At 36.4% G+C, this 72089-nt stretch overlaps 4 protein-coding genes and 1 long non-coding RNA gene across 8 annotated transcripts; 2 read left to right on the top strand and 3 right to left on the bottom strand.

The window, feature by feature from the left end:
• Positions 1 to 8318: 8318 nt before the first annotated feature.
• On the bottom strand, positions 8319 to 10511 carry LOC110804155 (uncharacterized). The gene has a single exon (XM_022009722.2). It carries the CDS (start codon positions 10509 to 10511, stop codon positions 8319 to 8321), a length of 2193 nt encoding a protein of 730 aa, XP_021865414.2.
• Positions 10512 to 11885: 1374 nt separating this feature from the next.
• On the bottom strand, positions 11886 to 14468 carry LOC110804156 (uncharacterized). Of its 2 annotated transcripts, XR_008930296.1 has the most exons (4): positions 14130 to 14468; positions 13112 to 13314; positions 12369 to 13030; positions 11888 to 12257 (listed from the first exon to the last, which is right to left on the bottom strand). XR_008930296.1 is itself a non-coding variant. In XM_022009723.2 (3 exons), the coding sequence occupies exons 1-3, from the start codon at positions 14461 to 14463 to the stop codon at positions 12470 to 12472; spliced, it is 1098 nt and encodes a 365-aa protein (XP_021865415.1). In that variant the 5' UTR covers positions 14464 to 14468; the 3' UTR covers positions 11886 to 12469. The 2 variants fall into 2 exon arrangements, 1 of the variants encoding a protein (XP_021865415.1); XM_022009723.2 differs by having other exon boundaries at positions 11886 to 13030.
• A 270-nt stretch (positions 14469 to 14738) lies between these two features.
• LOC110804157 (uncharacterized) lies at positions 14739 to 18458 on the top strand. Its single transcript, XM_022009725.2, has 4 exons — positions 14739 to 14946; positions 15665 to 16599; positions 16702 to 17511; positions 17614 to 18458. Exons 2-4 carry the CDS (start codon positions 15666 to 15668, stop codon positions 18234 to 18236), a joined length of 2367 nt encoding a protein of 788 aa, XP_021865417.2. The 5' UTR covers positions 14739 to 14946; position 15665; the 3' UTR covers positions 18237 to 18458.
• A 10737-nt stretch (positions 18459 to 29195) lies between these two features.
• LOC130470284 (uncharacterized) lies at positions 29196 to 31959 on the bottom strand. The gene is made up of 2 exons (XR_008930297.1): positions 31832 to 31959; positions 29196 to 29760 (listed from the first exon to the last, which is right to left on the bottom strand). It is a non-coding gene; the product is annotated as an uncharacterized lncRNA (long non-coding RNA).
• A 356-nt stretch (positions 31960 to 32315) lies between these two features.
• On the top strand, positions 32316 to 36135 carry LOC110781477 (protein FAR1-RELATED SEQUENCE 5-like). 3 transcript variants are annotated; one of them, XM_056840096.1, is made up of 4 exons: positions 32316 to 32454; positions 32670 to 32705; positions 33034 to 35336; positions 35412 to 36135. In XM_056840096.1, exon 3 carries the CDS (start codon positions 33744 to 33746, stop codon positions 34836 to 34838), a length of 1095 nt encoding a protein of 364 aa, XP_056696074.1. In that variant the 5' UTR covers positions 32316 to 32454; positions 32670 to 32705; positions 33034 to 33743; the 3' UTR covers positions 34839 to 35336; positions 35412 to 36135. The 3 variants fall into 3 exon arrangements, with proteins under 3 accessions (XP_056696074.1, XP_056696075.1, XP_056696076.1); XM_056840098.1 differs by having other exon boundaries at positions 32322 to 32454; XM_056840097.1 differs by lacking the exon at positions 32670 to 32705.
• The last annotated feature ends 35954 nt before the right edge of the window (positions 36136 to 72089 follow it).

Genomic DNA, 72089 nt, shown 5'->3' on the forward strand with positions numbered 1-72089 from the left:
TACATATTTGATTCTCAACAGAAGAAGAGAAATTTGATGATTAAGGAGCCACTAAACAAGTAAGTAAAGTATGCATATGAAAATGCCATTTTTGCCAAAATTTTTGCCTTAGGTTCTTTAGTTCAAAGTTGGGTTCGAAAACATCATTTTTGCCTAAAAATGACCTAGGACGACCCAATTAGCCTTAAATGTGAAATAATAGATTGTAAAGGGACTTAGAAAGTTATAACTATGCATATGAGACGTGTAATAAGTTTGAAAACATTCCTTAGGTTCTTTGGTTCAAAGTTGGGTTCGAAAACATCATTTTTGCCTAAAAATGACCTAGGACGACCCAAATAGCCTTAAATGTGAAATAATAGATTGTAAAGGGCCTTAGAAAGTTATAACTATGCATATGAGACGTGTAATAAGTTTGAAAACATTCCTTAGGTTCTTTGGTTCAAAGTTGGGTTCGAAAACATCATTTTTGCCTAAAAATGACCTAGGACGACCCAAATAGCCTTAAATGTGAAATAATAGATTGTAAAGGGCCTTACAAAGTTATAACTATTCATATGAGACGTGTAATAAGTTTGAAAACATTCCTTAGGTTCTTTGGTTCAAAGTTGGGTTCGAAAACATCATTTTTGCCTAAAAATGACCTAGGACGACCCAAATAGCCATAAATGTGAAATAATAGATTGTAAAGGGCCTTAGAAAGTTATAACTATGCATATGAGACGTGTAATAAGTTTGAAAACATTCCTTAGGTTCTTTGGTTCAAAGTTGGGTTCGTAAACATCATTTTTGCCTAAAAATGACCTAGGACGACCCAAATAGCCTTAAATGTGAAATAATAGATTGTAAAGGGCCTTAGAAAGTTATAACTATGCATATGAGACGTGTAATAAGTTTGAAAACATTCCTTAGGTTCTTTGGTTCAAAGTTGGGTTCGAAAACATCATTTTTGCCTAAAAATGACCTAGGACGACCCAAATAGCCTTAAATGTGAAATAATAGATTGTAAAGGGACTTAGGAAGTTATAACTATGCATATGAGACGTGTAATAAGTTTGAAAATATTCCTTAGGTTCTTTGGTTCAAAGTTGGGTTCGAAAACATCATTTTTGCCTAAAAATGACCTAGGACGACCCAATTAGCCTTAAATGTGAAATAATAGATTGTAAAGGGACTTAGGAAGTTATAACTATGCATATGAGACGTGTAATAAGTTTGAAAACATTCCTTAGGTTCTTTGGTTCAAAGTTAGGTTCGAAAACATCATTTTTGCCTAAAAATGACCTAGAACGTACGACCCAATTAGCCTTAAATGTGACTACTACGTATATAATTGCATTTACATGTGTAAACAAAGTATATAATTGCACTTACATGTAAAATATTCTTTGCATTTACATGTGTAAACAAAGTATATATAATTGCATATTTTATCGAATGTGTAGTGCTTTTCGGAGTTACAAGAGACTAGGTGGACAATCTAAGGGAACTAAATTAACATGGATTCCAGCACAGGTATATATATATATAATTAGTTTATTATTTACCTAAGAAATAAGTTTTTCAAAATTATAACATACAATGTGATAGAAATTTTACTTGTGTTATTTATTTTAATGCATTTAGTGTGCTCAACAACCGGGATCACTAGATTGTGGCTACTACGTCATGCGTTTTATGTACGACATAATAATGAATCATGGTAATAGTCAAGATCTTACTAAGGTATGTTCTCATAAACTACGTACTTTATATAATAAATTGAAGTACACAAAACTATTATATTGATCAATCGTTGATAAATTGAATTATTTACACTTTTTTAGGATTTTTCAAGAACATTGCCTTATTCAGCAGAGGAGATTAATGAGGTGAAAGATTTTTGGGCAGATTACTTCATGAACAATGTCGAATTTTTAGGTTAATTTGTAATATGAACTTGATCTCTAGCTAGCTACGTACCTTTGTTGTAATAATTTTATGTTTGTTGTAACATGTTGGTTGATCGATCTATGACGAATTTAATTGCCTTTTATTGGGAACGTTAATTACGTTGTAAACTTTTGTGACAGGTATTAATTATAAATGTATTCCCGGTATTGGGAATGAACCGTCTAATTTCAAAGACGATCATGTCGGAATTTCCAACTAAAATATTAAAAAACGAATATTTTTTTTAAAAAAAATAAGTCATTTGCAACGCACGTTAGCTCAATGTGCGAGGCAAATGACTTAATTTTTTGGCGCTAAAATTGTCATTTGCGTCGCACATTAAGCTATTGTGCGTGGCAAATGACTTTTTTTTTTGCGCCTAAAAGTCATTTGCGTCGCACATTTATCTAATGTGCGTTGCAAATAACTTTTCAACATGGTGCCTGAAAAGTCATTTGCAACGCACATTAGCTAAATGTGCGACGCAAATGAACCTTATTTGCGTCGCACATTTAGCTAATGTGCGTTGCAAATGACTTTTCAGGCATCATGTTGAAAAGTTATTTGCGTCGCACGTTTGCTAATTGTGCGACGCAAATAAGGTTATTTGCGTCGCACAAATGTGCGACGCAAATGACTTTTAGTCATTTGCGTCGAGAGCTTTTGCCACGCACGATGTGCGACGCAAATATGCTTAAAAGTGCGATGCAAATGACCCTTTTTCCACTAGTGATTTTCTTTTGGTAAGAGAGTTTTGAATTTTAGTATAGAGTCATCGATAATTCGGTTGTTTGATTAATTAGAGTAATTGTGTGAATTAACAAAACATAGTAATGTGTAGGTTAGCAGTAAATGAAATGTTGATAAGTTCATAATCAATTAGATGAACGATAAGCGAGGCAGGCAGGTCCAATCTAGAGCTGATCGTTTGCGGGTTTGGACGGGTAATGGACGGGCAACCTTCCAAAAATCTGTCCAACAGGCTTAAAAATGCAGCCCTTACCCGTCCGCTAAATAATATATTTATTTCTCTCACCCGCCTTGTACATAAAATGCGGGCTGCCAACGGGCTAATGGGCTTACGCGTAATATAATTTTTTCAAGGAAAAGTTGTCATAGAATAAAACATAAATTAATCCTGTTGTACCTACTGGTAAGTTACTTCGTAGATGGAGAAGGAATGGAGAAGAATGAAGATGTAGTGAAGAACGTAAGAGAGTAGGAGACTAAGGGTGGGTGGCGACTCTTTTGTGAAATGGAAGTGTTAGGTTGGCTCTAGGGTTTCCTACTTTCTTTTAGGCAATAGATAATTATTAATTAATTAATTAGATACATACTCTAGAAGACCAAAATGTTCTAAAATCAGATTATCAGAATTACAAGAAGTAAGTTTATTTAAATTTAGCCGGCTGGGCGGGCCTGCCTGTTAATAAATTTTGTGTGCCGTAACCCGTCCATTTTTATTAACGGGCCGGACCTGGCCCTCCCAACTTTCGATTTTTTTTAAAAAAACATTGTCCAAGCCCGCTACTTTAACGGGCCGAGCGGGTCGGGTCTAGCGGGTATTCCCGCCCATGATCAACTCTAGTCCAATCTAAAATTCATCTTCAATTCGGTCCGTCACCCGTGACGAATACGTTTTGTAACCCTATCACCCACCAAATTTTCCTCCATCCCCGCCCACTTCAAGCGGATGAGCGGGGTTTCTCCCAAAAATCCAGCCCCACCGACAATCTATATTCGGTAAATAATTTTGCCTTTCAGTTAACTTTTGAATATTTTAGACAATCATTGTCATATGGTTGTGAATATTTTTATATTGAAGTAGACTCTCAATCATTTAAAAGATTAAGAAACTATTAATGAAACGATAAGGAGAAAATTATAAATGTGAGAGAGAAAAGATGCTAAGTAATTAAACAATTTCTTTTAAATAATCATGTTTTAGACAAACTTGTTAAAGACTACTTTGTTTATTGAAGCAAAAGGTAAACATTCATTATACATATCCTCAATGACACAAATTCTAAATAAAAACTAATAGTACATACAGTTAGTCATTAGTAAAAAAAAAAGGTAAATTATTTTAATACATGCTAAAAGATGTTTACGAACTTTTATTAATATGTTGGACAAATCATTGTCGTATGGTTGTGAATATTGTACGTGATATTGAGTCGAATTTAGTAAAGACCTATTATAGTAATATTAATATCATATATCAGTTGTACATAAACAATAATGACAAAACTGGTGCATAATAATTTGACCAAATTGTCTTAAATAAAAGGATTATTTACTTTAAATAATCCAACCTTTGAGCCATTTTCCAAAATTAATCCAACTTTTTGATTATTATCTATTAATCTAACCTTTATACCCTTTGTTCCTGTAGTGCTCCCAAAAACGGGGAACCGGCTGACCAAGTCAAGAAACAGTGTTTGTTGGTTGACCTTTGATTTTTCTCTATTTTCCATCCAAAACCCAAAAACAGTAATGTCTTTCCAACCACCTTCTTCAAACTTCTGCTTCTTCACTACTCTCATTCTCTCTCAAAATCTACAACCTAAATCTGTACTTAGGAGAAAATTTTGGGATTTCATCCATATTTTTTTGAACAAAACTCAACCAAAAAAGAAGAAATGGAAGCATTTTGGAGAAAAGGAAATTGATTTTGCCATGTCCAAACTTAGCAAAAGCTTCCAGAAAAGGAGAGAGAGGGAGAAAGTAGCTTAGCCGACAAAACACACGAACGAGGAGAGAAAGTGTTGTTGCAGCACTACTACTCGTACTCACAAAAGTATTTTGCAGTGTTGTGTTAATCGTCTTCTTCGTTGGTTTGAGGAGAGAGAAAATTCTAGGCAGCCATTAATGCAGTTATTAGAGAGAAAGTGGAGAGTGTGAGGGAGAGGGAGTGGGAGTGACACGCGCACATCTTACAAAATCAAATGATGATGATGATGAAGAGGAAATGGAATGTTATTATGTTTTCATTTATTATTAAAATTGATTGATTAACTAATTAAGGGGAGCAAAATTATTCATTCTATTTTTGTTACGAAGTATTATGTTTTCATTGTGAATTTTAAGAAGCTCCATATCCAGTAGAACTTTGCCCATTATGAGATTTCATTAACGTTTGATTAAAATTATTAAAAAAAAAAGAAAAAAAAGAAGCTTAAGCTACCTTCAATGGTGATGCGTTGGGGAAGAAGAAGAAGAGGGGGCATGAAGTTTTTAACAGAAAATGGTGAAGTATGGCTGGAAATAAGGGGCCTACTTGTTTTTATAACGGCTCTATGCCACGTCAGCAAAGTGACCGGCTAATTTTGCTTCGTAACAGGTAGGGAGCACTACAAGAACAAGAGATATAAAGGTTAGATTAATAGATAATAATCGAAAGGTGGGATTAATTTTGGAAAATGGCTCAAAGGTTGGATTATTTAAAGTAAATAATCCTAAATAAAATAAATATTCCATACCATGCAATAGAGAGATAAAAAAATAACGACATAAATTAGGTGCATAATAATTTTTACATATTGACTCAAACAAAATAAATACTCCGTATCGAGATTTTATTTGTAAAATTAAAAGTGTATTCTACATTTTTATAAGACGTCCACATTGTATATTTATTTGTTATACATCTTATACTTATTTGTTTTACAACCTTCATATAATAAGTTACTTACCCATATATCAAATAGATTCTTTCATGTTTTATATCTATAATGTATAAACGATCTTAAACTCCATATACTTATCTTAACTTTAGTATAGTATAATAGTTCTTTACTAACATAATAGTTCAAGTATATAGCTCTTGAGTCTGGATCCTCTAGAGTTTGAATAAAACTCTACGATGTAAAGTTGTATATAAACAATATATTTTAAAATCAATGGCTCATATTGATGAGAAAAAATAGGGGGAATTTTGGAAAGATAATATATGAAACATTGATTTTTTATTCAGTGGTAGATATGCTCAAACTCTACCTCGTAGAGTTATTTTAAAACTATAGAGGATCCAAAACCATAGTTCTTATATTAGGATAAGAAATATAAATAATCGTTGAACTTAACATAATTATATCATTTTGTTTTTGGATAAGTTATATACTACGTATCTTGTAAGAGTATTATTATAGCATATAGATTCATGAGATCACATTGATTTGATTAACTAATGTGTAAATAGAAAGAATAATTATTTAATGTAAACAAATAATTTATAAGGATTAATAATTGATTTGCTAGAATATTTACATATATTCTCTATATTTACATATATTCTATTAATTGATTATTTATATTATATATTTAATTATTTATTATATTAAAAGAGAGGCGAATCAATGAGTGACATTTGTCATCACCACATTGATTTCCTCTCTTTTAGTATAATATATAGAAGATGTTTATGAATCCCAACCATATAGAGCGGTCAATTTTCAACCTGAACTGTTGAACCCGCTGAGTTAATTCGATTGTTAAGAAATCGAACCGTTAATAAATCCTAAGATGGAACGCGATACCCGACCCGAACCCGAACCGTCTTGAAAATATTAACCCGATTAAAGATCCGATACCCGTTAACAAACAGTCATGCGGCAATCCGAACCGTTTCTACCCGAACCGAATGGACCCGAAAACCGTTAATGACCCGATTTATTTAAATCCGAACCGTTTCAACCCGGAAAAAACATGTCTACCACCCGAACTGTTTCAATCCGGACCGTTTACAACCCCAACTGTTTCAACCGGACCGTTTATTACCCAAATTGTTTCAACCCGAACCGTTTATAACCTGTAACTCGTTTATAACCCGTTTAATTCAAACCGTTTATCACCCGTCTCCCCCGAACTACATGATAACCGTAACACGTTTTATTTGATCCAAATTAAAAGTTGTACTATGGACTAGAACGTATTATTTTATTAGTCTTGTACTATTTTATTGACTCATATTCAACGGAGTAATCGATTACTAAACTAAATTGATCTAATTCAATACGTTATAATTTTATTATAAGTTAGAACCAAAGAACTAATCGAAAAACTATGCTGTTTTAACAGAATCGACTTGATTCATTAACAATTGAACTTGTTTGTCTCATTTCGTTATTGAACATGTTAGTGTCATTGTTGTTTAAACCAATATGAATATATGATAAACCTGTATGATATTTCAGTAGGAACACTGCAGGGGGGGGGGGGTGAATTGTTTGTAGGAACTTGGGGTGTTCCTTGCGAAATTAAAACGTTAAAGGAACAGTGATAAAATAAATACCAAGAATATGAAAACCGAGGAAACTTCTTGACACTAATTAAGAAGGAAAATCTCAAACTCTTTTATATTATTGTAATCCCTCGAATACATTACACTCAATAACCCGAGTTCCTCACAGCAATCCCCGTTGATTATTGTGCTGCTCTTTTCACACTCTCTCACTGACTTAACTCTAAGTCACTTTAAGGATCACTCAACCCTTACACTCAAAACTCAAGGATCACTCAATCCTTGTACCTCACAACTCAAGGATCACTCGATTCTTAACCCCACAATTACAACTCAAATTATGAAAATTGTAGTAATTAAAAAAGCTTATGTATAATAAAGGAACTTGAGGAACACGCTCTTTTATAAATTGACTTTTATGAAAACTCTTAAGTTTTGTAGAAATATTGTACGTTGTGAGTTGTGATTTGAGAAAAGAAAACACTTCTCCTTTTATAGAGGAGCTTCCCTAGGTTAGTTTTCCATGTTCCCCTCAATTGCCACTAACAGTCACTGGTAGCAGTGACGTGCACGTAACTTGAGAGAAACAAGGAGACTTCATCAAATCACTTTTAAAACGTTTAATTTAGAGAAAATAGTGAAAGCAGATTTAGGAAAAAGTAAAACATTTTTCTTGGAAAGCAAAGGAATTCTGAAACAGAATTCAACATTGATTTTATTAAAATCGTTTTACCAAACGGGCCGTAAAGGCTTGAACAATTCCCTAATGATGAACATACGTCACATACCGACCCTGATCTCGATGTTCGGGCTAATGTAAGTTGACAGAGGAACCAAAGCAAACAAGTAATTTCAGAAAAATACTCCATTAGATTACTGGACATTGCAATATACTCTAGTAAAGCTTTAGATTTATACACAAAGAAGTTGAGCACTTGAGCCAAGCCCGAATACAGTGAATACTTGGTCATAAATGGAGAAGATATCAGCCACAAATGTGAATAAAAGAATGACATAAGTTAAATAAAACTTAACAAGAAGTTTGATTCAACAATTCGGCTTTAAGAGGCTTGTTAATGTTATACGGAGTAGTACGTACTAGTTAGTTTAGCTAAGTAACGCGTCTACACGAATGATAGTATTGTTATATGCCCTTTGTCTTGGAGGCTTGGACCCGTAACTTAGCAGCTTGTATCCTAGAAACAAGTCTCTCAAGTTTACTAATCCTAGCTTCAACTTCAGAATCATCATTGTTGTCATGATCGATAATCACAGGATCATCAATTGAACCGCTCACTAACTTGACATTTACACACTTATTGCCATGTTCATCGTCCGTTAGAGTTTTCAGTGAGCTAGCAGCAGCTTCATTATCAAGTTCAACCCTCTGTGTAATATGAGTTGGAATTGCTTCATCAATAATATAAAGGCTATCTCTAGGACTGGTTGTGCCTTTGCTGTAAGATGGGGTGGTTCCAGTCTGCATCATAGCGGCACCATTGACACTTTTGTTAACACAATTCTCCCTGCATTTTCCCACTTGTTCCATTACAGTATCCATTCCCCTAACACCCTTCTCAATATCAATCTCAAAACCTGGATCATGATTGTCAACATGGCTTTTGTTGAGACTAATCTTCTTATCATTGCAAGATGCACTAGTTCCAGTAATCGCCTCAGCAACACTATGCAAGTTACTCGAATCAAAATTCTTGGACTCCGCTTCCTTTAGACAATGAGATGCCAATATACACTCAGAAGAAGCTAAACAACTAGGAGCCTCCATGCTAATAACATGATTCGCTTTCGCCTCAACACAAAGAGCAGAACAAGGAGTCACAGGGACATTGCTTGCAGGAGATGAACAAACCACATTTAATTTCGTGGACATTTTGCCTCTTGCTTCCCCTGCACAACTTGTCAGAATCCTCTGTCGTTTGTAGGTCGAAACAATATTGTAACCTGGACATGATGCTGTCATAAACCAATCAAAATATTGAACAGTGACATCCCCCTTGAACAATCTGGGAGACAGATATAACTCCACACCATTAAGAGGTACATCATAGCTACTCCAAGCAAGCTCTTCACTGTCATTTGATCTAGGAATAAAACTCGGAATATCTTGATCGAATCCAAATTGCATCCCTATTCTTTGTGGGAGGTACTGCTCTGTACAATCAAAACCAACCAACTCACATGCTCTCAAGCATTTTGCAAATGACAACAACTCCTCCCCTACCCCGGAATCTATTAAGACTGACATCTCTTCATCACAATAGAACTCCGGGAACTTCCAATTTTCCACAGATAAAGCATAGGGTCTCCACAAAAAGCTCACACCAAGAGACTCAAAATCAACCCAGGCTAACTTATTTTTTAACTTGGATAAGTTTTGCCAACGAGCTAACCTTGGCTCACCATGAAAGAGAGCAATAGGCTTCGGACCCAATGTAGGGAACCTCTCCCAAGCCCAAACCTGAACTAATTGGAAAAGTGCCCAAAGAACAAGTTTGCTTTTATCATTTTGCACAAACCCTAAAGTTTTTTCTTTTAACAAACTCAAATCTCTATAAATTGAAGCTAAAACAGCAGGAGCAAGTGCAATTCTAGTACCTCTAGCAAGAGCAATAGCAATAGGGAAAACATAGGGCGAAATTTGACAGAAATACTTTGTCGAAAACACGTACCTTGACAACCATAATACAAGGAATGCAATATGCTCCAATTCACCCCCAAAATCCATGAAATAATCCATCCACTCGTTCTGCTTGATTTGGTACCAACTACTCTTTCTATCTCGAGGGAAAACACTAACCAATGTATTCTCAATTTCCTCAATCTCTCTGCTTTGAAATGGGGTTTTAACACACTCACCCAAAACAGAAAACCCACCTAAAATCATAACATCTTCCAAAGTAATACTACATTCACCCCAAGAAAATACAAAAGTGTTAGTTTTAGGACACCAATTACGAGCTAATCCAAAGATAAGCTCATTATCTCTCATTAAATTGTAAGTAGAAGCCCTGATTGCATCAAAGATGCCAACTTTTTTCCAAGTAGATTCATGGGTTTGTTGCAAATTGGTAACCCATAAGTCCCAATTCATCTGGGGTGTTAGCCTTCCTTTGAAATGAACCTTAATTTTGGGGAGATTTTTGTTGGGTTTAGAGGATAGAGAAAAAGAAGGGGGTTTTGGAAAGGGTTGATTTCTGGGGTTTAGAGTTGGTTTAAGGAAATGGGAGTTTCTTAATGTTGGAGTTTGATTATGATTATTACTATTTAGGGAAATCATTAGCTCTTCTCTCTCCTCAATTAGGGAATGGTCTTTCATTGGTGGGTGTAGTGAGCTTTTCTCCTCTGATTTTTCTCTCTGAAAGGAACACTGGTGTTGGAGTATGAGCAATTGCCAATTGATAAGTCTGAATATTACAGTGGCTTAAAAATCTTTTGTTCAGATTAGCATTTATTGACAACAACCAATGGTGTCGGAGTAGTACAGGAAATAAATTATTTTCACAAAAATGGAAGAAGAGAAAGAGTAAAGCACTTACTGGCAGTTTTGGCGTGCCATATCAACTGTGAGAACCCGTAGTTTGTTGTGATTCACAAGGATCACAATTGATAAGGTATTTCCAAATTAGTTTGTGCTATTTAAGTAATATGTAAGCTTTTTTTAACAAAACTAAATAAAAGTGTATTGTGAACAAAAATGCATTATCAACAAGTTTGGACCAGTATATTGTCTTTTGTTTTAATAATACTCCAATACAGTATTTTAGAGCCTAATAGATTTCGACTAATTTTGAATTTGAGTAAAGAAATGTCCAAATTATTATTTTTTGTGTGTAAATGAACCACAAGGGTAATACTTGGTACAAAATACTTCATAATAAATAGAGATGAGTAATCTGAGCATGTGACCTATATCATATGTATGGTTCCCAGCCTAGTGCATTATTGGTTGGACATGCCAAATTGTGGGTACTTATTAACAAGTGCTGTTGTATAGGGTAGTTATTAAGATCCCTTAAAATATAAAGGCATTGTAATACAGAGTAATTAATTGTACTACATTTTTAGCAGGCTAGCTAAGATTGGAAGTAGTAGTAAATGTGCTAGTGAGAACAAGCAACTCAAAGTGATGAATTTGCAAAATCGAAGACGTGCGCGCAAGATATGAAGGAAGCCAAAGCTAGAGTGGTGAGCAAGCTAAACATGTGTAATGGAAGCAAGTGTTAAGAGGGCATGTATGCTCAGGAAGAATCACCAGCAGAAAATCACGAAACGAAACATTTGGCAGAAAATGTTAAGGGGGCATGTAGGGATGAGACTCTGCTTGGCCCTGAGGCCTGAAATGAAAAATTTATCCACTTGTTAACGATGAACTACCTTAAACAGCTAACCAAGGTGCAGATATAAATCATTCGAGATCATGATAATTGGTCTTAACACTTAAGTCTGAAGCTACTATCAGTACGCTCGAGAGAACGGTTACCTCTCTCAAAAGTCAAAACCGATAATTGGTCTGCAAACCAGCGTGTTACAGAGTACCAGACTACCAGTTAGCAAAATTGATTCAAAACCCACAATTGGTTGATCATCTTTGTTTATTTATTTATTTTAAATGGAACTCCAGTAAATATGAAATATGGGTCTGGCAGGGTCTCTGGTTAAACCACTCTGAAGTTTTGTTTCTCATAGGCTATAGTCCTTGTAGGTTATTGATCACAGTGATTTGTGCATAAAGCAGATGTATATCATTACACTGATGCAGATGCTGCTTACATACTGCAGCAATAATGACATCAGTACTTGTTATCAGTTATCAGTGTATATCATGAATACTACTCCACTTCAATTGCGTTAAAGTGGAAAACCAAGCATTAAGAATGACATCAGTACTTGTTATCAGTTTCATTTGTAATTGCTCAACAGAACATCAAAACTATAGATGAGGTTTCACACCTCAAGTAAAAATACATCTTACAGCATAAGAAAATTGTGCTTTCACCTTCTATGACCACATTGATCTTGCTTAGTACAGTATTTCTTAACATCATATACTATTTTTTTATACCTGCAATGTTGATCACCTCATAGTTAAGGAAATAATTTATGAGATTTTGAATTGAAATACGAAAAGTTAAAAGTCAGGTTAGAAATTCTTGAAGAACCTCACCACACTTACCGTCCTTACTTTGGTCACAGGTCAGTTGATTCCCAAAAGCTTAACACCAAACACTTGGATATACCGCAAAATCCTACCTTTAACTTGCTTTGGAACTTAACTTAATTGTTCGCATCCTGAAAAGTGAAAACAACACACTCAAGCTTTTTTATCCTACAGTCAAGTTCAGTACCAAACACTTCAAAAGGGTCAAATTTGAAATTTTCCTTTTCATCATCGATAATCACAGGATTATCAAGTGAACCATTCCCCGATGAAGCTAAATACGCAGGAGCTTTCTTGATATTATGCTTTATCCTCCCATCTAAATCATGTGATGCTGCATCTGTCACTTCATAATTCATATGGATTTGAGATGGCATTTTATCTCCACCACTTCCGCTCATTGTCTCCATCTCCACTACTGCACATTTATTAGCCTGAGTAGCCTCTGGGACTTCCTTAGCCAACAGTGTGTTAGGACTCTCATCAGCATCGAACAATAGCTTTGCACAGCATGAGCTCTGCCCACCATCATCAATCAATGATAAAGCAGGACTTTTCTGAAGTTGTGACACCTTCTCTGACGCATCATCCTCCTTCGAATTTCCTCCTGACAATGAAGGGTGCCCGAGATAACCACATTCATGTGACGGTTGGGATTGGATACATGGGCCTAACCCCTGCACATACAAACAAAGTCATACCAACATTCTACACTTCAATCCTACGTACTTGTCGTATATGAAGGAAAATAAACTAACCTCCTCAGCAAATGAAGTTAGGCCATCCGTATCCCTAGACTCCCGAGGGTTTCTTTGGTGGTGTGGATAATATATGAAGAAGTACGAGATGAATTGTACAAGGTTCGTACATATGGAGACAGTGTGATGGCCGGGGATCATCATATTATATGACCTGTCCGGTTGTCTATGATAGTCTGAATTTCTGGTGAACCAATGTTCGTCTGGAACATAAAGTTCAGGTATTAATTAGAACCTGTAGTTCTAAATTTTTCATGTTCAAACTTCAAAGGTATTTTGAGACTTGAGAGTCTAGTTCCAACTTTCCTAGCTGAAGATGATGAGGCAATCAACTAAAACCATATATAACAACTGCTATGAATTCTATCATTGTTTACGTTTTTTGTAATATGTCTCAGAACCTGAACATGAAATAATATTCTGTCAGCTTCATTGAACATGAACACTACAATGAATGTTAATCTTGCTAATGAGTTATGTTAAGTTGTTCTAAGAGAAAACGAATAACTGAATGACCTCAGCAGATTGCTGTACTTGCATTCCACAAGGCCGCTAATAATGGCAAACAATAGCTACAACATATCAGGGATCAAGATATTCTCAAGGAAAATGTTTCACATCTTTTCTGCTTAGTTAGTTGCTATGAGGCTTGAGGAAAAAGAAAGAAAAATAATGCATCTTACAACAATATCAACGAAGCCAGAGATGGTCCAAGCATAAAGTATTTAATAGGTTCATTTACAATTAGAAGCTAATTACAGAAGCACAACAAATTATACATATTATGAGTAATTAGACCCCATTCATTACAAAAATCAGTTTAATTTGTTGAATCTAATCCATTTTTCCTCTTTCGGATAAACATCACAGTCCACAGTCCATCTAATATGCTACTTGACTGAATTTTGAAACTTAGCTGATTTGAGAGCAGAAACTGTCCTTTCAATCCTTTCAAGCCTTTTCATCCTGGTTTCTAACTCAATACCTAGTTCTTTTAAAGGGTTTGGTCTATCATTACCTTCCTCCCTATCTTCATCAATACTGACTATTAAACCGGCATCAGCTGAATTGTTGAATGGCTTGATGTATGTACTTTGATTGGCTGCTTCAGCTAATGAGTCATTCTGTAAATTCTTGCTTGCTTCATCCGTGTCCAACTTGCTCTTACACACCTCAAATTCCCTGCCTTCCTCTACAGAATTGTGCTCACTTTTTCCAGATATTATCAAATCTACTACACTTACTTGCTTATTCTTAGGCACATTGGAAGGATTTTGAACTTCAATTTCCTGAAAAGATGGGGGATTTTCATTTGGTATTTCTATTTTACTGCCAGCCGAAGCTAAAACCATAGCCTCGTTAGAGGGGGAGGAAGAATAAAGAGGAACTCTGGATACTTGATCAGCTTCTCCTAGTTCATGACCACGCGGAGACAATGCTGTCCTCCCACAAAAGCGCAGCCTGAATCGCGCCGGACAAAGGGAGCGTAGCGTTATACAGGGTGCGCGCGCCTTCGGCGTTTTTTACCGAAGCGCGCTTTTTTAGAAGCGCACGCTTCTTGTATGTGTGGCGCAGGAAATTAAAAGATGCTGTTTGACTTGAATAATTGATCACGTGATTCTCACGTGACCAATTTTAATTGGCTGCTCACTGAAAATAACGGGCAGAATTTAATTTTGGAGAGAGAAAATTATTTTCTTCACATTTCAAAAAAAATTGGGGGTTTTTCTCCAAAACCCTAGCTGCCGATTTTGGAGACCTACCTTGCTAGTTGCTGCTGCCGGATTTCCTCCAGCCACCGTCTCGCCGTCTCGCCGGAGGATCCCAACCTCCAGGTACGTTTGATTTTTATTTCAATTTCAATTTCTCCTTTTTAATTTTCTATCTTCTACTCTGTTCTTCACTTCTTCTCTATCTTCTTTCTTTTTTTCGATTTCTTCTTTTTATCGATTCTTCTTCTCTGATAGTCTGATCTCTGTTCTTCTCCATCTTTTTTTTTATTTTTTATTTCTTAGATATGTGTTCTTGACGGTTTCTGGGCTTGAACAGTTTGTGGGTGTTTTAAGGGGTTTGCTTTTATCTCTGTTTGAGGGGTTTATATAGTTGAGGAGTTATGGATTTCTGCCTTTTTATATTTACTTTCGTATTGATTTTTTTACTCTGCTTTTTTATATTATTATGTTAGCTTTTTAATTCTGCCCCCACATGTTGCTTTTTTTTTTTTTTTTTTTTAAATTATAGCAGTACTGCAGTAGTGGGACTACTTGATTGATGATAGTGATCCATGACCAATTTAATAATAATTTTACTAAAATTATTAATAATTGTTTAGGCCCCATCAAAATTCCCATTTAATGGGGATGCGCATGTAATGGCATGTATGCAACCAGCCAAAAAATCTACTCTTTTTTATTGTGCTTTTTTAATTCTGTTACTTGTTTTTAAAGAATAAAAGCAGTAGCTTTTTGCTCTGTTTATTTTTCTCTGCTTAATGCTTTTTTTTTTGCTCTGTTTTCTTTTCAATTGGTTTTAATTCATGCCTTTTAATATTAGGATGGCTACTAATGAGGGGGGTTCAAGCATACCTTCCTTAGACACCGTGGATCCGGCAAGAAAGTATGGTAAACCGGAACCTACTAATAAGACCAATTGGCATTGTAGCTTTTGTGGTAAAGTGACAAAAGGAGGGGCTCTACGAATGAAGCAACATTTGGTAGGAGGTTTTAGAAATGTGACCAAGTGTCCTACTTGTCCCGAGCATGTGAGGGAGGAAGTGAAACTTTTTATGATCAAGAAAGCACAAGCTAAAATTGATAGTCAAATGATGCCAAGGGTTAGCCAATTTGATCATGATGATGATGATGAGGAAGAACAAGATTGTGAAATCATGAATTCAAAAAGTAGCCAACAACTACGCAAAAAACCAAAAGTCAAGGGTCCTATGGATTTCTTTGTCACTACTCATTCCGAAAATGTCTTGAAAGGTAGAAAAGATAGAAAAGATATCTTTGGTGCTTGTGAGAAGCAATTGAGAGACAAGACTTGTAAAGCGATTGCAAAGTGGTTTTTTGATGCGGGGATACCGTTTTATGCGGCTACTTATGATAGTTTCAAAGGCATGCTTGATGCCGTTGCACAATATGGCATGGGATTCAAGCCACCAAGCATGCATGAGCTAAGAGTTCCTCTCCTCAAGAGTGAAGTAGAGGAGATTGATAAACTAAAGGAAGAGCACAAGAAAGAGTGGGCAACAAAAGGTTGTTCAATTATGTCCGATGGATGGCGTGATTCGATTGCCTCAAAAGACATTGTGAACTTTCTTGTCAACTCTCCAAAAGGCTCTTTCTTCATAAAATCCATGGATGTTTCCAATGTTGTGAAAGATGCGGATTTGTTGTTTCATATGCTTGATGATATGGTAGAGGAAGTTGGAGAACAAAATGTAATCCAAGTGGTGACGGATAACGCATCCAATTATGTTAAGGCCGGTAAGAGATATAGATCTTCTTCTTAATTTATATGTTATATTTTATTTCCTTTTATTTGAAACTAATTAACTAAATGCCTTTTATTTTGTTATAAATTTGTAGGAAGATTGTTGGAGGCTAAAAGACAACATCTTTATTGGACTCCTTGCGCCGCACATTGTTTGGACTTGATGTTGGAAGATATTGGGAAAATTCCTAAGGTCAAGAATGCTTTGAAGAAATGTATCTTCATGAATGGTTATATATATAATCATATATCTCTTGTGAAATTGATGAGGAAATTCACAAATCAAAGGAATTTGCATAGGCCGGCGGTTACAAGATTTGCTACATCTTTCATTACTCTTGCTCAATTTCATAAGCAAAAGAGTAACTTGAGGAAGATGGTTACTTCTCAAGAGTGGAATACCTCTAAGTGGTCAAAGGATGTGGGAGGAAGGAAAATAGCAACATACTTTTTGCAAGACACTTTTTGGAGAAATGTCTTATATGCTCTTAAGTTGACCGGTCCACTAGTTAAGGTGCTTAGAATTGTTGATGGAGAGAAAAAGCCTCCTATGGGATATATTTATGAAGCTATGGATAGGGCTAAGGAGACTATATCTAAGAGTTTTGGAATGAAAGAGGAGGAATACAAAGAAGCTTTTGAGTTCATTGATAAAAGATGGAATTGTCAACTTCATCGACCTTTGCATGCGGCCGGTTATTATCTAAACCCCGAGATCCATTATGATAATGTTGAAAATGTCGAATGTGAAGAAGTGATGTTGGGTTTGTATGATTGTATTGGAAGGATAGTTCCGGATGTTGAAACTCAAGAGAAGATTCTTTTGGAATTGGATTCATTTAAGAATGCCACCGGTCTCTTTGGTCATTATATGGCTATAAGACAAAGAAAGACCAAATCCCCAGGTAATAACTAACTAACTACCTTAAGTTTATAAAACTTTAAGTATATCAATTGTTTTATGTTGAAATTAATTGATCACTAACTTAATTTTATTATTTTTGTAGCGGATTGGTGGTCTAGTTATGGATCTTCAACTCCCGACCTCAAGAATTTTGCCATAAAGGTTCTTAGCCTAACTTGTAGTGCTACGGGTTGTGAGAGAAATTGGGGTATTTTTCAACAACTTCACTCCAAAAAGAGGAATCGGTTGGCACAAAGTCGTTTGAATGACATGGTGTATGTGAAAGATAATCGAGCTTTAGAGCGCCGATATAAGAGAAAAGACACCATTGATCCCGTTCTTTTGAGAGAGATTGATGAGAGTAATGAGTGGTTACTTGGGAGAATGGAAGAGAATTCTTCGGATGATGAAGGTGATCTTGTATTTGAGGGTGATGACTTGACATGGGCTAGTGTTAGTAGAGCCGCCGGAGCCAATGATCCAATCTATGGCACTAGAGGAGCAACAAGGGTTGCTAGGGAGTCCATGCCATCCTCATCTAGAGTTGATAAAGGAAAAGGGCCGGCTACTACCTCCACTTCTAAATTTTCTCGTCGAGTTGAGATTGTGGATGATGATGAAGAGGACGAGGAAGAGGATATTGGTGAAGATGGAGATTATCTAGATGATGAGGATGAGTATGATGCTATCGATGATGATGAAGATTATGATGATGATGAGCTCTAGGAGCATAGGGGCGACTATAAGCTTGAAAAACCGAGTTTGCTTTTCTTTTTTCCTTTTTCTAGTCTTTCTACTTACTTGCTTATGTTGGTTGTGACTTTTGTGAGCTTGTGACTTACTCTAAGCCTTTGGTTAGTACTTTAGACTCTTAGACGTATGCCGGTTTGATGTCTAGTAATGAATTATGCTTCCTTTTGTTAATTTATGCATTTATAATATAAGAAACATATTGTTTTAAGTACAAAATATGTTCTAGAAATGATTTTAAAGGTTTTTGGCACTTAAGGTGCGCTTCACCTACGAAAAGCCCGCGCTTTCGCTTTGCGCTTTGCGCTTTAGCTCCAGGGCCCTTGTGCGCTTCGGTGCGCTTCGCGCTTTTTAAAACTAAGGAAAGAACACACTTCGAACCATCATTTTGACAATCATCTGATATAAAATGATCAATTTTCTCTTTCAACATGCTCAAATCTCTATAAATCGAAGCTAAAACAGCATGACCTAAAGCAATCTTGGTGCCCTTAGTAAGACTAATTGCAATGGCAAACACATTAGGAGCAACAATATTGTACACATTTGTGGGAAAAACATACCTTGATAACCATAGAACAAGAAACGCAACATGCTCCAACTGACCACCTTTACCTTTGAAATACCTCATCCATCCCAATTGAGTCACAAGATTGTTACAATTATTCCTAATTTCATCACAACAATTGTTCAAATTAACTTCCATTTCATCAAAGTGTCTATTTATAGAAGGGGAAAGAACCAAAACACCCAAAACTGGAAACCCACCTAAAATCATAACATCCTCCAAACTAATGCTACATTCACCCCAAGGGAATACAAATGTGTTAGTTTCAGAACACCATTTCTCAGCTAAACTTATGATTAACGCATTATCCCTCTTAACCATGTAAGTCGATGCTGCGATTGCTTCAACGATCCCGACTTTCATCCAAATGCTGTGATAGGTTTGCTGTAATACCTCAACCCATGACTTCCATTCCACTTGTGGATTTGGGGTACCCTTAAAAAGCACCAATTTTGTGAGGTTTTGAATTATTTCAGGGTTTGAAGAGAGAGAAAGGGACGGGGGTTTAGAGAGAGGTGGTTGCTGTTTAGAGGGGTTTAACAAGGATTTAAGGAAATGGGCTTTTCTGGGTGTTGGAATTCCACCTGTTGGACGAATCATAAGCTCTTCTCTTTCAAAAATCATCATATTTTCTTCTACCTCTTGGTTCAGAGCCGTAGCCACTGATAGCTATTTTCTGGTTTGGTGCTTCCCAAATTATGAGATCAAACTTGATTTTGTTTGTCCAAATACTGCAAGTTTGGCGTGTTTTCAGAACATGCAATTTTCTTTTTCTTTTTTTTGAATAATGATGTCTAATGGAAATATTTGTGTGTTTTTAAGTAATTAAATCTAATACTTCTTCCGTTCCGGAAATATCGCATCATTTGTTTTTTACACTATTCACACTACGACTATGGCCATTTTTTGTGATTTGTACATAAGGAAATTTTAGTCCTGTGGGGTCATGTTTGATCCGTATCGATATACATTTTCTAAATAATAATTTTTTATAATTTTTACTTGCACACGATTTGAGATATTAAGAGTCAAAGTAATGGTTAGAGGAGTAAAAGTCAACCATGGTGCGATATTTCCGGAACGGAGGAAGTATATATATATATATATATATATATATATATATATATATATATATATATATATATATATATATATATATATATATATATATATATATATATATGCTCATGCTCAGCCAACCCAATTTACAAAGGATTTATGAACTCTGCCTCCACAATTCAAATTAGGAAGGAGGCATACTACTTCCTGCAAGAAAAGGTGGAGCCGTTTAGTGACCCTAGCTTTGCTGATCAGAGAATGTTCTTTTTTGAAAATGTATAATAATACACCATAGAGGAAGGCTCATGTGAGAACACCCCCTCTATGTGAGAACACAATCTTATGTGAGAATAAATCTGGCCTATGGATATTTTCTAATCTAACATCTCAAAATCAAGGGTTTAGTAATGGTATTTTTGTAAATTTATTGAACAATTACCCAGCCATTTTCCTCCTTCTTCACGCTCACTGCTTCTCTAAAATCTACAGACCTCTATTTTCTCTCTCTTCATTGTGCCGCCATTAGAGGCCTAGAGCTTCAATTAAGGTTTGAGTACACTTTACTTTTGGCCTAATAGGCGCGATTTCACCCCAGATTCTCAAATATATTCACCACATTTCCAGATTTCGTGAGTTTAAAGGTATTATTTCATTTTTGTTTAATTTTTCAATTTTTATTTTCAGGATTATATGTGATTAATTTTGTGATTTTAGAACGATTTTTTTGAATTTGATTCTATTTTGGAACAATTATGTGTACTTTGATTCAATTTCGTTCATAAATTTTTGTTTTTTTTATTTGAATTCGATCATATTTTGCTAAATCGTATTGAATCCGAACAATTGCGTTTTCAGGAATCGTTTTCTATTAACATATTAATCGTTTTCTTTTGCGTTTTCAGGAATCGTTTTCTATTAAAATGAACAAAATGAACAATTATCCAGAACATTAAACTATTAACATATTAATCATAAATCGTATTGAATCAGAACATTTAAAACAATTATGTGTACTATTAACATATCGATCAATTATTCAGGACTTCATCGAATATGTTTCTTCAAACAATACTCGATTTCAATATTTGTTGTGCAACTAGAATTGATGATTTTATTTGTTACATCTTTTTTTTTTTTTTACTTTTGAAGAATTATGTAATGATGTACTCTTTGTTATATCATTTTTTATATCTTATTTTTAGTGTTACATCTTAATTACTATTCTGGATTAACACAGTGTTACAATTCAAATTGTTATATAAATTTATATGTTGTATTCTAAAGGTATTTTGTTTTGCTGACCATGTTCTAAAATTAAACACCTTTTGTTCTATATATTGTTGATCATGTTCTAAATTTTTACATATTTTGTTCTACATAGAAAATAGAATATAGTTTTTACTAATCTTTTGAACATAGTTGAGCTAGTAGATTTGCAAAGTATATGACTTCTTCTTTAATCGATTCATTAGCATGTCACATCAAAAGTAAATCGTGAAACTTTCAAACAGTTAAATCTTCAAGCAAATGAATGTATTACAAGTTGATCAAAACCATCCAAGATAGAAATTAATTCAACCATTGATGCTAAAAAATATGATCCCCTCAAATTTGATTCTCTGTTGCGCATTTACTTTGACTTTGAAATAAAATTATGTTCGAATTGTCATATAAATTTATATGTTTTATTCTAAGCGTATTTTGGTTTTGTTGATCATGTTCTAAAATTAAACACATTCTTTTCTACGTATTGTTGATCATGTTCTAAAATTTTCATCTTTTGTTCTACATAGAAGAATAGAATATACATTTTTTACAGATCTTTGAACATGGTTTAGCTAGTATAATTGTGAAGTACTTGACTTCTTTTTAATGGATTCATGAGCATATACATTACATGTTTATTCGTCAAATTAAACTTCAAACAAGGTTAAAACTTCAAGAAAATGAATTGAATCTATTACAAGTTGATCAAAACCATCCAATATAAAAAATGTCGGTTTACTAATTTTACGAACTCAACATAAAGTATTTACAAGAAATTCAACATTTGATTTTACAAAGACATTATGATCCCGTTAAATTTGATTCTTTGTTGCCCATTTCCTTGACTTGGAAACCATAACACGATGCTCATTATTTTCCTTGTGCGTCAATATCTTACCACAATACTCAACCATCAATCTCTTCATTTTCTCAAACTGCAATGAATAAAATTTTGAATACTAGAAACAATAAAATAGCATATGTTCTACATTTACAAAGTAGATGTTCTGAATTCACAAAGTAGATGTTCTGAATGCACAAAGTGGATGTTCTGAATTCACAAAGTGGATGTTGTGAATTCACAAAGTGGATGTTCTGAATTCACAAAGTGCATATGTTCTACATTTACAAAGTAGATGTTCTGAATTCACAAAGTAGATGTTCTGAGTTCACAAAGTAGATGTTCTGAATTCACAAAGTGGATGTTCTGAATTCCCAACCTAAATGGTCTGAATTCTAAAACATATGTTATTAGTTCCCAAACTAAATGTTCTGCATCCCTAAGCTAAATGTTCTGAATTCTCAAACTAAATGTTTTAAATTGACGCAAATACACATGAAAGATCGAGCACACACACATGCAAGTAACATACACAATAAGCGTAACTACAACCAACATAGATTGAAAACATCACAATCTCGTATGGGTACGTGGATAAGTATCATGCTTTGAAACGATTTAGTACAATTTATATTAGAAGAACCATATAAGGTTTATCATTAAATATAAAATAAACTTACGTCGTCCTTTTTCAATCATTAATTAATATTGACATTGCTTTTCCATTTCACCATTCATGTTGTTTGTTCTGTTGTGCTCTATATTCTAAAAGTTAAAAAAAAATCTCTAAGCATGTATTGTATTTATGTATATTTTAGGAACGCAACAAGCTATCAGAAAAAGAAATATTCCCAAATCCAAGGGTTGTTGGTAAACAAACTATTAACAATAACCAAAACAATGTTGTACATAAGCTAACTAGAATAATTGTTAGACACAAGAAGCCAACGGTACAAGAGTTGATTTGATGTCACAAAGTCACACACAAGTTTTTAAATATGGTAAGTGTAGCCAAATAAGATCTAAAGTCTTCTAATATCTTCCATTTCTCAACACTTGAACCATCACTATCCCTAATTTTTGAGGTTCAAAAAAGTAACTTTCATGCTCTAAATATTACAAAATTTTGTTCTAAACAATGAAACTGTATGTTCTAAATTGTTAAACTTTCATGTTCTAAGGAATTGAGATTATAAAATATTACCCAATATTTTCAAGGATGTCCTTCAAAAGTGATTCTTCGACAATTGGGCTACCAATGCCCTCTGGCTCCGATGTTTTAGCGTGTTTAATCTCATTTCCTTCCTTTGAATATTCCCTATCTAAAAATTCAGAACATATAAGTATAAGTTTTAGAACATCATGAGTTTTTTTCATATAATCAGGAAATATATTTTGAAAAATTCACAAATTAATTCAAAAATTAAAAAAAATTAGAAGTTAATCACAGAAAAATTCAGAAAACATGAATAATTAATCACAAAAATTCAGAACAAACTGATTCTGATTTCAGAAAATAATCAGAAAAACTGAGAACAAACTGATTCCAAATTCAGATAAAATAAAACAACAAATACAACATCAAATAATACAATTTGAACATTCAACCAACTCAATTGCTTACGATTTTTTTGTAGTTTTCAATTCAGAAGTAGTGTTTTCATCTTCATTCTTGCGCACTTCATCCTCACTTCGAATATGAACCTTTTTCCTTAAAATTAAAAATACAGAAAATTAACACAAATCAATGATTAAAACTTGTAGTATATTTCGCATTTTTTCTAGAAATTCTTACCTTTTTCTTATTCCATAGGTTCTTCACTTTGATTTGTAGCTAGCTTCTTTTTCTTTTGTCATCTTCAACTTTGAATTTCTAGGTTTTAATTCACGCAGTTTTTTAAGAATAAGAAGAATTATAGATGAAATCGGCAATAATTTGGTTTGAAGCAACAATATTCAGCTGTAATTGGCAAGAAAACGACGAGAAATCGGAGATGTTCAAGCTTCTATGGAGGTTTTGAGGAAAGAGGAATGACAGTATTGTTGAGAGAGAGAGAGAAAGTGGTAGAAATTAATTTTGGAGAGAGAAAATAGCGTTTCATCATTAAATGGGAAGGTTGAATTACAATGTTTCCATTAGTTGTTTTAATCCTAGCTTTCTGACTGAATCTAATCCTACGGATTAGATTCATTCTCATATATACTAGTATACTCACATAGGAACCTATTTTCACCGGATCCCTCCCCTATATATATATATATATATATATATATATATATATATATATATATATATATATATATATATTGGTGTTAGCATCCGGTTTCACCCTCATGGCTAATCCGGATTCGTGGCGAGTTTTGGGTGGATAGGTTCCAATCCCCTCCCAATTGTTGTTACGGAGGATCGAACACGGATCCTCCCTACCAAGTTCAAATATATATATATATATATATATATATATATATATATATATATATATATATATATATATATATATATATATATATATATATATATATATATATATATATATATATATATATATATATATATATATATATATATATATATAGGACCAGGTTCTGGTGAGAACCTCTCTTAAGATGAGAACCTTCTCTATAATGAGAAGCTTTGACAACCGTAGGATTTAGATGGAATGGACGTATGAGATTTAATCTCATAAAATCTGATATTTTCTCTCAAAATACCCTTTCTCTCACCTTCCCAAAGTATCACAGTTTCTCTCTCTTTCCTCCCTGAAAAGTGACGCGCGATTAATATTTGAAATCCTTCGTTCTTCGAATTCCAGAAATTCGTCCCAAGAATAGGTATAATTTGTCAATCTAAATTTGCAATCACACTTTAATTATTCGTGATATTAAAATTCCTAATTTTCTACAGTGATTTTCAACTTCGATTTTGAAGTTCATCATGCGAAAAATTTCGAATACTAATTGTTTGATTTGATTAATTAATTCTAATTTCTTCTGCAGTAGTATTTCAATTAACTTGAATCTGCAATCATCCAGCTCAAAATTGAAGGTAAATGTTTCCAATTAAGTTCAAATGGATTTCTAGGTTATCAAATTCCGTTAAGATATTGGGTTTACTTTTGATGATATTGTATTTACTTTTACCTAATACTGTGTTTACTTTTGCTGATAATGTCTTTACTTTTGCTGATATGTCTTTATTTTTATTGATATTGCATTTACATTTACTCGATGTTGTGTTTACTTTTGATCACAGCTTTACATAATTTCTGTTTTTGTTCAAATTAAAAGTAGATAAAGAATTCATTAAATTAAATAGAACTGGTTAAAAAGTAAAATGATTTGAATAATTTCAGACACAGTCAGGAGAATAGATGTTCCTGGACTTCTTGTTTGGTGGTTGCTTTTTTGAAGTCAAGAAGTAAGTTGGGTGGTTTTGAGGGCTAATGATGCAGACTTGTCATGCGTTGATAGGTGGTTAGCTGAACTGTTCTGCATAGTGGCTCTTAAGGTACGGTGTTCTGTGTACGTTGTTGCTGCAGGGGGATGAGGGTGCTAATGCAAAGCTTGCCAATCCCAATTAACTGCTAGGGTTGGGTTTCTGACCTGCAGTTTGGCATACTGTGTCCTGGTCAGTTTTAGTGGGCATGTTCTATTGCAATTGTGTTTACTGCTTTTCTATTGTTATTTGTGCAGTCTGTTATGGTAGTCTATTATGGTTGCAGTCAATTTACATAAGTTAGATCAGTTAGCAAGTTCTTGTTGCTGCTTACCCTAACAATGTTGATCTGATAAAGTCGGTGGTAAGGTTAACATGGTTGGGGTTCTACTGTGCAATAAGGTTAGTAAATACAAGGAATTCCAAAGTAAACAAAGAAATATCTCAAAAGTAAATACAATGAATTCAAAAGTAAACAAAAGAAACTCAAAAGTAAATCGAAACTTGGTAAAAGTAAATTAGTTGTATTATGTTTATTTCTGTTTTCTACTGTGTTTCATAACCTCTGCTGAAAGTTACAACAATGTAACCTCGGGCTCCTCTCTTGTTGCTAGTGATATCTCGTCATCTTGTGCATCTCCCTCCAACGACTTTGCTTCCGGGTTTCAAGAGATAGGGTCTAGAAGTTTTCTGTTAGCCACATGGTTCAATAGAATCCCTGAAAGGACCATAACTTGGTCATCCAATAGAGATCATCCAGTGCACAGAGGTACTTGGTCTGGAAGTAGTTGTGTTTTTTATTGCTAGAAATCCTCAATCATCTTCTTCCAAGTCTGTTGGTGAACTTTGTGGTATCACCAGAGATTCAAATTTTAGGGAGTTTCTCATTCTTGTAGGTCCTAACTTTTGCGTCCAGCTAAACAAATCCTCTGGTTTGATTAGGCCTCCACCAATGTTGATGTACTCCTTTCTTTTATCCCACAAAAAGGAAGAGGCTGCAATCCCAAACACATTACAATGTGTTTCAGCTGTGTTTCCTCTTCTTGATCTTGTGATCCACTGGTAAGAAGGTGGTCGGTCCTTGAAATTGATCGTTGATCATATTCTTCTGTCAGGAGGAGGGGGAGGGGGAGAATTGCTGTCATTATTATTTTGTAAGGTGGAATAATTAGAGAAAGAGAGGGATGTCTCTAAGTTTCCAAGCTTGGAGATGTAAATTAAATCTATCTAAAAGTAAACTAAATTGCTGTAAAAGTAAATTAAATAACAATGGAACTTTGACTATAATTTTTTTCTTAAAATATTAAGTCGAAACCTATTAGCTCAAATGGTAGAGCAATGTGTCATTGCACATGTATGTAGGTTCAAATCCTACATAGGTTGTTGATGTACAGTATTAATCATAAATATTCAAAAGTAAATAGAAAAAACCCAAAAGTAAATAATCTATAACCCTTAAAAAGTGGGAGAAATCCCTTATGAACAGTAACACTATTTTATTTATTTTTTTAAAATTTCTTTTTTCCTTTTTTTTTAAATTTTTTTTAACATGTGAAATCCCTTATGAATAGTAACTCCTATTTTGTTTAATTTCTTTTATTTAATTTTTTTCCTTTTTTTGTTTTTTAATTTTTTTAACATGTGAAATCCCTTATGAACAGTAACTCCTATTTTGTTTAATTTCTTTTATTTTATTTTTTTTATTTTTTTGTTTTTTAATTTTTTTTAACATGTTGAGTAAAGTGGATAGCTAAATGTCACGGAATGCTATATATATAACTAGATTAGATTCCGTGCATGCATGGATTTTTATAATTTTTTCATAAAATATTTAACTGAATATCTTCCAAACTACTGCATAGTTATAATATTTTTAACATATTCATTTAAATTTATTCATCTAATATGCATATTTAAAATGCTAATATGGTAATTTGACCAAAATATTGAGTGGTATATTTTCCATTATTAATATAGCGATTTGTCTAAAATATTACCAATTTAGAATAATTATTATTACGTCGTATCTATTATATTCCCAAAATTTATAAACTAAATTTTGTTTCCATACATAAATAGTTTATAAAAAAAGGTAAAGAATATAAATAAAATAAAACAAAATAGATACACTTTTTCGGAAAGTAATTTTTGGCGGGAAAAAATTGCACCAGGAATTGACACGTGTCATTCCTGGTGTCTCTTTTAGTATATAGTAATAGATTGTAGTGATTAGAATATATTGAACAATGCTAACATCCAATTAAAAAACAAAATCATATTAATTGTTCCGGGTATGAAATAATGGGTTTCGGATGAAGGCTCTTTCGTAATAGTGGAAGATCTAGCTTGTTCTTGAGAGTATTTTGGCTCAAAGTACCTGCACACAAGTAAGTTAACTAGCCTCAGGGGTGTTTCGAGAAAAGCCTCTCCGATGCCTAAGTACTAGGTTTGAGAGTAAAGAGAGTTCTCTAAGTTAAAATGTGTGTGAATACAATAAATGAGCGTACCTTGGTATATGCACCAGGGAGAAATATTTATAGTGTTTGTGTAATAAATGCAACTGGGTTTTATTACAAATGGGTCGTGAGCTGCTTTAAGAAGTCAAGAACCTTGAGAGAGAGGGCTGAGTTATGTTGTATTTAGCCAAGTTGGGATATCAAATCCGAAATATCCGAAATTGTATGTTGATTAATAAGTTCACTTTTGTGGTACACGACTATTTCATATACTCGTAGAATGCTAGAACACCAACGGTACCAAATTTCAAATTTCCAGCCACACTGCGCGCAACGCGCGCAGCCAGCTACTAGTATTAACTTAAAAGTAGGTTGGATCAGTTCATGACATTGAGGTTTTGGGCGAGAGGTAGAAAAGTAGGTAAGATGAGAAATGTGTTCATCTATCAGCGAATTAGTTAGGTAAAATGAAGCTTCTGAGAGAAAACAAAACACCTAAAATGTCAAGGAGAGTATATTAATTCCTTACACCTGGCTTCTACTTAGAAATTTTAGGCCTTGACGAATTTCATTTTAAAAAGTAAATTACTTAGACTCGAAAGTAAATAAGATATTAGTAAAAGTAGATTAATTAAACTTAAAAGTAAATAACGATTGGATGTTATGTGGGTGAAGCATTTGTTCTTGATATATTTGTTGGCACTTGCTGCTAGCCATGGCTTCGTAGTTTTGTTGATGCTTCTATAGCGTGTTTTTACAGGGGCTTGCTCAAGCTCCTGCTTCACAGTTAATTGAGAGTTACACAGACTTAGATGATGTTGTTGTTTACATTTTATTGCTGCATTTCAGAAGTTATTTGGTTTCGGCTGGGTCTGACTGCATGGGTTAGGCGCAAATTTGCAGTCTGTTTAGGATTATGTGATTGGTCTGCTATTGTTGCAGGTTGTTAGTCATGTAGGGGTTGTTGTTTCTGCAGTTCCCATCTCAGAGGTTTGGTCAATAGGTTTGGCTATTGTGACCAGTCAGTTGTGCCATAGTGACCTCGGTCGACTGTGTCTTTGGGTTGTTTTGGTGTGCTTTGTTGCTAGGTATTTCTGCTTGTTTGTTGGTAGTTTTTCCTTTGTTTGTTGATGGATGGTTTTCTCAATTAGCTGGTACATGCATTATTTTCTATATATAAGTAAATTAAATCTCTTCAAAGTAAACTAAATCTCTCTAAAAGTAAACTAAATAAAAATGAAACTTTGAATGTAATTTTTTCGAAGAGTAAAGAAAATCAACATGTAAGTAAATGGTATTGTTCGAAAAGTAAACTAAAATAGTTATATGTTTCATCATCAATTTGATTCAAAATTAAAGATAGTTAATATGCATGATTGCTCTAATACATATACATACTACTGGTCCTAGTTGACAAAACACAACAATAAGAGAAGTCATCATCACTGGCCCTAGTTGACATTTTTAATTTAAAAGTAATTAAATCAAGAGCTAGTTAGCCTTGAGCAACCCTGCAAACTTGCCTCTCCAGCATAAAGAGTGTTTGGTTTCAACAGCAACCCAAGTAGCACCTACAGTTGAGGACTAACTGTAGTAGAACCAACCCGAACCCTGACTGAAGTTATCGGAGTTGACCAGCAGAATAAACTGCATCACACCCAAATGTTTCATCTCATCTTTATCCGAGCATGATGACAATGCTGCATCACTGTGAGTATGATGACTATGCATCTACTAGTACTAGTGGAGCAGCATTTTTCCGTTCAGCTGCTCTCATTGTAAACTTCGTAGCCAATGTGTGAAAATAGAGTCATCAGAAAAAAGTAGATGCATATATCATAACCAATGTCCAGATTGAATACTTGTTTGTGTGCCTGTGACAAATATGTTTAGAAGTGGGCATTATGCAGTGGTTCATGTCAGTAGTTTAAAACTGAACAAACTCACAACATTTAAGTAAAGACGAGCCTACATGGGATTCGAACCCACATCCTTTGTGCATTCACACAAATGCTCTACCTATTGAGCTACTAGGCTAGTGTAGGGATGTCAGTGGGGCGGGTTTCGCGGGAGACCCGCCCCGCATCCGCCCCAAGTAGGCGGGGATGGAGGTAGGTTTGGCGGGTGATGGGGCGGGGATGGGTATATAAACCGTACCCGCCATGGGTGATGGGGCGGGTGTGGATTTTGTGTTGAACCCGCCCCATCCCCGCCCGCTCTGCCCCATCCCCACTCGCCCCGCCCCATCCCCACTCGCCCCGCTTCATACCCGCCATGGGTGATGGGGTGAGTTTGGATTTATTTGCATCTTTAGGTGATAATATAAATTTAGGTGAGATTTTTATGTTTTTTGTTTGGATTTTTTTGTTATGACGAGTATTTTTTCGATTATATAGGTTACTTTAGTCATAAGGTTTTTTTTTCCTATAGTTAACTTTGATTACTCCGTATATATGGCAAATGTTTGCTAAATAAGAAAAGGGCGGGTATTAGCGCGGGTATGAAGCGGGGATAAGACGGGGATGGATACCCAGTTGGGTGGCGGGGCGGGGATGGATTTTAGCTTACACCCGTTGGGGCAGGGATGGGGATGAATTTTGTACCCGGCATGGGTGATGGGGCGGGGATGGGGATGAATTTTGTACCCGCCATGGGTGATGGGGCGGGGATGGGGATGAAAATTTTAGATGGGGATGGGGATGGAGGGACCTACATCCGCACCCGCCCCGCCCCGCCCCATTGACATCCCTAGGCTAGTGTTCTCTCGGATTAGGAATACTAGAATGAAATTATATTTTAACTTCTGGAAGTAAATATTTTCAAATTAAAAGTAAACCAAACAATATAGAAAGTAAACCAAACATTATTAACCCATTTCCACAATATAGGATTTCCTGTCATTTCCAGGCCCAGGGCCAGCTCCTGCAGTTGGGTTGCGTCTAAGACATGCTGACTACCAAGACAACAAAATATCATTGGCCTAGGGCCGAACCTGGCTAGCCAGTCAGCTAGTGGGTCTCCAACTGGGAGAGTTCAAGATCAGGCAAGGCGTGGAGTAAAACATCATAGAAAGTAAACCAAAATAGTATATGTACATGGGCGTGACATGTAGCAGGTCAGTTCTCTTTCACTGCCTGTCTCCCACACCTAAAACAGTCGGACAATAGAACAATCATTTGTGCAACATAATGTTGAGTTTCTGACATTCTGACCAACATATCATTAACCCTTTCAGAAAATGAGATGTATTCTTCTGACTCTGCTAATGTGGAGTATTTACTAATTACTACCAACTTTGATAACTATGGAAAGTTAGGCGCATTAATTTGAGTCAAAAGACAATATGGATATTTGCAAGTTTAAGTACAAATATTTGAGAAGTAAGAAATAAATGTTTTTGTATCATATCATAGTTGTACCGATGTTCTAAGCATACTCATTATACAACCAATCATACTACTAAGTACCCTCCTACATTGACTCCTCAAAACGCGCCGAGCCAACGTTTGCAATGATGTTAATTATAACAAATATATTCTAAATAAGAGAAAAGTAGATCAATGGCACAAAATTACAATCAGCCTGCAAAACTATTATTTCTGATTCATAAATGATGCTTACCTACATAGTATGCTTTGTTTGGAAGAAAATAAAATCATACAAATAACAATTAAGACTAATTCAACGAATCATAGAAATAAAAACACAAACCCTAATTCAAGCAAATAACAAACTAAAAATAAATCTAAACACTCCCACAACTATAATTCAAAACCTAATTGAAGCAAAAACACCCTAATAAACGATATAAAATAACTCTGTTCGCAAAATTGCAAGAACGAGGATCGAAGAATTAAAGTGAGAGGGGCAAAGATACGAAATTGAAAAGATGCGAGATATCGAAAGAACAAAAAACTGAAACAAAATCGAAAAATCAACACATACCTAGCGAATTAAAAGAGGTGAATTCGCAAAGAAGAGGAAGATATGAAACGGAGATGCTGCAGAAGAAGAAAGAGAGAGAAAACGGGAGGAAGAGAGAGAAAGAAAATATGAAAAAATGGGTTGAAGAGGGGTGGTCATTCACAGATTAAAATTACCAAATTAACCTTATTTTTTGATTTGGTCGGGTAAGATAAGGGTCGTTGGATTGAATTGATCGAGGGCTGAGATTAGTTCTCAGTTCTCATCTTAAGGGGTGGTTCTCACCAGATCCTGATTCTATATATATATATTGGCCGGTTCTCATGAGAACCCCTCTTTTAATGAGAACTCTCGTCCTCAACCCTTGGATATTGATCTACGATCAATATTAACGCTAATTAAAACTCATTAAAAGTCCTATTTGACGTATAAACAAAAAACGCCGATGAATACTGATTAATTCTCGTTCCTTCACTTTTTTTATTAGAGTCTCTTCACACTAGCAATCAGCTTGATAATCATCAAGATTAGGCAATCATACTCTCCAACCAATTGCTACATATTGTCGTCATTTTCTTTGTTTTCGCAGTCAATGAGATTAATGGTAGAGCAATCAACTACAACCAATCATCTCTTACTCGAAGGTATAATCATTTTCCACGGACCATTACATAGTATTTTAGTTTATGTATACCTACGAAATACTTATTATGATGAATGAATCTTTAAATTTACACCCTAATATTGTTGTTATATTTTAACATGTAATTCAAATTGTCATAATAATTTTTGACCAATGTTGACGTAAAGTTTGTAAATGAAATTATTTTAATGTTAATCGTCATCTTCTTTGTTGTAGAGCAATCAAATACAACAAATCGTCGCTTATCCGAAGGTATAATTGTTTTTTTCCGATAACACCATTATATAGTTTTCCCACGACAATGTACGTTCACATATGAAAATACTTTTTTTTTAATGAAGAGTTAATCTTCTAGTTTACACTTTTAATATGAATGACATTATGAATGATGATTATTTTATGGTGTTTATTATGTTTGTAAACCTAACCTAATATTGCTATGATATTTTAACAAGTAATTCAAATTCTCATAATAAACTATTTAACCATTTTGGACGAAATTTTTGTCAATGAAATAATTTTTCTGTATGGCCAAGTTGTATTTATGCATATGTCTCAAATTTGTATATTATTTTTGAAGGTTCTAATATGGATGAGATTCAACAAGAAGAAGACGAATATGAGCCTAACCATGACCAATTGCAATTTGAAAATGAAGAGCGCGTTGAACGTCAAGGAGGAGAAAATATGACGCCTAACAAATGCAGAAGTCCTATGAGTGTAATTAAGGAGTGGGTTCCTGTATGTGAAGATGATTTGAACCCAAAAGAAGGGATGGAGTTTGACAACCTGGAGGAATGTGAGAAATTCTACAAAAAATATGCTCATCAGGTCGGTTTTAGTGTCCGTAAATCATCTAGCAAAAAGGATAAAAAAAAACTGGCTTCTTAAAGTATAAAACTTGTGTTTGTGCAAAAGAGGGATTTAGAGAAGCTAAATACGCTGGTACGCAAAAAGTACGAAATGTGAAATTGAGTAGGGAAGGGTGTGAGGCTCTGGTTGGTTTTAAAAGGACGTCAGAAGGTAAATATGTAGTATATAAATTTCACGAAGGTCATACCCATTTACTTGCAACCCCTAGAAAGTGTCACATGCTAAAATCAAACAGGGGAATTACTAATGTCCATAGATGCTTGTATAAGGCCTTTTCTCGTGCCAATGTTGGTGCAAGTAGAGCGCATCGTTACATAAAGGAACAAGTGGGTGGGTATCAAAATGTTGGATGTAGTAAGCAAGATTTGAAAAACTTCCAAAGATTTGAGCCTTCATATTAAAGATTATGATGTTGACATGTTTATTGAGAATTTCAAGAGAAAACAAAAAATCGATCCTTCATTCTATTTTGCATATGAGATAAACAAGGCCACGCGCCAATTGAGACATGTGTTTTGGGCAGATGGCATTTCTAGAAAAAATTATGCACTATATGGAGATGTTGTGTCATTTGATACTACTTATGACACTAACAGATATAAGATGATCTTTGCTCCATTTACTGGTCTTGATAATCACAGACTTTGTATTACATTTGGAGCAGCAATTTTGGGGGATGAGAAAGCTGAATTTTTTTCGTGGTTATTTGAAAAGTTCTTAGATGAAATGGAGGGTTATAAACCTGTTTGCATCATTACTGATCAAGATCCTGCAATGAAAGTAGCCATCAAAAATGTTTTTGACACGTCTACTCATAGGTTTTGCATATGGCATATAATGAGAAAACTTTCAGAAAAGGTGGGAAGCACTTTGAGTAGTAATGAAGATTTTATGAACCAATTTAAGTCTTGTGTGTATAATTCAGAGACAAAGGAGGAATTTGAATCATCTTGGAAATCAGTTATCAATGAATTTGAGTTACAAAATAATGACTGGCTTTCTCAGATGTTTTCAATTAGGAACTTGTGGATATCAGCTTATTTCAGAGATGTTTTCTTAGGAGCTGTATTACGGACGACGTCGAGGTTTGAAAGTGAAAATAGTTTTTTTTGTAGTTTCACAAATCCGCATTTGAGTCTAGTGGAGTTCTGGATGCGGTTTGAGAGTGCTGTAGAATCACAGAGACATTCTCAATCAATGTCTGACAATGATAACTTTTCTTTAATTCCTGAACTAAAAACAAATAGGGATTTGGAGAGACATGCAAGTCAAGTCTATACTTTCACTAACTTTTACAAGTTTCAAGAGCAGTTGTGGCTTGCTTGTATGGATTGTGAAGTTGAGGACAAGAAAGACACAGAAGAGGGACTAGTTATAACATATCTAATCATGCTAGAAAAAATGGGAAGATGCGTGAGGTTGTATATAACTCTCTTAGTCACGTGGCACGTTGTTCATGCAAAATGTTTCAATGTGAAGGCATTCCATGCCGACATATATTATGCATTCTGAAGGGAAAAGGTTTGTCTGAAATTCCAGGTTATTATATCTTGAACAGATGGACCAAGATGGCAGCAAGCAAGTCAATTTTTAACGTGTCTAGTAACCTTTTGGAAGGTTATTCCAAAAGAGATAATGAGGATAAGCTCATTTCTAATAATTGGTTGGAATTCATGAACTGCATGAATTTGGCAGGAAGAGACCCTGAAAAACTAACTCTTATCTCAAATGAATTACAAAATGTATCAAAATAATTAAAAGAGTTCGAGAGTAATCCCACTGAGAGCAGAACACAAGAGTTAGAATCTTTTATCGGATCAAGTGCACCGAAAGAAGTTGAGATTCTTCCACCAAAACAATCGAATACCAAAGGATCTGGTAAACGTATGAAGGGGGGAAAAGAGAAGGCAATGGAACAGCAAGAAAAGAAATAGAGACATTGTAAAAGTTGTGGTCATTTGGCATACCATGATAGCCGAAATTGCCCTGCAAAGCTCTCTAATTAACCAGGTACCCTTCTTTCTGTTTAATGTGTAATTTAAATTTAGTTTTTGTTTTGTCTTACTAAGGTCTTTGTTTTCCTAGGGTGTTCTGTTGCTGTATGTTGTCTGTGGTTACTATTTTGGCTCTAGTTGCTGCTGGTGGTGGTGGTGGTGGTGGTATTGCTGATGTTGATGTGGTGGTGATGGTGTTGCTGCTGCTTTTGATATGGTGTTGCTGTTGCTGTTGTTGTTGGTGGTGGTGGTGGTATTGCAGATGTTGATGTGGTGGTGATGGTGATGGTGCTGCTTTAGATGTGGTGTTGATGTAGCCGTTTATTTTCTACCATCTGTTGTTGTTTTCTTTAATTGGATAATAGGGCGAATTTTATGCTAGTTCTCGTTGCTTCAGTACTTGTTACAGCAATAAACTGAAGTATGTATTATGTATCATCGTTTTAGGGTCACAGTTTGGTATCAAACTCAATCGTGTCTTGTGAGCAGTTGATATCAGTGATCAGACCAGTTTTGAGAAAGTTCATTTCTTATAAACACTCAGGGAAATCAATTTGTGATCCAGTTTTGAGCAAGAATACAACAAACAGTTGGATGATCAAAGTTCCTCTCTGATTCAGATTTGTAGTGTTGAACTACTGAGTTGTAGCTGTAGATTTAACTGAACATTTTTCTTGATAGTTTCAGCTTTGGTATGATTGAAAATTGGGAATACGAAGTACAACAACATTTCATCATGTATTGCCAACTGATTAATCAATCCCTTTTGAAGTTGTAGCTGCAATCTTAAAAATTTATACAAAACAGTTGACAGATTTAGTCCCACAATCACAAGTTAGTTATGTGATGGGGTTGTTGCTCATTTTAATTTCTCTAAATGAGAAAACAATAGCTAATATATTGTGTATCAAAATAAATAAAAAAAAAAAAAAAAAGTGAGAGTCGTTTGGGGGTTTAATTGGTGACTGGATGCCAATATTACCACTTGTCATAAAACAAGATACTCTCTTCGTCTGTGTTCATCTGAAATCGGTTGTGTTCATCTGAAATCGTATGGGTCTCACAAGTTTGAGTTGTAGAGATGAAGAAGAGAATACTAATGATTTGGGGTTTCACAAGTTGGGCTACTGGTCTAACTAGTCTACACTCTGGTAAACTGTCAGGCTTGTAACATGTAAAAAAAAAATTCTTTTTTAATAATTAGGCACAGAGTGAAGCCATCCACAGACCATGTCAATCACTTGCTTTGTTCATCTGAATTCGTCAGTACATCACTGGTTCAAGGCCAATTGGGGGGTTCTTTATCTCAGACTGAAGTTCCTGAATTAGATCAATTGGGGGGTTCTAAACTGAATAAGGTAATCAGTAATATTAGTTTTTTTGTATCTATACAACAAGTAATACTAATATCAATAAGGTAATGTCATCTTAGGAATGGTCCTTGAAATGGCATACTTGCATACTATAAGGATTAAAGACAACCTATGTAGGAATCGAACCCACGTCCCCTGTGCATATCACATGCATAGTGCTATACCATTTGAGCTAATAGGTTTTAGCACAACTCAAACTAAAAGTTATTAAAAGCAACCAAGAACAAGACTGCAGCTTTCACCCATCACAAATTTCACAATATCAAAATACAGAGCAGTTAGGATTTTCAGAAAAAATTCTTGATCTCTATAGTCAACACAGCCCACACAATATCGTGAGAATGGGATTTAATTTAAAGAGCAACTGTAATATCCCGTATTTTACTATCAAAAATAATATTTATCATCTTGAATACATAGTAATACTTTATACTAAATACTTTGTACCGTATTTTAAAACTAGTTTCCTACTCCCTTACAAAGTTAGCTATTAATATTATTTATGCACTTTAAATATCCACCATAATAAATTACTCAGTAAGCTTCACTTATGTGTATTACGGTTCTTTTACCTTACCAAATTAATAATCAATGTTGAAGAAAGTATATTGTAGTGGAGCATCCTTAACCATTTATTTTTCTCACTTGTATTTACCTATATTCTAGGAAGCTTAACGTATTTATCCTAGATTCTTAGACCTCTATCTATACTAGAACTCCCTAAGCATATCTTTACAACTAATTCCTATTTTGAAGCTAACTACGTGCATTCCTAATTCCCTATCCAAATTGGAGATTTGAATTACAAACCTTATTTGACTTTGTAACAAACTGATAAGCTAGAACAGATAATGCTTATCTACCGCTAAATCGTAACTTCTATCTCTTGAACCCCTCCCTATAAATAATAGTCAGAAACCCTAATACACTAGTTTTGCAAAACAAAAAAACCCTTATACTCTCAAATACCACCAGAAAGCTCCGCAAGAAAACCTCGATCGCCGAAATTGATTTCTAGCCACTTTCGGCTTCACCGAAACACCATCAAACCACCCTCGAAACCACCGCGAAAAACACTAGTTCATAGTCCTCACGACCCTCTTCGTAACCGACCATTCCTCTCTAAGAACCGTCAATAAACAGAGGTACGATAATCAACCAAAGTTGGTCTCTCGTTCATATATATATATATATATATATATATATATCGCATTTCATAGTTTCACTCAACTAGGTAGTTGTAATTTTGGCGGCAACATCCTTATCTTAACCATGATCAAACTTCTCTTATTCTATTATTACTCTTCTAAAAGTCCTGATATTTTGGTAAAACAAATAAATTAATAAATAGAGTAATAGTATTGACGCTGTTACGGGTGATGTTTTCTTATATTAAAGTCTTTCTTAAACCTAGAGAACAATCACTATAATACACCCACTATGAATTATTATGCTGATAGATATATACTATACAACACGTGACGCTAATATTGGTAATATACGAAAGCTTAGGGTACTAAAAAAATACTAGATAGATAGCTCCTAATATACGATGTATACTTGTTTGTAGAGTCCGTAGAGCGGGAAGATCACTACTAGTGTTCGTGTTTGTGATTTGTGAAGCTAAGCTTAATAAGGTAAGCTACTACGTTCACCACTTTACTAAACCCTGTAAAGAAATATGGTTTTGACGTGAATATGTGCGACATGCTATTTGTATAGTATATGAATATGGGAATTATTATGATATGTGGTTCGTATAATTACATGATACATGTTTTATTGATGGGGTTTGATAAACAATGACTGTAGTCAAATTGGTGATTTACTTATGAGCTATACTCCTAGATTTAATGTATTGCAGGTACGTAATTTAGTATGTGATGAATGTTTAAAAGTGGTAGCAAGCTAACCCTCCCTTGCGCCCACGTTAATCATTCAGTGGAGGATAATAAGTGGTTGATCTTGGTTTTATGATGATACGATGGAATAATTAAGCTACTTGTTCGTATATGATCACCGGCACTCCCTATTAAAATATAAGTACTTAAAATGTAATACACTTGGTCGGTAAGACATCTTAGGCAGGATCCCCTAAGATGATGAACACATTGGTGGTATGACACATCGTGTCTTAATATTATAGTCGGAGCTAACTAGCACGACCTAGGCTTATTCTACTCCTTTGAGTTCAAAATACTCACTGGGGGGTGTGCACACTTAAGGACTAAGACCTATTTTGGTGGTTACACCCATTAGGGTGGTAGTCTCGAACTACAATTATGGTGGAATTATCTTGTTCTCTTACCTCTAAGTAATTAATTAACTGTTAATTATGGACTGAGTGCGTGTGCTTGTTACGTGCTAGTTGTGCATGAAATGTTTTTAAGATAAAGTGTTTTCCAAAGTAAGAAAAAGGTTTTCGAAAATTGTTTTACAGGGTGAAGTAGTACTTACTCAATTTCCACTGATTTGTGGTTTCTTTTCTGTATATGTTTTTCCAATTTACAGGTATGCATGGCACGTCACGAGCGACCGTTTCACAGCAGTAGTAGCAAGTTATTAATAACGTAGATCACCTAAAGACAATCAGTTGGATTTTATTTAATTCAGTTTATAACGAAATTTTGGGTAGATGGTTTAAGTTATCTAATTGTGACAATGTTGGTTTATTTATAAAGGTTGGATTATTGATGGATAATATAGCCTTACATTTGGGTTGTAACCTAAATGTGGCGGTAATACCCTTAATTTATTATTTTATGCTTCCGCTATAAGTCTTAAACGAGGTATTGAAATTGGGGGTGTTACAAATTGGTATGCAGAGCAATAGGTTTTAGGACTAAATTGGTAAATGTTAAATAAGTATTAGGATATTTAAGATGAATTAATTAAGAATTAAAAATTGGCAAAGCCGTTAGTGAGATTGAGCGACGTTTATCATGCTTTTATGTGCTATCTATTTTTGTATTTTATTATGTGTTTACATGTTAGTATTTCGTGTTGTAGATGAGTTTTACACCCTACTTGCCTAATTACAAGAACATACTCGAAGAGTTTGATGCTTGGGTACAAGGAGAAGATGTGTGGGTAAAATATATAGAAGATTTATATGGTGTTACACTCGTTAAACATGAAGTATATGAAGGGATTAAAGTAGAGCCTATGTCCCCTCCTGCATCTTCAAGAAACCAAGAAGAGAACTTAGAGATAAAGGATATGCCACTACCAAATCTGTCTAGCATAACTGGATGTTTTTGCGCTTTCTGTTCTGGGGAAAAGATTGATATTATGTTGAGCGACAATACGGAAGTCCTCAATAAATGCCCTATTTTTGGAGATGAAGTTAAATGAATTTTTGTTTAGGAATTATTTTGAGTTATGTTAAATAACCATGAGTCGAATTATAGTTTGGAGTGTTGAACATATACCTACTCGAAAATAAAATTTCAAATGATGGTTGTTACTGGTGATAAATTTGGATACATCTGTATGATTTTTTCTATTTTGATTTATAATTGATTATTATATGTTTAGAATTCTAATAATGGGATAAAGGGGGTAAGTGATTAGTTTTTATTTTATTGTGATAGATGGAGGACCACCCAATGTACCCCTACAACCTAAGGATGGGACAACATGAGGACATACCTCCCTATGTAGAAAGAGTAAAGGAACGTTGTGAAGAATGGGGAGATCTCCTAGGAGGCCTGAACAACTATGACACACACTCTAGAATAATAGACGTCTTACTCAAAACCATACAACGCTATGAGCCTTGGATCCCAATCATTGAAATGTACGATGACGTTCTCACAGAAGAAGGGGAGACTCACCCAACCAAATACAGATATGAGGGTCAATGGTTCCTTACCATTGAGTATGTCTCAACGAGGTTGATGGAGGCTTGGTCAAAATGGGAACCTGAAGATGAGATGGGGGAGGTAATCGATGCGGAACCACTCACGTTAGAGAATGAAGGAATGGGAGGTGGGAGAGATGAAGTGGAAGATGATATGCGAGTGGACCTCCCAATAGAAGAAGACCCAATAGAAGAAGACCCTGAAGAAGAAGACCCCGAGGAAGAAGATCCCGAAGAAGAGTTTGATGAGTGAAATTTTGAAAAGACTTAGTAGTGGGGCTATGTGGCCACTCATGGAATAGAAGTAGTCATAGGAATAGTTTATTTTGACCAAGGGTACATTTTAATTTATTAGTATTTTTTTTTTTTTTTGTTACTTGTTTAGTTAAGTTTGCTTTCATTAATGGACGAACCCTATTGGGATATTCGATGCCAATTGATTATACTATTGAAATGACAAAGAGAATTATTATTAGTTTTACGTGTTGGATATTTTCTTGAATTACATGAGGTGGAAATCTTTGTAAATTTTGTCTGGTGGAAATTGTCTGTGATTAAATTGTCTGAATGTACACGTAAACTAGAAGAGAAAAGTAATTAATTGAGGAATACATCAATCCTTTGATGCAGATAACCATGTCAGGAAGAAACAATCGTCCTCCCACTAATGCTGAGTTGGCTGCACGACTTCAGCAACTCACAGAACTGACCCAAACCTTAGGAACTGCTTTGTTGAACAACAACAACAACAACAACAATGGAAACAACAATCCTGACTATGCTAAGAAAGTTGCCAGTAGAAACCCACCTTACTTCCAAGGTGAAGAGGACCCTAGTATCCTAGAAAACTGGATCCGTGAATTTGATAAACTGTTTGAGGCTATAGGGTGCCCTGAGGAAGAGAGAATCCCTTCTGCAACCTATTATCTTAAGGCAGAAGCTGATATTTGGTGGTCCACCTCCCGAGATGACCTAGTTGCTGGACATGGATTTAACTGGGAGGCCTTTAAGGATGCTATGAGGGATAGGTTTTACCCTGAACATGTCAAAATGCAAAAATTCGATGAGTTTGCTAACCTTAGGCAGAGAAACATGTCTGTCCAAGAGTATCATTCTAAGTTCCTAGAGTTAGCTAGGTTCGCACCTACCATGGTCCCTGATGAGAGAGCTAAGGCCAACAAATTCATTCGAGGTTTGAACTTTGAAACCCAGAAGGTTGTGATTGTTTTGAGATGCCAAACCTTGCAAGAAGCTTATGTTAGCGCAGCGAGTCACTACAGAGTTGAGAAGCTAGAGGAGGAAATCAAGTCTAGGGGTAAGAGAAAAGAGGGAGATTCGAGGAACAACAATCAGAATGGGGGAAATTCTGGAGGCTATGGGGATAAAAGGGCTAGGTACAACAATGGTGATCAGGGTTCGGGTAGAGGATACCATGGAAATAACAACAATTATCGAGGAAATAATGGAGGGAAACCCCAAAACCAAGGGCAGAACCAGAAGTATGGGAATGGGAACGGAAAAAGAAATGAGAGGCACTACTATTGCAAGCAGTGTAGTAAGGACCACCCAGGAGTTGATTGTAAGGGAAATGCTGTGCAGTGCTTTGGTTGCAAGAAGATGGGACATCGTGAGTTCGAGTGTTATGCTAAGCAAAATGGTGGTCAGCACCAACAAGGAAGGCAGAACAATTTCAGGAACAACAACAATCAAGGGAACCCTTCAGGGAGCCAATCTGCTCAAAATGGCCCTAACAAGACCTTATCTACCCCGAATAACAACAATGGGAATGTGAATGGTAGCAACAAGGGAAGGATTTTCGTGATGAACCAAGCTCAGGCTAATGGGGAGGCTAATGTGGTGACTGGTACTTTTCTTATAAACTCTATACCTGCATATGTACTTTTTGATTCTGGAGCTTCACATTCATTCATATCATCTGCCCTAGTTAAGAAGTTAGGCCTAGAACCTTCTTCTCATATTTCTGCTCAAATTTCTATTCCAACTGGGGAGGTAGTGTCATGTAGAAAACTTTATAGGGATGTTTCAATAAACATTAGCGGGACTATACTACCAGGAGACCTTATAGAGTTCAATCTTGATGATTTAGATGTCATATTGGGAATGGATTGGTTGGGAAAATATAGGGCCCAGATAGAGTGTCATGATCAAAAGGTTGTTCTGAAAGGTCCAAATGGGAATAGAATATCCTACCAGGGCATTGCAACCAAACCTGGGGTGAAGATCATATCAGCCTTAGCTATGCATAAGTACCTTAGAAAAGGACAAGAAGCCTACCTGTGTCAGATTCAAGATTTGGGGAGAGAAGATAGTGAATTAAGTGATATTCTTGTTGTTAAGGAGTTTCCTGATGTATTTCCTGAGGATATTCCAGATATGCCCCCGGATAGAGAGGTTGAGTTCACCATAGAGTTGATTCCAGGAACTGCACCAATTTCTAAAGCACCTTATCGTATGGCCCCTGCTGAGATGAAGGAATTGAAGGATCAGATAGAAGATTTATTGAATAAGGGATATATTAGGCCAAGCGTGTCACCATGGGGAGCCCCTGTGCTCTTCGTGAAGAAGAAGGATGGAAGCCTGAGGTTATGTATAGATTATAGGGAGCTAAATCAAGTCACGATAAAAAACAAGTATCCATTGCCTCGTATAGATGACCTTTTTGACCAGTTGAAGGGTGCTGGAACCTTCTCTAAGATTGACTTGAGATCTGGGTACCATCAGTTGAAAATTGCGGAAAAAGACGTGGCAAAGACTGCTTTTAGAACAAGGTATGGCCATTATGAGTTCACAGTTATGCCATTTGGGTTAACCAATGCCCCAGCTGTTTTTATGGACCTCATGAATCGTGTATTTAGACCCTACCTTGATCAATTTGTGGTAGTATTCATTGATGATATTTTGATATACTCTAAAACCCCTGAAGATCATGAACAACACCTGCGTGTGATTTTAGAGACCTTGAGAGAGAAAAGATTGTATGCAAAACTATCTAAGTGTGAATTCTGGAAGAAGGAAGTAGCTTTCCTAGGTCATATCATATCAAAAGAAGGAGTTTCTGTAGACCCCTCAAAGGTTCAAGCTGTAATGAGTTGGCATAAACCTACCAATGTGACTGAGATTCGTAGCTTTTTGGGTTTAGCTGGTTATTACCGTAGATTTGTGAAAGACTTTTCGAGAATTGCGAGACCCCTTACCAACCTTATGAAGAAAACTGTGAAGTTTCAATGGGATGATAAATGTGAAGAATCTTTTCAAGAGTTGAAAACAAGGTTAACCACAGCCCCGGTGCTGACATTGCCATCTGGAGATGAAGGATTTGATGTTTATAGTGATGCTTCAAAGAAAGGTTTAGGGTGTGTTCTTATGCAAAATGGTAAAGTTGTGGCTTATGCTTCTAGACAATTGAAACCGTTTGAGGAAAATTACCCTACTCATGACCTGGAGTTAGCTGCAGTCGTTTTTGCACTCAAGATATGGAGACACTATTTGTATGGGGTAACCTGCAAGATATTCACAGACCATAAGAGCCTTAAGTATATTTTCACACAGAAAGAGCTGAATATGAGGCAGAGGAGATGGCTAGAACTTATCAAAGATTATGATCTTGAGATCCAATACCATGAGGGAAAAGCCAATGTAGTGGCGGATGCGTTGAGCAGGAAATCCAGTCATTCAGTCAATTCTATGTGGGTACTCCCAGATAAGTTGTGTGAGGAATTCTCGAGGTTGAACTTGGAGATTAAGGAGCATGGAGAGGTGGAATCTGAAATAAAACTATATTCTATGACTATTACCCCTACCATATTTGAGAAGATTAGAAGTGGTCAACCAGATGATGTCAAGCTAAAAAGGGTGATGTCCAAAATGGAGAACGGTGAAATAGGACCTTTTAAGATGCATGATGATGGTAGCATTCGCTATGAGGGTCGATGGTGTGTTCCAATGAAGTGTGAAGAAATAAAGAACCAGTTGATGAAAGAAGGACATTTCACGCCATACTCGGTACACCTCGGAGGCGACAAGCTTTATAAAGACCTCAAGCAACATTTTTGGTGGCCTAGAATGAAGAGGGAAGTAGCTGAATTTGTCTCTAGATGTATGACATGCCAGAAGGTAAAAGATGAGAGAAGCAAACCTAAGGGATTACTTCAGCCATTAGATGTTCCAAAATGGAAGTGGGATTCGATATCTATGGATTTTGTGACTGCCTTACCTCTGACTAAAACCGGAAAGAACACTATTTGGGTCATAGTAGATCGTTTGACCAAGACTGCTAGGTTCATTCCGATGAAAGATACATGGTCGATGGAGCAAATGGCAGCTGCGTATGTAAAGAATATTGTGAAGCACCATGGTGTACCTGAAAACATTGTTTCTGATAGAGATGCGAGATTTCTTTCGAACTTTTGGGAGAAAGTGCATTTGGCGTTTGGAACGCAATTGAAGTATAGTACTGCATTTCACCCAGCAACAGACGGTCAGACTGAGAGGACCATTCAGACCTTAGAAGACATGCTTAGAGCTTGTGCCATTGATTTTAAAGGTTCGTGGGAAGAGCAATTGGACTTAGTAGAATTTTCCTATAATAATAGCCACCATGCAAGTATAGGAATGGCTCCTTATGAAGCTCTCTATGGAAGAAAATGTAGAAGCCCGTTATGTTGGAGTGATATGACTGACCAAGTGGTGCTAGGCCCTGAGTATTTTCATGACACAGTTGAGAAAGTACGAATTATTCAAGAGAGGATGAAAGCAGCACAAGATAGACAGAAATCATATGCTGATCAGGATCGTCGCCAAGCTGTCTTTGAAGTAGGAGAAAAGGTGTTGCTGAAAGTTTCACCAACCAAAGGTGTTATGAGATTTGGTAAAAAGGGAAAACTTAGCCCGAGGTATATTGGCCCCTATGAAGTGTTAGAAAGAGTTGGAGAAGTTGCTTATAGACTCGCCATGCCAACCGAGTTGTCTAAGGTGCATGACGTTTTTCACATTTCACAACTCAAGAAGTATATCCATGATCCGTCGCATGTGATTGAGCCAGAAATAGTAGAATTGGATGAGACCTTGACTTATGAAGAGAAACCCATAAAAATATTGGATGAGAAAGTTAGAAAAACAAGAAATAAGGAGGTGAAAATAATAAAAGTCTTATGGTCGAACCATCAAACCGAAGAGGCTACCTGGGAAGCAGAAGACACCATGAGACAAAGATACCCTGAATTGTTTTCCTAGGTACGTATTAGAGTTACGGGGACGTAACTCCCTTTAAGGAGGATATATTTTAACTCTTTTTCACCAATAATAAGCTAAAATAACATTTATTATCTAAGATTCGAAGACGAATCTTTCTTTAAGGAGGATAGATTGTAATATCCCGTATTTTAATAGATTGTAATATCCCGTATTTTACTAGATTGTAATATCCCGTATTTTACTATCAAAAATAATCTTTCTTTATTTTATCTAAGATTCGAGGACGAATCTTTCTTTAAGGAGGATAGATTGTAATATCCCGTATTTTACTATCAAAAATAATATTTATCATCTTGAATACATAGTAATACTTTATACTAAATACTTTGTACCGTATTTTAAAACTAGTTTCCTACTCCCTTACAAAGTTAGCTATTAATATTATTTATGCACTTTAAATATCCACCATAATAAATTACTCAGTAAGCTTCACTTATGTGTATTACGGTTCTTTTACCTTACCAAATTAATAATCAATGTTGAAGAAAGTATATTGTAGTGGAGCATCCTTAACCATTTATTTTTCTCACTTGTATTTACCTATATTCTAGGAAGCTTAACGTATTTATCCTAGATTCTTAGACCTCTATCTATACTAGAACTCCCTAAGCATATCTTTACAACTAATTCCTATTTTGAAGCTAACTACGTGCATTCCTAATTCCCTATCCAAATTGGAGATTTGAATTACAAACCTTATTTGACTTTGTAACAAACTGATAAGCTAGAACAGATAATGCTTATCTACCGCTAAATCGTAACTTCTATCTCTTGAACCCCTCCCTATAAATAATAGTCAGAAACCCTAATACACTAGTTTTGCAAAACAAAAAAACCCTTATACTCTCAAATACCACCAGAAAGCTCCGCAAGAAAACCTCGATCGCCGAAATTGATTTCTAGCCACTTTCGGCTTCACCGAAACACCATCAAACCACCCTCGAAACCACCGCGAAAAACACTAGTTCATAGTCCTCACGACCCTCTTCGTAACCGACCATTCCTCTCTAAGAACCGTCAATAAACAGAGGTACGATAATCAACCAAAGTTGGTCTCTCGTTCATATATATATATATATATATATATATATATCGCATTTCATAGTTTCACTCAACTAGGTAGTTGTAATTTTGGCGGCAACATCCTTATCTTAACCATGATCAAACTTCTCTTATTCTATTATTACTCTTCTAAAAGTCCTGATATTTTGGTAAAACAAATAAATTAATAAATAGAGTAATAGTATTGACGCTGTTACGGGTGATGTTTTCTTATATTAAAGTCTTTCTTAAACCTAGAGAACAATCACTATAATACACCCACTATGAATTATTATGCTGATAGATATATACTATACAACACGTGACGCTAATATTGGTAATATACGAAAGCTTAGGGTACTAAAAAAATACTAGATAGATAGCTCCTAATATACGATGTATACTTGTTTGTAGAGTCCGTAGAGCGGGAAGATCACTACTAGTGTTCGTGTTTGTGATTTGTGAAGCTAAGCTTAATAAGGTAAGCTACTACGTTCACCACTTTACTAAACCCTGTAAAGAAATATGGTTTTGACGTGAATATGTGCGACATGCTATTTGTATAGTATATGAATATGGGAATTATTATGATATGTGGTTCGTATAATTACATGATACATGTTTTATTGATGGGGTTTGATAAACAATGACTGTAGTCAAATTGGTGATTTACTTATGAGCTATACTCCTAGATTTAATGTATTGCAGGTACGTAATTTAGTATGTGATGAATGTTTAAAAGTGGTAGCAAGCTAACCCTCCCTTGCGCCCACGTTAATCATTCAGTGGAGGATAATAAGTGGTTGATCTTGGTTTTATGATGATACGATGGAATAATTAAGCTACTTGTTCGTATATGATCACCGGCACTCCCTATTAAAATATAAGTACTTAAAATGTAATACACTTGGTCGGTAAGACATCTTAGGCAGGATCCCCTAAGATGATGAACACATTGGTGGTATGACACATCGTGTCTTAATATTATAGTCGGAGCTAACTAGCACGACCTAGGCTTATTCTACTCCTTTGAGTTCAAAATACTCACTGGGGGGTGTGCACACTTAAGGACTAAGACCTATTTTGGTGGTTACACCCATTAGGGTGGTAGTCTCGAACTACAATTATGGTGGAATTATCTTGTTCTCTTACCTCTAAGTAATTAATTAACTGTTAATTATGGACTGAGTGCGTGTGCTTGTTACGTGCTAGTTGTGCATGAAATGTTTTTAAGATAAAGTGTTTTCCAAAGTAAGAAAAAGGTTTTCGAAAATTGTTTTACAGGGTGAAGTAGTACTTACTCAATTTCCACTGATTTGTGGTTTCTTTTCTGTATATGTTTTTCCAATTTACAGGTATGCATGGCACGTCACGAGCGACCGTTTCACAGCAGTAGTAGCAAGTTATTAATAACGTAGATCACCTAAAGACAATCAGTTGGATTTTATTTAATTCAGTTTATAACGAAATTTTGGGTAGATGGTTTAAGTTATCTAATTGTGACAATGTTGGTTTATTTATAAAGGTTGGATTATTGATGGATAATATAGCCTTACATTTGGGTTGTAACCTAAATGTGGCGGTAATACCCTTAATTTATTATTTTATGCTTCCGCTATAAGTCTTAAACGAGGTATTGAAATTGGGGGTGTTACAGCAACAACCCCAACCTTGAAGTATCAGTTATCCACTGCAAACACAAATTTACACCGGTGGATCACTTATGTCAAGTACACTATTCCCCTTGGATATATAGACACTCCCGCAAGTCATATTTTTTGACTCAATAAACCAATTTTCTAAAATAGCCCAATCTATATAAAATTAAACTATAAAGAACATATTGATTGAGAGAAAACTAAGTAAAATTGAAACTTTTAGTAATCTGAATCAATTATGGATTAAAAGCCCAAAACCTAGAATTTGATGAAAAAAATTAAAAGCAATTAAATTAGAGAAGCATACTTATTTCAAGAATCACAAGGCTGAATTCGTTTACCTAAACAAGAAGGAAGATAGGAGAAGAAATTACCAGTTTCTTGTTATCAACGATTCGTGGATCAGAGGAGTCTCCCCAAAAATAAAACTTAAATCGGTTGGATAAGCATAAGTTTGGTTTCCGCTGGACTCTTATACAATTCAAAACGCAAGTCATTTGATTTCTGAAATGCTTGTATCTGGCCACTAGTAATACTTTCGTAATTTTCCAATTTGCATCTTCTTAGTGCCTTACAAGTCCCTGGGAGGTTTAACTCTCAGCCCTACCCTTGAGAATCATTTGCAAAATAAAATAATCACCGACAAATTGACAACAATCGGAAAATTATAATCGGCAAATTAACACAATCTGGTAAAGTGACCAAAACGTAATTTGCAGGGAGGAGACAAGAATGATAATTTGCAGGAGATTACACAAGGAAGAAGAATGATTCAGAACCGAGAGGAGAGAGAGTACAAGAGAGATTTTATTTGGTTTAATTTCATATCGCTTTTTTTATTTTAATGAAACCGAGTTATTAGCGTTAATCTTTGCCGTAGATCAATATCCAAGGGCTGAGGACGAGAGTTATCATTAAAAGAGGGGTTCTCATTATAAGAGGGGTTCTCATGAGAACCGGCCCCTATTATATATATAGAATCAGGATCCGGTGAGAACCACCTCTTAAGATGAGAACCGAGAACTAATCTCAGCCCTCGATCAAATTAATCCAACGACCCATATCTCGCCCGACAAAATCAAAAATTAAGGGTAATATGGTAACTTCCGAGGCCTTGAACGACCTCCCCCTTTCTTCTACATTTTCAGATTTACTTTCTCTCTCCTCCTTCCGTTTTTTCTTTCCTCGTCCAATCCTCTGCGATTTTTAGTGTTCTCTTTTCTCCTTCCTCTTCTTTCTTCTTCCATTTTTGCTCTCAGATTCGTCTCTTCCTCTCCACTATGGCACTCAAAGTCTTCGATCTTCCTCCAGTGCTTCCTCGCCTAGTATTTTCCTGAGATTTACAATTGAGGTAAGTGTTTTGATTGTTGATTTTGTTTTTTTTAGGGTTTCAATTGAGGTTTTGTGTTTTATATGTTCGAATTAGGGTATAATTTTCCAAGATATTCAATTTAATTTGAATTTTTTTATAATTTGATTGAACAATTTATTCAAATGGTTCTAGCATGTTAATTAGGGTTTTTTTTTATAAGTTTGTTGATTGTTCTATTTTTTCGAATTAGAGTAGTTGCAGCTCGAACAAAAGCTATGGCTGGTAAAGATAAGTGATTTGTGTGTTCGATTTGATGTTGATCTTTACTAAGTTGAACTTGAATTATAACTTCGTTTTGGTATGATTTGCTGAATATTTGCAAAACTAATTTTGAGAGAAGTAGCACAATTGTCTATTAAATGAATTACACTAGTGTACTACGTAGTTTAATTTGGTTTTAGTTGAAATTTTCTTTGTGCTTCAATGATGCTATGGTCTCTGGTGGCTGCAGAGATGTTGTTGCAGATTAGTTAAGGGTGGTATGCTGCCAGTGATTGATGCTGGGCAGTTGTTCTGGCCTATTTGTCTTCTCTTAGCGGTGTTGTGTTTGTGGTGTTGGCGTATTGCAGCAGGGGTAGTGGTTGTCACTAAAATGATATATAGTATTCATTTTGATTCTAGTTTTAGGTTGTTATGTGTTATCTGCTACAATCTCTGTTAGATTATCATTTTTCTTTTACTTGTTAGTTCCATTCTAGTAAAATGAAATTGAAGGTTTGACATGATTTATTTACACTGTAACAAAGACCTTGACTTTGTGATAGGCAGAGTGTGGCGGAGGGAAAATAGTCTAATAGAAGAACCTTTACTTTGTATTGGCTGGAAATCTTGCAAGAGTCCTTCGGTATGAATCTTTTTACGCTTGTCTAACGTAACATCATATACAACGATTTGAATCAAATTAGACAAACAAAAAAAAAAGATATTCCTTGCAATGACAAACACCATAATATTACTTCTGAAGTGATAACTAGTGGGGTTCTTACCATTTTGCTTGTCCACTTTTCAGAATGTGATTTCATGTAATATCTAATCATATATGAACTGTCTTCTTGTTGTAAGCCCTACGTATGTCTGAGATTATGATTCCTCTTTTATAAGTCTGAATTTTATAAGAACTTGATCTCTTTTGGAATTTACATTTAAACTTGCTTGGTCGTGAAAAACCGTTATCTTTTGTGTTAAGTCTACTTCAATTCAGAGGTATAATTGCATCAAAAATATTATTATTGAGCTAATTTTCACTAGTAATCAGGGCCTTACTTTTGAATTATTTTGATTTACTTTATTGGGTTTTTGCTTTACTTTTATTTATTCTATTTGAAAACACTAGTCTACTAGCTCAATTGGTAGAGCATTGTGCAAATGCACAAAAAATGTGGGTTCGAATCCCACGTAGATTCATTTCACATGGTCATGTTGGAGTTAAATAATTTCACATGCTTTCCTATAATTTCCTTTTACTTTTCGAACAATTCTATTTACTTTTCGAACATTTACTTTTCGAACAATTCTATTTACTTATATGTTAATTTTCTTTACTTTTACTATTAGAGAGAGTTAGTTTACTATTGCACAATTTGAGTTTACTTTAACACTTTTTGTCAAAATATTACTCTGAAGTGAAAACCTAATCACAGTCAGCAGCTTGAAGATCAACAACACCAATGTGCAGATCAGCAGCACGAACAGAAAAAAAACATTGTGCAGATCAACGTTGAACAAAACAAATAACAGCACCAACTGAACAGAAAAACAAAGCGGAACACTCCAGAGCAGTGCAAACAACCTCACCATCCACCTCTGCAGCCCATGCTTAGAACAAACACAAAAAGTATCAGCATAAACAAAGGCCTAACAGAAGAAGACCGGCAGCAGCACAACGACACAGAAAACATAGAACACTTTCTATTAATCAACCATTGCATTTCTCATAATAGTCAAAAGAATTCTCATAATTTACTTTTGAATCGATTCTATTTACCTTTATGATTATGCGGACTCGGTTTTGCAGGTGGAGGAAATTGCGTGTCTTAAAGGCCTGAAATGGGTTGTTAACAGGAAAATAACTTCACTTAGGGTTCTCTTGGAATCGTACGTGCTGGTGGAGATGCTAAGGGATGCAGGGGTAGTTGATATCAGGCTACTCTGGACGATCAAAGAGATTCACTCAATTGGGCAAGGTTTAAGATACTGCAGCATTACCAAAGTTCAAAGGGCTTAAGTGCAGCGGGCTCACTCTTTCACTACTACAGCTTCTGCTACTCTTGTTTCTTTTTCTAATCCTTTAGTTTCTTGTTCTTTAAGGTTAAAAAAACTCCTGTTTTATTTATCATTTGTTTAAGAGTTTTTTATTTACTTTACAGCTTTTATAATTTACTTTTGAGTTTTTTTAATTTACTTTTTGGTGTTTATTTACTTTTCAGTAAACCTATGTAGGATTTGAACCTACATCCATGTGCAACGACACATTGCTTTACCATTTGAGCTAATAGGTTTTTTTTTTGAAAAAAGTTGAGAAAAATTTACGATTATAACTTTACTTTTAGAGCGATTTAGTTTACCTTTTCACACTTCTAGTTTACTTAGACATTAGAATCTAACTGACTTACTTAAATCTTAATTTGAGCATCATCACAATTATAATCAATGTATTCAAGTATCAAGTTTTAATAGAGGCTTTATTCTTGCTAGTTGATACTTACTGTTCTACATAGTAACTGCCGTAAAGGGTAGTTGCTAAAAGTAGTAAGAATAAAAAGATAGAAACCTGTCAGAATTAGGTGTTGCACTCCAACATAAATCCTAAAAGAGATAGAAATTGTAAAAGGAATTCTATTCCTATCGCAGTTCGATAAAAGAGTTAACGTATTAATTAAACTCATAACGAACCTAGAGTTCGTAAAGGGCCCAGACGCATTCCGTCGTAAATTGATACGCACCAAATAACTCGGATTAAGTCTCTTAATGAACTCCGTACTCTAGAGTCCAATCTGACAAAGAATTCTGCCAGACCCTATTTTCAACGCCCAGCCCTGGGCGCCGAAAATACCTGGGACGAGTTCTTTTCCTAATCCGTTTCGTATTCAAATTCCTGAAAAACTATCTTTCTACGCCACTCTTTCCTATAAATAGACTCTTAAGTTCGACGTGAAAAGAACACACAACACACAATTATATTCTGAGTATTGACTCTAAACCCCTAAGCCTAAGCCTCACGCTGCAAAACTGATCACGCGTTCTGTCGCAATCGATCCATAAATCGAACAGAACGTATCCCGTCCCATAATTTGAGATTCGTTAAATAAAAGGAGAAATAGCAAAGTCAAAGTGGTTAGTTTTCTGAGAACCGTGACGCACCTCTCAAGGGTGCGTCGTAATGTGTCCCTTTTCCATGGTTTAATTGCTTTCCTCGCCCTTTTATGAACTGTTAAACTAACTAAAATCTGATTGTTCGATCACGCTTAATAAATATGATATTTTTGGGAAATTGGATTATCATGCTAGGTCCCTTAAAACAATCTAAATCAGATAATCGCGCTCGATCTAGTATTATATGTTGCATATTGATAAAATCAACTCAGATTAGTTTAATAGTTAACGCATGCATGTCCCTTCAATTATTTATGCTGAGCTAGTAAGGATATCCTGCCTCTGGAGTTATCGACGAGCGAGTACTCCTCTCGGTAGTTACAGTCCCCCGAACCCTCAATCTCTACCTTGTGGGTGTATGTTGAGAGATCCCCACACCAGGGATCACAAGGGAACCTACGGCCGTCGTGGTCAAACATAATTGCACTCCCTTTACGTCACGATAACCGGGTTTTGTCAGTTTTTCTCATTGTCGTTAAAAACTGAATGGCGACTCCTATATTACTAGTCAATTGGGTGTAAACTCACAGGAAATCCAATTACACTTGATTGAATAAAAAGAATCGTCACACTGCACCCACGAGGGACGAGGTCACGCATTAGCCTCGTGCTTTTTCGACCCCCTCACAGTGGCGACTCCATTGGGGATAGTGAAGGAAATACTCGTGCTTGTAGGTAATCAAAATAGCCGAAGGGTGAAACGATCCTACCCCGCGTTTATTTCCCAATCAAGTTGGGACGACCTGAAAATCAGCATATTAATGTGAACGGACAGAACCGCATAACGAATCTTGGCTCCCTTGGTGTTTCATCTTGGGAGTTGGGACTAAGGATACCCATTGCCAACCGGGGGGGTGCATACGCTTCGAATGTTGTCCACTCGGCACTTTCGCTAGTAGTACACCCGTCCCAAACCCAATCGCTCGCCCATTAGGTCCCTCTCGCCTGCATGCCCCCTTGGCTTGCACTTGCGGGTTGGCCTCTTGAGCGAAATTCGTCTTCTGAAGACACTACCTCGACCGGGGCATGTGTTGGATCTACGATAGAAGCGGTACCAAGCCAGGCGCAAAAACTACCCATAGAAGCCTATCATAAACTACGTGACATATTATTATTGCTTCATGATGTGATGTTAGTAATGTGTAGCGAAATATGTGATCGTGTGACAAACAATGTTAGCAAACCAACGACCTAAAAAAATTGCCCAAACATTCATAAACTAATTTGCCAAAGAGTTATACCGAAATACGTGTTCCGCAAGCCCGAACGATCGCCACAAAAATAAGCGACGCTCGGGATTGCCTGTAACGAATCCCACAAACGCTGCACAACGCGTAAGGAGGTTATTAGGCAAGCACGCAAAATCGAAGTCGCATAAACCAAAAAGTAGACGCAAACAGAAAACGAGAACCAGCCAGGGACGCATTTTCAACGCCCCTGGCTGGGCGCCGAAATTTCTCACGCCCTTTTCTGGGCGCTGAAGTTGCTGCCTGGCTTTTGGTCAGGCACATCAGCCTCGGTGCCCACGCATGAAGAAAATACGTAGCAAAAAAAAACTTTCCGTGAAAAAAATTGCTACGAGGGCGTATGAAAAAGCATATTGAGTCTTATCCATATAATCGGTCCTAATGCTTGGTGTCGTTCTGCAAGTCAAAAGGTTAAACCATATTGAGTCTCCCTTCCTAACATTTAAATCAATAAGCACCCATATGTAATTGTCATCCCTTGCTAAGAGTCTACGGCCCCAATACTCTCTCTCACCCATAAAAAGAATATGTTATGTATTTGCAAAATGGAAACGGTCACATTCTGAAAATCATTCCCCCATAGTCGCACAACCCCAAAGTGAACCTAAGGTGTTAATACCATTGGAAAAAAATTAATGGCCTCAAGGCTTATGATCACATTGGGTCACGATCATCATAGTCCTCTCGAGCCACTCGCCCCTTGAAGTATTCCTAAGTACGGACTAAAAGATTTTCCATGAATGCAACATGACCAACCATGAAAATACCCAAATCGGCATACCATAAGGCTACCATTGGGGTAAAGCAATACACACTAAGAGAGAAGGCGCACTAATGATTCTAGCCTTGTAAAAATGGAAATTCGATCTCCCCAATTAACTACCTTGCCAACATTAAGCAAAATGGCGCATGACAAATGAACACCCAAGGGTTAAAATCTAAAGTGTCAACCAACGAAAGTTATGGTCCAATTAGCCTAAATCTGAGAGTCGCTTGGTCAAGTATTATAGGCTTACGCCACGTCATTATTTTGAGTCTAGGCCACCTCCTTGTATTCATACACGGGTTATAATCAGAAAGATTAATGAAAGTTCGAGTCTAAATCACAACTTCCAATTAAATCCCAGAAACTGGAGTCTGAAAAGAAACAAAAAAAAAAAAATATTTTCGATGTAATTCTTTCGTTAAATTTCAATAAGGTAAAAACAACATTTTGAATCTACGCTATTTGCACATTTTAAGAAACGACTAAATACGCTTGCAAAGTAAGACAAAATTAAAGGTCCACCCTAGGCCAACTAAAATTAAAGGTCCACCCTAGGCCTACTAAAATTAAAGGTCCACTATAGGCCTACCAAACGAGGCTCACTCAGTCTCGCCTCGTGACTCAAAGACCACAACCATCTACCTTTTAGCCCAAACAAAAAAAATTAATTGAAGGATTTATGTTGGGGAGAAATCCCAAGCAAAAAGAAAAAAGAGAAAGAGAAAAGGGAGAGCTTAAAGAGCCATGAAATACTTAGCCCGTACCTCCCAAAGTGCGAAATCTACCCAAGTAAACGAACGAAAAGAATTGAGTCAACCAATCCAAATCATAAAATTCTACGATGTCTACCCTTTCCAATCCTTATGTTCTTAGACGCTTTCGCTCTGGGGCCCCTGTTCAGCTCATTTAACTCATCCATGTTCTCATTGCCATAACCCAAGAAACCATTACCTCGACTCTTGTTCTTGAACTTGTTGTCAACCGCAAACCACGTACGGCCATTGACACGTGCGTCATACCCGTCATTTCCAAAACCTGCTCTAACACCACCATTAGCATAATGACCATATAATTTGTTTGGATACATCCTGTTGATATACCCTTGAGCCGTCCCCATGCTATTCATTGGCCTTGGTTGATGTAATCCTCATGCTCGACTAATACCTATACAACTTATCCTATCTCATTCAACCCATCTTTCAAGCCGTCTTGAGTCACAAATAAAAAAAAGACAAATGAAAAGTACATTCTACGCTCAACGTAAAAATAAAAAAAAAATAAAAAAAATATGTGAATAATAAAAAAATACTTTGCAAAGCGCCTTTAAAAGTTCGTCTAAAAAAGGGAAAACCAATCAAAAAAGATCCGCCCAGAAATAATTCTCAGCGCCCACAGCTGGGCGCCGAAATCTTTAGCGCCCCAGCCTGGGCGCTGAATCTCTCTGCTCGCCAAATTTTGTCCAGAAGTGCTCGTCATTTTATCCGCACATACAAGGAAAAATAACGAACACTTGGAGGGGTACAACACGTATTCATATATACGTACCACCGAAAATTACATGTACTCAAAAAAAAAATATAAAACAAATTTTTTGCTTACGACAAGGCAACAGATTAAAATAATAATAAACTTCACTTATTCTACCGTTTAAAATAATATGTTTCCACCTCAGAACATACTTATCGAATTCGGCATTCTAAGAAACCATTTTCTAGGCTAAGAACTACGCAAGACCTGATTCCAAATTAAATCTATTTAAGGCGGATACGTAGGCAATCCATGATTCGGTCCAACCAATTTGCAAAAATATTAAAGCCTATAGAAAAACAAGAATTTAAAATAGAAGTCCCTTATTGAAATTTAATTACTTGCAATCCAAGTCGAAAGAAAAATTTAAGTCAAAGGAAGAATCCAAGTCATCAAGATGCCAAAATTAATGAGCACACATCGAAAAATAATGAGGGCACGTACCCTTGCCAGAAGAGCACTCACACTCCTAGGCACTTAGCCAAGACTCAAAAAGATCGCTTTGCCTCAATTGAATGGGGGCTAGCGCAAGCGTCCATGACCTCTAAAGTACTCGAGTTGACCCTCCCTAAAGCGAACTAACTCACTTAAAGACTTTCTTTCACAACTAGACATAGTCGTTCGCTTAAAGACCTTCTTTTACCACTAGACACAGTCATAATCGCCAACAAGTAATAAAGGCAGTAAGCTTGCAATAAAGAGGATTGTTCTACGGCGTCTCCCCATCGTTCCTTCGAGCTCAGGGAACCCGTTCGTGGTAACTCAAATGCTCGCGAATCCCCTTTAAAAAAAATCACACATTGTCAATAGGACTTGGCACTTAACCAAGGCTCACCCTACTCAGACATATGACACGGGCATCTAAAATCAAAATCTGAAAGCATCATTAATGGGGAGACATAACAACAACTGGGGGCTAAAAATTGAAATGAAAGAGCTAGGGAAAGAACTAAGTATACCTTGACCTTTTGTGCAGACATACACCAAATAAATCTAAGTCAATTTGAAAACGGTTTATATTCCCGCAATTCTGGAAAAGATGGCCTTAAAAGCCTAAAGCATATGCCAAACGGGCACAAGTATATCTTGACGCCTGCACCCTGGCTTCCAGCAAATCCTTAGACAGCATTCCAAAAATCGTAATAGTATTTTTGATTCATTCATGTAATCCTGTACGAACCCTTCTATAAGTCAACTTACTTAGGACACCTCGGACTGTACACAGTGGGATTCGGATTTTAAATAATTTTCAAATAATTTTCAAAGACTTTTTCGAATATAATAAAATGTCGTTGGTTTAATCTAAGTATGCGCTTATCCCGATGTTGCAAGTGAGTCAAAAAGATTTCTAAATATGATTATGGGTAAAGAAAGGCACCTAGCTTTTGGCCAAGGCATACTACAACATGTGACTACCTTGACCATGGCAATGTCGCACAATACGACACTTACAAGAGAAGTAGCAAAATCACTAATCGAACGTATCTCGCACTAAACGAGTCTGGTTCAAACTATTCATGATCCATGTCACCATGAATGCATAAAAACGTATGCCAAGCATTATAGCACCCACCCAATCCCGTAGCTACAATTGGGGGCTTGAGAAAAACACTCTAAAAATGCTCGAAATGACGATTTTATCGCAAATTCTCGACGCTAATGCTATACACACGTCCTAGGGGCACAATCCTAAGGTCAATCGTGTAAAACGAACCTTAGAATGGCTACAACCCCTCCCAAATTCTAAGCACCACTTAGAATATATAAAGTCACCCCACTAACAAGGGTAACTGAAAATCGCGAGTCACCAAAACTCCGATCAAACTACTGCACATAACGCTCGCCCTACAAGCGCCCGTTACACAGTCTACCTCGTTCCAAAGCAAAAGCGAAAGAAAAAATCAAGGATAAGAACTGTCAAAATATACCCAGAAATCAATTTCAACGCCCAGAGCTGGGCGCCGATATCTTTAACGCCCCAGCCTGGGCGCTGAATCTTTCTGCTAGCCAAGTTTTGCCCAGATATAAAAATAAGAAAGAAACACCTATGAATCCTCGCATCGAACGAAGTAATAAGCCGTGCAAACCCACGCAGAAGGTGCTACACTTGTTCGAGCACCTGAACGAGGCGTGATGAAGTACTCCAATGCAAAAAATAATGATGATATCCCAACACCTGGAGAAATGTTCTAATACATGCGGTTAGGCCACACAAGCCGACGTCGCACCATAAATTCAGCTATCCCACGGTACAAGTCTAAAAAAGAGAGTAAGGCATATTGCACTAATGTAGGCACGACCAAGAGCACGTGTAAAAGAGGCAAAGACTACTTATCGCCCAAATTCAAAATGCAAGCCACACGACTTCTACATTAAGGATTAAAGGTAGCAAAATATTACCTACCACGGAAGGGATGGCTCGCACCTACACGAGCGGAACCCCAAGGCATCTTTCTCAAAAGAACCTACAAAAATCGTACGCCAAAAGGAAAGCATCCCAACAGGCATACTTGGGGGCTCCAAGCTACGAAACAACCATAGCAAAATAAAAATCTCGAAGCAAATGTTTGAACAATCAAAAGGGCACGATGTTTGAGCCCACCTCGTAAATGGGCCTGAACCCTATCAAGCTTCTAAGCAAACTATTCCAAATCAGTCATTGCTCAAAAAAAAAATGATTCAAGCAAACTGATTAATGGACCGCACACAACGGCCATTCTATGAACGCTCGTTCGCACATACATATCATCATTCTAAGTATCGAACATTCACGAACGTGTTCAAAAGGAAAAATATACAACAACAAGAGCGGTCAAAGTCTTACGCCTCAAGGTATGTTCCTCGGGCCATATAGACTCGCCCAACTATCACAATAACTGTACGCCTTAAGAGCAACAGTTCCTTAAAATAATCGCCCCAAAGCGACAAGCACCGTAGTCCACCAATCGGCTACGGCTTCTCAAGAAAATCATCACGTTCTAAAAAAAAGGAAAAAAAAAGAAAAGAGAATACATAGAACTTCCAAGTGAAATAAACGAATGAACAAGAGGCCAACTGTGTCATCAAAAGACCAGCCCGAACAACTCTTTCAACGCCCCACCTGGGCGTGACTTATTTCAACGCCCAGGCCTGGGCGCCGAAAATGAACCCAGGCTCAAAAAAGGCCCTAACTTCTATTGGGCCCTGCCGCATCCATTCGACTCGAAAATTGCCGATTTCCTTACTGAAAGTTGCACCTCACGACTTTGTCAAGAATAGCACACCACTATGAAAGGTCGCTCGCACATACGAGCTCGACCCCAAACATGATTAAAAGACGTTATGAAGTATGCGAAAAATGACCACCAAAGCCCGAGTGCTTGGGGGCTCGCGAAAAGTATGCTCCAACAAAAAAGGGCGCGCAATCAAAATCACATTCCCGGACTGCGCTATACGCCGTCCCATGTTTGGATAATCTCAAAAGAAAAAGAACCGGTTTACGACCTCAAGCCAAAGGTCGCCGTTGATACTTATACATGGTCCCCCAATCAAGGACCCAGGTAGTGGCAAAATTGAGCCGTAAGGACTAGCTCAAAACCATGAAGGAAGATGACCACAAGACAATGGTCCGTCTGAGCACGTTGCCAACCCACATTCAGGTTACAACTAAATTCGAGCATCCCTCGAAAGAATTCGCTCCTACAAGAATGAATAAAAAGAAATTCTCAAAAGAAATCACAAGAACAAATGAAATAGGGACTTGCCCACCTCAATCAGGCAAGATCACGCCATGAACCGCGCGAATTCCAAATCAAGAAAAAAAACGAATTCAGGGACGTCCACCCTCAGCGGACAGGGCTCGCCCACCTTCAGCGGGCGGGGTCTGCGTCACTAGCCGCGCAGGTCCTCAGTTTTCGAAAAAATAAAATCTTCAAATTCAAAATAGGCTCTCCATCTTTAGCCGGCGGGGTCTACGTCACAAACCGCGTAGGTCCTTATTTTCAAAAAAATGAACACAAAACAAATTTCTAAATAGATTCGTCCACTTTTTCGGACGGGGTGTCCACCCTTAGCGGACAGGTTCGCCATCTTTAGCCGGCGGAGTCTACGTCACAAGCCGCGTAGGTCCTTATTTTCAAATTTCAAAAACAAGATTCGTCCACTTTTTCGGACGGGGTGTCCACCCTTAGCGGACAGGTTCGCCATCTTTAGCCGGCGGGGTCTACGTCACAAGCCGCGTAGGTTCTTATTTTCAAATTTCAAAAACAAGATTCGTCCACTTTTTCGGACGGGGCGTCCACCCTAAGCGGACAGGCTCGCCATCTTTAGCCGGCGGGGTCTACGTCACAAGCCGCGTAGGTCCTTAGTCGCTGCAGCGATAACTTTTTCGGTTTTCCCTTTTTCCAAAAATTAAAGGATCGGTTTTCCCTTTTTCCAATAATTAAAGGATTGGTTTTCCCTTTTTCCAAAAATTAAAGGATCGGTTTTCCCTTTTTCCAAAAATTAAAGGATCGATTTTCCCTTTTTCCAAAAATTAAAGGATCGGTTTTCCCTTTTTCCAAAAATTAAAGGATCGGTTTTCCCTTTTTCCAAAAACTAAAGGATTGGTTTTCCGTTTTTCCAAAAAAGAGCGATGTGCTGGATTTTCCTTCGTTTTACGTCCCATAAAAACACGGGGGTTTTCTCGTTTAACTAGCCTTGAAAATGGGAATCTTTAAAAACATTTTTACCTCGTGGTTGGGCTTGGCCAGGCCCAATTACACTTTATAGCTTTGATTTCGAAAACATCTGTAGCTACTCCCAATGACAAAGTGAGGGAGTTTCTACGCCTCTTTAGATACTTCCAATGACAAAGTGAGGGAGTATTCTATACTATCCGTTGACAAATCCCAATGACACGTGAGGGATATGTCGACATTTCAAGTGATGACCCTTAAGTCAAATGTTATCACTCGGGGGCTCGTGAGACCCTCGCAAAACAGGTCACATACACCATGGCTTGTGTGGCGCACTCCGTCCAGTACTTTGACCATCGTCTCATCCCGAGACTCAGTCAAAGTGGGGGCTAACTGTAGACATCTACTTTTGTCCCCATTCTCGAAAGGGAAGGTTCGATGATGAAAACGTAAATCTCCACTTGACAACGCATCTCCTATAAAATAACGAATCTCATTAACCCTTTTCATTTCACCCGAAACCTGCTATTTATAGAAACCTGCTATTTATGGAAACCTACTAAAAATAGTAACTGCCGTAAAGGGTAGTTGCTAAAAGTAGTAAGAATAAAAAGATAGAAACCTGTCAGAATTAGGTGTTGCACTCCAACATAAATCCTAAAAGAGATAGAAATTGTAAAAGGAATTCTATTCCTATCGCAGTTCGATAAAAGAGTTAACGTATTAATTAAACTCATAACGAACCTAGAGTTCGTAAAGGGCCCAGACGCATTCCGTCGTAAACTGATACGCACCAAATAACTCGGATTAAGTCTCTTAATGAACTCCGTACTCTAGAGTCCAATCTGACAGAGAATTCTGCCAGACCCTATTTTCAACGCCCAGCCCTGGGCGCCGAAATCTTTGACGCCCAGAGCTGTGCGCCGAAAATACCTGGGACGAATTCTTTTCCTAATCCGTTTCGTATTCAAATTCCTGAAAAACTATCTTTCTACGCCACTCTTTCCTATAAATAGACCCCTAAGTTCGACGTGAAAAGAACACACAACACACAATTATATTCTGAGTATTGACTCTAAACCCCTAAGCCTAAGCCTCACGCTGCAAAACTGATCACGCGTTCTGTCGCAATCGATCCATAAATCGAACAGAACGTATCCCGTCCCATAATTTGAGATTCGTTAAATAAAAGGAGAAATAGCAAAGTCAAAGTGGTTAGTTTTCTGAGAACCGTGACGCACCTCTCAAGGGTGCGTCGTAATGTGTCCCTTTTCCATGGTTTAATTGCTTTCCTCGCCCTTTTATGAACTGTTAAACTAACTAAAATCTGATTGTTCGATCACGCTTAATAAATATGATATTTTTGGGAAATTGGATTATCATGCTAGGTCCCTTAAAACAATCTAAATCAGATAATCGCGCTCGATCTAGTATTATATGTTGCATATTGATAAAATCAACTCAGATTAGTTTAATAGTTAACGCATGTCCCTTCAATTATTTATGTTGAGCTAGTAAGGATATCCTGCCTCTGGAGTTATCGACGAGCGAGTACTCCTCTCGGTAGTTACAGTCCCCCGAACCCTCAATCTCTACCTTGCGGGTGTATGTTGAGAGATCCCCACACCAGGGATCACAAGGGAACCTACGGTCGTCGTGGTCAAACATAATTGCACTCCCTTTATGTCACGATAACCGGGTTTTGTCAGTTTTTCTCATTGTTGTTAAAAACTGAATGGCGACTCCTATATTACTAGTCAATTGGGTGTAAACTCACAGGAAATCCAATTACACTTGATTGAATAAAAAGAATCGTCACACCCACGAGGGACGAGGTCACGCATTAGCCTCGTGCTTTTTCGACCCCCTCACACCAAGTTTTACATATAGATTGATCTTGATATTTAGTTTACTTAAAGAGAGCTTAACTTTCCAAAAACACAATTTTAGTTAACTTTAACATCTTCACAAATTTACTTTTGATCTTAATTGATTTACTTTTACCAAACTTCGGTATACTTTTGAAATAAGAGAAAAGAATACTTGATGCGAGACTCTAGAAAAACTCAAAAGCAGACGAACAACAAAGCAAAGAAATACCATGCTGCAAAACAGACACTAGCAGAACAAAATATACAACCAGAAGGAAACAACTAAACAACTAACCCATCAATCAATGTCGGTCTACTCAGGCATAATAAGAAGAAACTACAACTACAACCTTATTGAACAAACCAACTTGCTACACCACCAAACAACATTCAACAGCCAAACAAAAAGCAAACCAGAACCAACCAACCATCTACCACCCACACCAACCCAACACTTGAACTCCTTCAGGACAGAGCAAACAAGCTGAAGCACCTAACAAAAAGAACACAACTCCCTGACTATAAGCTAACAACAATCAAAACAAATACACAAAGATCCTTGATGATCAAGCAGCAACAAGAAACAAGGTTCGTAGAACACAAGAAAACAGGTTGCAGAAGAACAGGAGAGCTACAAGAGAAAATATGTAATTGTGTTTGCTAGTCATCTATCCCAAATTGATCGAGAATGAAAATATTATACCTAACAGTCAAAGCATATAAAAACTATGATGGAAAACAGACACTAGCAAAACAAATTTTACACCAGCTGGCTCAACTTTAACCCATCAGTCATGCTGGTCAACTCAGGCAAAACAAGAACCATCTGCTACTGTAACCCAACTGAAAAAACGATCTAGATACACACCAAACAACATTCAACACACTTGAATTGGGCCTAAAATTTGAATTCAAAATTCGTTTGCAATGAAGCTGAAGAAATTAAAAACTGATTGTGACTGGTTTCACAACTCTTACCATTATCTTTGGTAACTTCGCACCATTTTATTGACGAATTCACAAATTCAAGCCGAATATTAACGAATTCTGGTACGTGAGCGAATAACAATTGTGTTGAGATCAATTTGCAGATTCAAATGATACCCGATTTTGAGCATGAATTTTCAAATTCCAGTAAAGAACTGAGTGCAACAAAATAAATTTGAAGCAATATTTTGTTTACTTTTAGATCATTCATATTTACTTTTTTCAGGTTTTGCTTTACTTTTGAGTTAGATAATCACTAAGTGCAACAAAATTATAATAGAAACAACTCCCACCAACTGAACAACACCAACAAACTTTCTCTACAACAACTTCTAAAGCACCTAATTCCAGTTTTACACAAATTTTCTATAAAACAGTTTCAAAATCAGCTAATTCCAGAACCAAAACTAACTATCAACTCACAATCAAATTCAAAAGTAAACAAAACATTGCTTCAAAACTACACTTAATATACTGAGAAGTAAACAAAATATCTTCAAAATTAATAAAAAATTAGGTTAAATTACCTTAGAAGTTCAGTCGCCGGAAAAATCGAAGCTCCGGCACCAGAAAATGCAATGTTCAAGATGTAAATTCATCAAAATAGAAGGATTAACATGATGGGGTGTAATTTGCAGAGACTCGAGCAAAAACCGCAGAATATCGAGTAAAACCGCATAAACTCGAGCAAAAATCGCAGAATTTCGAGAAAAAATCGCAAAAAATCGAGCAAATTCGACATTAAAAAGGAAAAAAATCGAAAGAATTAAGCAAAAGTACCTCAAAATCTTTGTAATCTTCGCGAAATTAAGATATAATTGGCGGTTTTTGAAGTGTAATTTCAAGCAAAACGGTTGAGGAAAGAGACGATTGCGTTTGAATTTGAGTGAGGAGCGAGAAATGAACGTGAGTGAGGAGAGAATGAGGGTTGTAGAGAGAGAAAATGTCAGCTCAGTCAGGAGGCTGAAAAGAATCGCGCATGATTTAATTAGCGAGATACGATCTCAGCCGTTTGTTTCACCTAATTCTAACGGTTTGTAGAGGTTCTCATTATAAGGTGGTTCTCATCTTAAGAGAGGTTCTCACCAGAACCTGGTCCTATATATATATATATATATATATATATATATATATATATATATATATATATATATATATATATATATATATATATATATATATAAATCACTTATTTACTTCCACACCAGTGACAAATGTATATTATTATGCATGGCCTATATATATTAAGCATAGTACTATGTTGTTCGGTCCTAGTTGAATTCTTGTTGAAATTATCTTTTTATTTTTACTTTAATATGATAATTGTCCGGTTTTTTTTATTCTTTTAAATATGATATATACGTTTCTTTATCTTATCATGATAAGTTTATCTTCCAATTAAACACCTCAATTATCTTATCATGAATCATTTTACATATTTTTAATTAGTTTAAATAAAATATATTAATAATGATTTCGTGACTGGACAATCCTACGTGGACGCTCTAAATGCTTTCAAAAAACTCCCATTTGTATATATATATATATATATATATATATATATATATATATATTAGATTTTGTTTCAATTGGTGATTTGGTTGAATACTTCAAGTTAGATATTTATGACACGAATGCATCTTGGATGCATCGTCCGCGTTTACCATATGATTATTATGCTTTTTATTTGTTATTGAAATAATTATACGAAATATATGGCAAAGTTTTTTGTTTTTGTGGCTTTTTAGTATAATTTGTTTGTATCGGTCATTTTTTATCTCGCCTAATAAATTGTGAATTGTACAATATGGTGTTAATTTGCAGTTTAATAGGACGGGACTTTGATTGCAATCAATATACTTCATTCTTTCCAGGTGAAATTATTCCTTTTAATTAATTAAATACTTCGTAGGTTTGAATGTAGTATGGAAGTTAATATTAATGAAATTTATTTTACATTGTAAACTAATATTTTTCAAAGAGTGTTAACAATACTTTTAAAATGTGAATTTGTTAATAGTAATACATTAAGAATTCACTTAAAAGTTCATATACGAAGTATATATTTCCATCAAAGATTTTTCTTATTTAATTAGGCCAAATAGAGATAACATAGATGGAGTATAAGATTTTCTTTATAAACTTATACCATAAGTCATTGTATTTTAACTATTGTTTTGTGCATCGCACGGGTTTCAAACTAGTATAGTAGGTACTTGACAAAATTGAGTCAACCAAAACGATCGGACTTATATTCAAATGGACTTGAGTCACTTGACCAAAAATTATACGGATTTTTCATGAAATGACCTCGAGGTTTGTGTTAATGCACCAAATACCTCTAATGTTTCTTGAATGCACCAAATACCCCTGACGTGTGCAATAATATCCCAAAATTCCCTTTTGGCTGACGGACGTTAACCCTCCGTTAGTCAGTTAATTAGTTAAAACATATTGCACCATATACCCCTGAGGTTTGATATAATGCACGAAATAACCCAAATTTTTTCTTTAAATTTTTTCAAAAACTAGCCGTTGGATTTGAATAAAATAGCCGTTGCAAATCCTAATATAATTTCCCTTACATATACCCCCATACCACCCTTAACCCCTTCCCCCCTTGCACAACAACAACAACATCTACACCTACACCCACTTGGACAGCACTGTTACAACAACAACCACACAGCAACACCAACAACAACTAGCTAGACAACAATAGCAACAACCACAGCCCGACAACACAACAACTAGAACAACCACACAACAGCAACAGCTTGACCATTTTGGAATCCCATAAGCATCGTAGTCCATGTAACTGTGGTACCATCCTTAATCCGCCTAAATACCACCATATGCAATTACAATCCAACTTCTTATTTTATATTAACGTTTTTTGAACTAATTTCCCGAATAGTTATTACATGAATTTACAGTTCATTTAATCCGGCTATCTGTTTTATATCAATGGTGTGACCTTGTAGGTTTAGTCAAGATTAAGCTGTGAGCCTAATAAGGATTAGAACTCACTGATCGGAACATTGATCCAGCTAGGTGTTCCGATCAATTGATCTTAATTATTCATAATTAATATGAGCCTTGATATTAGACTAATGCACATTGGGTGAAGAACACATTTCCTTTATTTCCCAAATTCCTTTGGGCTTTGCTAGCTTTATAAATCCTTTTCTTTTCTTGTTAGATAATGCCTTGAATCGGTCAAGCCCCTTACTGCAATGCCCCAGCACGGGGATCTCGCTTTATGGTATCTGTTATTCTGGACACGGGTTATCTGTTTTGGGCCAATTTTCTGGGCTTTTCCGCATCTGTCTAGAGAGTACTTTATACACTCTTTAGGTCATAACCTAGCCGTATTCTATAATCTGTATTCCTCAAGATCAATAAAACTTTCCTCCTCTCTGCTTGTGGACGTAGCTAACACATTGTTAGTGAACCACGTTAAATCTCTGCGTTCTTTAATTAAGTTAATTTAATCTTTCTTTGCATCCGTTATAACAAACTGGTATCAGAGCCGGATCTGTTCTAGGGTTTTGAAATTTCGTTGAGAAAGATGTCTGGTATTAACGTGAAGGTCGAGAAATTTATCGGGAGTAATAGTTTCAGTTTATAGCGAATCAAGATGCGAGCCTTGTTGAAACAACAAGGGATGTGGGCGCCGCTTGTTAGGAAGTTGGCGGATCCAGTCACCGATGAGATGGCCGTTCTGGAGGAGAAGGCACACTCGACGATTTTGTTGTGTCTTGCTGACGATATCATCACCGAGGTCGCGGAGGAGGAAACCGCACAAGGTCTGTGGGTTAAGCTCGAGAGTCTGTATATGACAAAATCCTTAACCAATAAGTTGCTTCTGAAGCAACTTCTGTTCAGTCTGCGAATGCAGGAAGGTATGCCTCTCCGAGATCACTTAGATCAATTAAACACAACTTTATTAGAATTGCGTAATATTGATGTTAAAATGAAAGATGAGGATGCTGCTTTAATTCTGCTAGTTTCTTTACCATTATCGTATGAAAATTTCGTGCAATCGTTTATTGTCGGTAGAGATACTATTTCTCTAGAGGAGGTTAGATCGTCCCTCCATACTAGAGAGTTGCGCCATAAGGCGACTGGTACATGTACAGATAATCAGGCTGCTGGGTTAGTAGCCAGTGGGAGTTATGGGCATGGAAATTCGGGGAAGAATAAATTCAAGAAACCAGCTTCTAAGGGTCCTAAACCTAATGATGTGTGTAATTACTGTAAGGAAAAGGGACACTGGAAATCTGATTGTCCCAAGAAGAAGAGGCAACAGGATAAATCGCCAGGTACTGCTGCGGTAGCTGATACCAATTCAGAAGAGCATATTGCTCTAGTTGCTGCTGATCACACACATCACAGTGATGTGTGGATCCTTGATTCTGGAGCGTCTTACCATATGTCCGCGCAGGGAGTGGTTTACAATCTACGAGCAAGTAGACTGTGGGAATATTTCTATGGCTAATAGTTCTGTTTGTAAGGCGGTTGGAGTAGGCACAATTAAAATTCGGACACATGATGGTAAATTCTGCACATTGAATGATGTTAGGCATGTTCCACTTATGACAAAGAATCTGATATCTTTGAGTATGTTAGACAACAAGGGTTTCAGTTTTCAGGGTGAAGGTGGAGTTTTACATGTCTGCAAGGGTTCAAATGTGGTTCTGAAAGGTGTAAAACGTGGTACCTTGTATTTTCTTCAAGGAACTACGTTATCAGGTTCTGTTGTTGTTGCATCCTCGGAGATTGATAAGGAGAACATGAACAAGTTATGGCATATGAGACTTGGTCACATGAGTGCAAGAGGGATGCAAATTCGGTCAAAAGCGGATCTTCTTTGTGGTCACAAGGTCACGGATCTTGAATTCTGTGAACATTGTATTTTTGGGAAACTACATCGCAGCAAGTTCCCTAAAGGTATACACAGAACAAAAGGCACACTTGATTACATCCATTCTAATTGTTGGGATCCTTCCCGGGTGGAGTCTTTAGGGGTCACAGATATTTTGTGTCAATGATTGATGATTTCTCAAGGATGACTTGGGTGTTCATTATGAAGCATAAAAGTGAAGCTTTTAAGAATTTCAGACAGTGGAAGGCATTAGTGGAGAATCAAACAGGGAAGAAGATCAAAAGGCTGCGAACTGATAATGGTCTGGAATTTTGTTGGTCTGAGTTCGATGAGTTCTGCAAGAATGAAGGGATTGCTAGGCATCATACAGTCAGGGATACACCACAGCAAAATGGTGTAGCAGAACGTATGAATCAGACACTTCTGGAGAGAGCTAGGTGCATGCTTTCTAATGCTGGACTAACTAGAAGATTTTGGGCAGAAGCGGTTAGTACAACTTGTTATCTGATCAATCGTGGACCTAACACAGGTATACATCTCAAAACCCCTATTGAGGTGTGGTCTGGCAAGCCTGCTGATTACTCTAGTTTAAGAGTTTTTGGTTGTACTGTTTATTATCATGTAAATGAGGGTAAATTAGAGCCACGAGCTAAAAAGGGAGTATTTGTAGGTTATGGGGATGGGGTTAAAGGGTATAGAATCTGGTCTCCATCTGAAAAGAGGGTTATAATAAGTAGAAATGTAGTCTTTGATAAAAATTCTATGTTTAACCCTACTGTGAAGTCTATTGTTGTGTCAGAAAGTGGTAGTGTTGAGAAAAAGGTGGAGCAGCAAGTCACTCTAGATGAGAGTGAACCACAACAACCACAGTCAGAATCAGAACCATCAGGTTCTTCATTACCAGTAACGAATCAGCACAGTTTAGCTCTTGATCGATCAAAGAGAGCTAATTATGGGATGCCTCCCAAGAGATATGGTTTTGAAGATATGGTGGCCTATGCACTACAGGTTGCTGAAGAGGTGGATCCTAACCCTGATGAGCCATCCACCTACAAAGAAGCAGTTACATGTACTGAGTCTACCCAATGGCTTGCTGCATTGGGGAATGAAATGGAGTCACTTCATAAGAATCAGACATGGGAATTAACCAAGAGACCTCGAGACAGAAAGATCGTCACTTGTAAATGGGTCTACAAGAAGAAGGAAGGAGAAACATCAGTTGAGGGTATCAAGTATAAAGCTCGAGTAGTAGCTAGAGGGTTCACTCAGGGAGAGGGAGTAGACTACAATGAGATTTTTTCGCCATTGGTCAGACACACTTCCATCAGGGTGCTACTAGCAATAGTTGCACATCAGGATCTGGAGCTTGAACAACTAGATGTGAAGACAACTTTTCTGCATGGAGAGTTGGAAGAGGAGATATACATGACTCAGCCAGATGGTTTTCAGGTTCCTGGTAAGGAAGATTATGTTTGCAAGTTGAAGATGTCCTAAAGCAGTCTCCGAGCCAGTGGTATAAGAAATTCGATAGCTATATGATAAAGATTGGCTATACCAGGAGTCCGTATGATTGCTGTGTTTACTATAGCAAGGCAGCAAATGGTTCATTGATTTATCTGGTCCTGTATGTAGATGATATGTTGTTAGCTGCAGAGAACAAGTCTGATGTTCAGAAGTTGAAGGATCTCCTTAGTGCTGAGTTTGAGATGAAGGATTTGGGTGCGGCTCGGAAAATTCTGGGGATGGAGATCTATCGGGATTGAAGCAAAAGGAAGCTCTTCTTATCACAAAAGGGATACATTCAGAAGATTTTGTCAAGATTTGGCATGTCTACAGCAAATCCCATAGATACTCCTAGTGCTACAAATGCACATCTGTCTGTTGCTTTTGCACCTAAGTCTGCTGAGGAGAAGGAGTACATGTCTCGAGTTCCCTATGCTAGTGCAGTAGGAAGCTTGATGTATGCAATGGTCTGCACTAGACCTGATCTAGCACAGTCTGTTAGTGTTGTTAGTAGGTTTATGGGTGAACCTGGAAAGGAGCATTGGCAAGCTGTGAAGAGGATTTTTCGGTACCTAAAAGGCACATCTGATGTTGGTCTCATTTATGGAGGTGATACAGAGTGTTTGGTGACAGGGTTTTCAGACTCTGATTATGCTGGAGATGTTGACAGTAGAAGATCTATGACTGGTTATTCTTTCACTCTTGGTGGTTCAGTTGTCAGTTGGAAAGCTACTTTGCAACCTACGGTGACTTTGTCTACTACAGAAGCAGAGTACATGGCGTTGACAGAAGCAGCAAAAGAGGGAATATGGTTGAAAGGATTGGCCAGTGATTTGGGTCTACATCATGATCAGGCTATAGTGTACTGTGACAGTCTCAGTGCAATCTGTTTAGCTAAGGATCAAGTACATCATGAGAGGATTAAGCACATCGATGTAAGGTATCATTTTCTGAGAAGTGAAAAGAAATTTAAGGTGAACAAAGTGGGTACTGCTGATAACCCAGCTGATATGTTCACCAAGCCGGTTCCACATAGCAAGTTTCAACACTGTTTGAACTTGCTAAATGTTAGGAGTTGTTGATTGCCCTTTTGAGGGCAAAATATGAGGCAGAGGAGTTTCTGGTACATCTGGCATTATAATGGTAAAGAAAATAATGCCCTTGGTCCAAGTATGCATTCAATGTTAAGTCTAATAAATGCGGTTTAGTATTAATTAACAAGTTAATAATTCAGTGAGATCAAGTAAGCTGAATGCCTAGCTAGAGGCCGCTTCAGTTCAAGTGGAATTAATGATATTAGTCCACAGCTTACTCTTGACTGAACCCGTAGGGTCACACAAATAGTACGTAAACGGATCAAGTATTTAGTGGCA

Source organism: Spinacia oleracea, chromosome 3 (assembly GCF_020520425.1).
Source record: "Spinacia oleracea cultivar Varoflay chromosome 3, BTI_SOV_V1, whole genome shotgun sequence".
NCBI classification, from domain to species: Eukaryota; Viridiplantae; Streptophyta; class Magnoliopsida; order Caryophyllales; family Amaranthaceae; genus Spinacia; species Spinacia oleracea.

What these genes read in the sequence shown, in the direction of transcription:
- LOC110804155 (XM_022009722.2), bottom strand. Translation starts at nt 10,511, where the DNA reads ATGAAAGACCATTCCCTAATTGAGGAGAGAGAAGAGCTAATGATTTCC.
- LOC110804156 (XM_022009723.2), bottom strand. Translation starts at nt 14,463, where the DNA reads ATGGTTTTAGCTTCGGCTGGCAGTAAAATAGAAATACCAAATGAAAAT. An exon ending in TGATGAAGATAGGGAGGAAG is followed by an intron (nt 13,315 to 14,129) that starts GTAATGATAGAC and finishes TTTATGTTCCAG; the next exon opens with ACGAACATTGGTTCACCAGA. An exon ending in TAACTTCATTTGCTGAGGAG is followed by an intron (nt 13,031 to 13,111) that starts GTTAGTTTATTT and finishes TTGTATGTGCAG; the next exon opens with GGGTTAGGCCCATGTATCCA.
- LOC110804157 (XM_022009725.2), top strand. Translation starts at nt 15,666, where the DNA reads ATGGCTACTAATGAGGGGGGTTCAAGCATACCTTCCTTAGACACCGTG. An exon ending in ATCCAATTATGTTAAGGCCG is followed by an intron (nt 16,600 to 16,701) that starts GTAAGAGATATA and finishes ATAAATTTGTAG; the next exon opens with GAAGATTGTTGGAGGCTAAA. An exon ending in AAGAAAGACCAAATCCCCAG is followed by an intron (nt 17,512 to 17,613) that starts GTAATAACTAAC and finishes TTATTTTTGTAG; the next exon opens with CGGATTGGTGGTCTAGTTAT.
- LOC110781477 (XM_056840096.1), top strand. Translation starts at nt 33,744, where the DNA reads ATGTTTATTGAGAATTTCAAGAGAAAACAAAAAATCGATCCTTCATTC.